General features: G+C 43.8%; 1 protein-coding gene across 1 annotated transcript; it reads right to left on the bottom strand.

Moving 5' to 3' along the window:
• Positions 1-40,114: 40,114 nt before the first annotated feature.
• Positions 40,115-61,096, bottom strand: LOC120027786 (5-hydroxytryptamine receptor 5A-like). Its single transcript, XM_038972813.1, has 2 exons — positions 60,371-61,096; positions 40,115-40,444 (listed from the first exon to the last, which is right to left on the bottom strand). The coding sequence occupies exons 1-2, from the start codon at positions 61,094-61,096 to the stop codon at positions 40,115-40,117; spliced, it is 1,056 nt and encodes a 351-aa protein (XP_038828741.1).
• Between the last annotated feature and the right edge of the window lie 10,993 nt (positions 61,097-72,089).

Raw genomic sequence — 72,089 nt, 5'->3', positions numbered from 1 at the left:
AAAAAATGTATAGTGTTAAGAGGGGTTGAATGGAGCTGAAGGGTGGGACTAAAATCAACAAGATAACTAATGTAAAATATACTGTGTCCGTAAAATGTATGTAGGCTCAGAACTTTAGTGAAACAGCAGAGTTACAAATCTATGGCAAATAGAAATCAAACTGAATGGTCTTTAGAGATTGATGGGAGGGATTGAGGGTAGCTGAAGGATGGGATTAAAAACAAACAAAAGATAACTATTGTAAAATACATTTTGTACGTAAAATGTATATAGTATGTGTAAGCTGGATGTAGAAGCCTAAGTGTTGCTGTCCATTAGTTTACTTCAATTAGGGGAGGGGTGGTCAGGTTTGGGGAAAATAATAAAGGAAACTATATTTAAAATATATATATATAAACAGTACCAGTCAAAAATTTGGACACACCTACTCATTCAAGTTTTTTTATTTTTACATTGTAGAATAATAGTGAAGACATCAAAACTATGAAATAACACATATGGAATCATGTAGTAACCAAAAAAGTGTTAAACAAATCAAAATATATTTTATATTCTTCAAAGTAGCCACCTTTTGCCTTGATGACAGCTTTGCACACTCTTGGCATTCTCTCAACCAGCTTCACCTGGAATGCTTTTCCAACAGTCTTGAAGGAGTTCCCACATATACTGAGCACTTGTTGGCTGCTTTTCCTTCACTCCGAGCTCCAACTCATCCCAAACCATCTCAATTGGGTTGAGGTTGGGTGATTGTGGAGGCCAGGTCATCTTATGCAGCACTCCATCACTCTCCTTCTTGGTCAAATAGCCCTTACACAGCCTGGAGGTGTGTTGGGTCATTGTCCTGTTGAAAAACAAATTATAGTCCCAGAGATTATTTCGCCGCACACAACATTTTCCCACAATGTACCATAATTCACAGTCTGCTGCTATAAATATTCAGCTAAACAGGTAATACAGTACTATACTGTAAAATTGTATTGTACAATTATTTTACAGCAGTGTAGTGGAACGCCATTGAGCCCCCATATGTATTGCTCTTTACAGTACTGTATTGTAATATAGAATTACAGTAGCTAACTGTGAATGTTTTGCTGTAAATTTAGAGCAATTTGTTACAGTGATTCAAATGTATTTTTAGCTACATGTCACTGCTGGTCATTCATGTATTTAATTGCTCAATCACTTGTTCATTAACCCCTTCAGTATTGTGTAAGTGTATTATTTCTGTGTGTGTCTATTGTGATATGCTTGTGTCTGAGTTTGTGTGTCTGGATGCATGTGTACTTAGGCTTCCGGAAGTCCCTTATATGGTTTTCCCTGAGATGCCGCTTCACTTGTCCACATATAACCATTGTTTGTATTTGTACGTGTGTGTAAATGTGCATGTGGAATTCTATGTGTGTGTATATGTACTGCGTGGGTGTGTGGGTATTAGCGTGTGTGAGTGTTGTCAGCTGTGACCTTGAGTTTGTGTGCGTATGAATGTGCATGTATAATTCTGTGTGTGTGTATATGTACTGCGTGGGTGTGTGGGTATTAGCGTGTGTGAGTGTTGTCAGCTGTGACCTTGAGTTTGTGTGCGTATGAATGTGCATGTGTAATTCTGTGTGTGTGTCTATGTACTGCGTGGGTGTTAGCTTGTATGCGTGAGTGTCTTTGAGGATCCCTATTCACAGGCAACAGTCCGTTTTGCCTGAAGTTCCTTGACAGGTAAGAGTTCATGACTCCAGGGGAATATTTATTGTTTTCTCTTGGCAGAAGTCCAAATCCTCTAGATACTCCTCTTATCGCTTCCCCACAGAAAGTCTCCAAGATTACAGAATAACAGAGCACATTTATTAGATGACTAACATGATTAATTATTATTAGAATTGCAGAGTCTTCTCAACACTATTCACTCATCATGGATTTAATTGACTTATTTCAGCTATTTAAAGGTTTTCTGTATAGTTTAATGTTGGTGGGGCATATTATTATGTTTTAATGTTACTCCTGAATCATTATGATAAATAGAATCGTTTTTCTTCTGTGTATTTTTAACAAAGCTGAGATTTACTTTACTTAAGTCCAAAGTGTAGGAATACAGGTGAAATCAGTTACTGACACAGACATGGTGGTGTGGCAGGAAGATCGGAATGCCGTGAACCAAGAGGTTGTGAGTTCAAATCCCAGATGAGGACGTGTTGAATAATAGTTACTGTATAAATAAACATACGTAATGTAATCATGTGTGTCAAATATGCTGAAAACACTGCGACTGCGTGATGTTTCCGGTGACTTACTTTTGTTTGTTAAATCTCATGTGAAAAATATCCACGTGAAACTTCATGTAAAATATCATCACTCAGTGAAGTGTTCCAAAACCACAAGGTTTCACATGATTTCACACGAGTTGTTGTGTGTTGTGAGTGTTTTAAGTGTGTGTTATAAGTGTTGTGGACGCTGTAAGTGTTATGAGTGTTTCCAGTGTTGTAAGTGTATGTTATAAGTGTTGAGAGTGTTGTGTGTGTGTTAAAGCACAGTGGCTTAGCATTGTTCAGCATAGCTAGTGACAGTAGCTATGTTTCCAGCCAATTGGCGACAGATTTTCATGAGAATATTCTAAAATCCGCATGAATAAAATATGATGCATTTTCCCACCAGAGATGCGTTTACATCAAATTGACTTTTGCGGTTAAATTCCTATGTACAGAATAAAAAATACTTGCTAAATGGGTTTCCATCGCATTTTCAACTCTACTGATGGCTTTGTCACAAAAAATTTCGTGTTATAGAGCACTCTGCCCACTCTGGCCTCGGCACGTGCCGCTCTAGCCAACAGTTCGCAGATACAGTGCGGGTATAGCCTACATGATGTGATTATTATGGACGAAAGAGCGAGATCATTTTTTTATTTTTCAAACGGAAGCAAAGCATTTATTCATCACGTCGCCATACTCAGACCCTCGATATCAGTAGAGGCTGCTGATGGTAGGACGGCTCATAATAATGGCTGGAATGGAGCCGATCGAAGGGCATCAAACCCGTGTAAACCATGTGTTTGATGTATCCGATACCATTCCACTGATTCCGCTCCAACCATTACTCCACAGTTAAGGTGCCACCAACCTCCTGCGCTCGATATTTATTGGAAAGGATCATCAAGCTCGTCACCTTGCGCTTTCACCACCCTGTGAAGTTCATCATAACCTATATCATCTGTAGCTTAATAAATTGCCCGCTTTGAGGATAACACAGTGCCCCCGACGTTTACCAAAGACTGTGGGCTCTCCTTCTCCGTGGCCGACGTGAGTAAGACATTTAAGCGTGTTAACCCTCCCCTAGCCGCATCCTCAGAGCATCCGCAGACCAGCTGGCTGGAGTGCTTACGGACATATTCAATCTCTCCCTATCCCAGTCTGCTGTCCCCACCTGCTTCAAGTCACATATTGCTTCACTGTCAGAACTAGAACCAAAAGCATTTTGCTACACCCGCAATAACATCTGCTAAACACGTGTATGTGACCAATAACATTTTGATTGGATTTGATTTGGAATGGGCAAGACAAGATTTAAGTGTCTTGGTAGTATGGTAGTAGATGCCAGCCACACCAGTGTGAGTGTGTCAAGAACTGCAACACTGTTGGGTTTGTCACACTCAGCAGTTTCCCGTGTGTACCAAGAATGGTCCACCACCCAAAGGACATCTAGCCAGCTTGACACAACTGTGGGAAGCATTGGAGTCAACATGGGCCAGCATCCCTGTGGAACGCTTTTGACACCTTGTAGAGTCAATTCCCTGATGATTTGAGGCTGTTCTGAGGGAAGAAGGGGGTGCAACTCAATATTAGGAAGATGTTCCTAATGTTTTGTACACTCAGTGTACATTTCTGAGTAAACTTACACTTCTTTAATGATACTGGACATGTTGACCATGTTTGACCATGTTTGTGTCCAGACCTGCTGGAAATACAAGCGTGACTCCTTCTGTTCCACAGATGTTCATCAATCCACAACAGCGGCAAAGAATTGGCTGAATATGAATATTAATACGATATAGCACAATGTTGCTTTCTTTATGGATTAGTTGAGCGATTACATTTTTGAACAGTTTCTTTTTTCTGCTTCATGTCTGCCAAGTTTCAGAGGTACTCTGAGGTATTTTATATGTCAAGCCCCAAAAACTAGAATCATATTATATTTCTATGGTCTAGCCAGTGGATAGAGTTCCCAGGCTGTATAGCAGCTTGCCCAATCACATCTGTGACGTCATTATCTATCTACCTCAGCTTCAGGACCACTTGTGTCTCTCTACCCACATTCATTTTAGTATTTCACCATCCACGGGCAATGCAATCAAAGCATGGTTTTATAATATTCAATGGATCCTATTCATATTCTAGTGCTGAGCGATTAGGGTTTTTTGAAGTTGGTTTGGTTTCGGTTCATTATAAAAAAATTATTACGGTTTTTGATTTCGGTTTCGAAAATATAAAAAGGCATTAAATGAACTATGGGTTAGCCTATGTGGGTTGAATGCTGTAACAACTCAGAATACAACTACAGTTTTTCCCAATTGTTAGCACACGTTTGCTGAAACTACGTCTCAGGTACTCAAAACTCTAAACACAAAACAATTTCCCCGAACCCACAGACATCTTGCAAAATGAAACACAGCAATCAAAATCATGTACTCCCTGCTCAAAATGAAACTCTGCATACAAATGAGACACACACACACACACACATCAAATGAATCTAACTTAGTGGCAACTGAGATCGCGCTAATGTGACATATTCAAAACACTACATCAGAACCAATATCAGTGTAAAGACTAAGCTTTCGTTGTTATACTGTATATTGTTTGTGTGCACTCAAACAAGAAAGGAACACAAATGAACTGGTCAATTTGTAAAAAAAAATAAAAAATGGGTTAATTACTCAGCATTGTCATATTCAAATGTTTTCATATCTTCAGGAGAATTTAGATTAAAATCTTTCACTTCAACAGTCCATAATGTATTCGATGGTGAAACATCAAGAGGTGCACATCATCAGACATCAAAGTGGCCTACTTGATAAATAGGCCTTCGGGCTCACTGATTTATTCAAATGTTGGATGTTTAGCGAAGGGAATAGAAAAAAATAGGAAAAGAAAGAGGGGAAGAGAGAGAAAGAGGAAGAGACAGAGCATGCTAGTCCCTACTGAGATATTACCCTGCTGCAACCACTTCACAATCACCTTTTTTTGAATCACCATGCCCTTCTAAAAAATATATATATATATACACTGCTCAAAAAAATAAAGGGAACACTTAAACAACACAATGTAACTCCAAGTCAATCACACTTCTGTGAAATCAAACTGTCCACTTAGGAAGCAACACTGATTGACAATAAATTGCACATGCTGTTGTGCAAATGGAATAGACAAAAGGTGGAAATTATAGGCAATTAGCAAGACACCCCCAATAAAGGAGTGATTCTGCAGGTGGTGACCACAGACCACTTCTCAGTTCCTATGCTTCCTGGCTGATGTTTTGGTCACTTTTGAATGCTGGCGGTGCTCTCACTCTAGTGGTAACATGAGACGGAGTCTACAACCCACACAAGTGGCTCAGGTAGTGCAGCTCATCCAGGATGGCACATCAATGCGAGCTGTGGCAAGAAGGTTTGCTGTGTCTGTCAGCGTAGTGTCCAGAGCATGGAGGCGCTACCAGGAGACAGGCCAGTACATCAGGAGACGTGGAGGAGGCCGTAGGAGGGCAACAACCCAGCAGCAGGACCGCTACCTCCGCTTTTGTGCAAAGAGTAGCACTGCCAGAGCCCTGCAAAATGACCTCCAGCAGGCCACAAATGTGCATGTGTCTGCTCAAACGGTCAGAAACAGACTCCATGAGGGTGGTATGAGGGCCCGATGTCCACAGGTGGGGGTTGTGCTTACAGCCCAACACCGTGCAGGACGTTTGGCATTTGCCAGAGAACACCAATATTGGCAAATTCGCCACTGGCGCCCTGTGCTCTTCACAGATGAAAGCAGGTTCACACTGAGCACATGAGCACATGTGACAGACCTGACAGAGTCTGGAGACGCCGTGGAGAACGTTCTGCTGCCTGCAACATCCTCCAACATGACCGGTTTGGCGGTGGGTCAGTCATGGTGTGGGGTGGCATTTCTTTGTGGGGCCGTACAGCCCTCCATGTGCTCGCCAGAGGTAGCCTGACTGCCATTAGGTACCGAGATGAGATCCTCAGAGCCCTTGTGAGACCATATGCTGACACATGCACATTTGTGGCCTGCTGGAGGTCATTTTGCAGGGCTCTGGCAGTGCTACTCTTTGCACAAAGGCGGAGGTAGCGGTCCTGCTGCTGGGTTGTTGCCCTCCTACGGCCTCCTCCACGTCTCCTGATGTACTGGCCTGTCTCCTGGTAGCGCCTCCATGCTCTGGACACTACGCTGACAGACACAGCAAACCTTCTTGCCACAGCTCGCATTGATGTGCCATCCTGGATGAGCTGCACTACCTGAGCCACTTGTGTGGGTTGTAGACTCCGTCTCATGTTACCACTAGAGTGAGAGCACCGCCAGCATTCAAAAGTGACCAAAACATCAGCCAGGAAGCATAGGAACTGAGAAGTGGTCTGTGGTCACCACCTGCAGAATCACTCCTTTATTGGGGGTGTCTTGCTAATTGCCTATAATTTCCACCTTTTGTCTATTCCATTTGCACAACAGCATGTGCAATTTATTGTCAATCAGTGTTGCTTCCTAAGTGGACAGTTTGATTTCACAGAAGTGTGATTGACTTGGAGTTACATTGTGTTGTTTAAGTGTTCCCTTTATTTTTTTGAGCAGTGTATATTGTCACATGTACACATTCCCAAGTCAAATTACATACTAGCAGCAGCACTCAATTGATATGAATACATTTGAAGAGTTTATTTCCAAAATGCTATATCCACAAATGTTTCACATGTTTTTTTTCATCAGAAATGATTGCTTATGAGCACCTTAATGTGTACATTTAAAAAAATTATAAATGCCATATGTTTGTTGTTTAGCTTGAATGGAATGTTCGTATCCTGTATATTTTACTCTGATATGTGGTTGTATCATCTAGCTACAGTGCATTCGGGAAAGTATTCAGACCCCTTGACCATTTCCACGTTTTGTTACGTTACAGCCTTATTCTAAAATGGATTAAATCCTTTTTTCCCCCATCATCAATCTACACACAACACCTCATCATGCCAAATGTATTAAATGTATTAAAAATAATAAACTGAAATACCTTATTTACATAAATATTCAGACCCTTTGCTATGAGACTTGAAATTGAGCTCAGGTGCATCCTGTTTCCATTGATCACCCTCATCATGTTTCTACAACTTGATGGGAGCCCACCTGTGGTAAATTCAATTGATTGGACATGATTTGGAAAGGCACACATCTGTATATAAAGGTCCCACAGTTGACAATACATGTCAGAGCAAAAACCAAACCATGAGGTCGAAGGAATTGTCCGTAGAGCTCCGAGACAGGATTGTGTCGAGGCACAGATCTGAGGAAGGACACCAAAAAATGTCTGCAGCATTGAAGGTCCCCAAGAACACAGTGGAATCCATCATTCTTAAATGGAAGAAGAAGATTGGAACCACCAATACTCTTCCTAGAGCTGGCCGCCCGACCAAACTGAGCATTTGGGGGAGAAGGGCCTTGGTGAGGTAGGAAACCATGAGCCCGATGGTCACTCTGAAAGAGCTCCAGAGTTTTTCTGTGGAGATGGGAGAACCTTCTAGAAGGACAACCATCTCTGCAGCATCCACCAATCAGGCCGTTATAGTAGTGGCCAGACAGAAGCCACTCCTCAGTAAAAGGCAGATAACAGCCCGCTTGCAGTTTGCCAAAAGGCACCTAAAGGACTCTCAGACCAAAAACAAGATTCTTTGGTCTGATGAAACCAAGATTGAACTCTTTGGCCTGAATGCCAAGCATCACGTTTAAAGAAAACCTGGCACCATCCTCATGGTGAAGCATGGTGGTGGCAGCATCATATTGTGGGGATGTTTTCAGCGGCAGGGACTGGTAGACTGGTCAAGATGGAGGAAAAGATGAACAGAGAAAAGTACAGAGAGATGCTTGATGAAAACCTGCTCCAGAGTGCTCAAGACCTCAGACTGGGGCAAAGGTTCACCTTTCAACAGGACAATGACCTTAAGCACACAGCCAAGACCATGCAGGAGTGGCTTCGGGACAAGTCTCTGAATGTCCTTGAGTGTTCCTGCCAGAGGCCGGACTTGAACCCGATCTAACATCTCTGGAGAGACCTGAAAATAGCTGTGCAGCGACGCTCCCCATCCAACCTGACAGAGCTTGAGAGAATCTGCAAAGAAGAATGGGAGAAACACCCCAAATACAGGTGTGCCAAGCTTGTTGCGTCATACCCAAGAAGACTCGAGGCTGTAATCGGTGCCAAAGATGCTTCAACAAAGTCCTGAGAAAGGGTCTGAATTTTTATGTAAATGTGATATTTCAGTTTTTCATTTTAATACATTAGCAAAAATGTCTAAAAAACTGGTTTTACTTTGTCATTATTGGGTATTGTGTGTAGATCAATGAGGAAAAAAACAATTTAATACATTTTAGAATAAGGCTGTAACGTAACATAATGTGGAAAAGTCAAGGGGTCTGAATACTTTCTGAATGCATTGTAGGTAGCCTAGTGGTTAGAGCGTTTGGCCAGAATATCCGAGCGGACAAAATAAAAATCAGTCGTTCTGCCTCTGAACAAGGCAGTTAACCCACTGTTCCTAGGCCGTCATTGTAAATAACAATTAGTTCTTAACTGACATGCCTAGTTAAATAAATAAAAAAGGTTACTGTGTAAATCCTAGCAGTACTTCTTATTTTGTCTGAGAGTGAGGCGGATATACAGAATAGCATTTTGAAAAAAAAACATGAATATTTGTCCCTCTGAAATGAAAACATCAGGTGATAGATTTTAAACAAATACATGTATGTCATTAAACAACCCCATGCCAAGATTAGAGAGTGAAACACAAAATTGTTTTCAAGAATAAAAGCTAATTTACCAACATTTCTGAAAATGGATATAGCATTTTGGAATGAAACTATTGGGTTCAATAGTATAATTATGGTTCTAGCTGGCGAGGGCATGTAACATATTGCCTTTGATCTTAAATTGCTTTTGAACTATCATTGCCTTTGAAGAATTCTGCTTCATATCAATGACATTTAGTCCCTTTTTTCATTTCAATTATGCAATATATTAAAATGCAAATGCAGTATACTGTATGTCACTGAACAGTAATTGAGATACAGCCTTTGTCAGTGTACTCTCTTGTATTCCATGTTTTACTCCACGGATGAGAAAGAAAAAGGATGGTCAGTTCTTTCAGGCACAAGTACTCCAGTCATCCTCATATATCTCTCCAATGACACCAAACACTAAATCTCAGGATAACCAGAATTTCTTTACATTATCTTGGTGACCTTGGCTGTATAAATACATTTGGAAGACACTTCAGATATATCATGACTCCTGCCATGCCTGCCCATGCCTCCAATGATTAGTAAAAAGATTTAACACTGACAAGCCCGGTTCCACTAAAGTACACTCAAGTTACTAAAAAGAAGGATGGTTCATGCTTCCAGGGTCATAACAAGGGTAGCATGATAGACAGCACAGAGAGATCGAGAGAGAAAGAAAGAAAGAGAGAGAAAGTGAGTGTCAGAGAGAGCAGGGGATTTATCAAATAAAAAAATCTGAACAAGGTGTGTACATGTTCTGGCATCAGAGTGATTACAGAGATATCCTTGACTACAGACATTCTTGTCTGTCTCCATGACCATGACATGCATGCAGATCTAGTGGTCAGGGGATCTAGTGATATATAGGAATTAGGGAGAAGTTTGAGATGCAGAGAGAGTCCTCTTGGGGTCGGGCAGATGTCAGACCTCTCATCCTACTGCTCCTAATTGCCCAGTTCAAACAACGTGTACACTGATTGGTTCGAGCCGGATGTTCTCTGCTCTTGAAATAACCCAGACAGTGGGAACATCTTTCCGATTGTCTGTCCATTCAGAATCAGCAATTGCGTATCATGTTTATTTTCCAATGTGGTTCTCTACCATTTCCAGGGGAAATACTTGTCACACAGCCAGGTTTACCTGATTCGCAAACACAGTGGTGGCATCGGCTGAAGATCTTTGAGGTACACTACACATTTATTAATATTCATGGTTTGATGGGTAGCATTATGGAGAATGGCAGTCATACAGAATGCCGAACAAAACTGGAGGTAAAATGTTTAAAAAAACACTAGAGAGGTCATGGGGGGATGGTAGCTAGTCATTATCCAGTAGTCACTCTTGAATGACAGCGGTGGGTTGTAAGTTTCAAAATGGTGAGGTGTCTAAGGTCTCCCTGCAGAAAGTGTCTGCATTCCAAATGGCACCATTTTTCCTATTTTGTGCATTACTTTTGACCAGAGCTCTAAAGGCCCTGGTCAAAAGTAGTGCAGTAAATAGGTAACAGGGTGCCATTTGGGATGCACCCTGTGTGTAGGAGGAGTACTGTACTGAGGATCACGTCTCACAATATATTTTCACTTCTTACAGAATATTCTAGTGTCTCCACCGTTTCAGTGATTCCAAAACATGACCTGGAACAGGACAGGATATCTACAAAAGAGCTGATCAGAACCCAAAACTGGAAACTAAAGGTTATTTCAGGTCTCTCACGCCGCAAAAATACCTGCATTCAATATCTTGTAGTTTCCTCTCTGCTGTGAACTGTCACAGGTTGGTATTCATTGGGATTTTATTTATTTATAATTTATTTAACCTGAATTACCTAAAATACAGAAAATACAAATATACAGTTGAAGTCGGAAGTTTACAAACACCTTAACCAAATACACTTCAACTCAGTTTTTCACAATTCCTGACATTTAATCCTAGTAAATATTTGGTAGCATTGCCTTTACATTTTTTAACTTGGATCAAACGTTTCGGGTAGCCTTCCACAAGCTTCCCACATAAAGTTGGGTGAATTTTGGCCCACTCCTCCTGACAGAGCTGGTGTAACTGAGTCTGGTTTGTAGGCCTCCACACTCTTTTTCAGTTCTGCCCACAAGTTTTCAATGGGATTGAGGTCAGGGCTTTGTGATGGCCACTCCAGTACCTTGACTTTGTTGTCCTTAAGCCATTTTGCCACAACTTTGCAAGTATGCTTGGGGTCATTGTCCATTTGGAAGACCCATTTGCGACCAAGCTTTAACTTCCTGACTGATGTCTTGAGATGTTGCTTCAATATATCCACATAATTTCCCCACCTCATGATGCCATCTATTTTGTGCACCCTCCTGCAGCAAAGCACCCCCACAACATGATGCTGCCACCCCTGTGCTTCACGGTTGGGATGGTGTTCTTCGGCTTGCAAGCATCCCCCTTTTTCCTCCAAACATAACGATGGTCATTATGGCTAAACAGTTCTATTTTTGTTTCATCAGTAGTCTGTAGTCTGGCTTTTAGAACGTAGTCTGGCTTTTTTTAGAGCGGTTTTGGAGCAGTGGCTTCATCCTTGCTGAGCGGCCTTTCAGGTTATGTCGATATAGGACTCGTTTTACTGTGGCTATAGATACTTTTGTACCTGTTTCATCCAGCATCTTCACAAGGTCCTTTGCTGTTGTTCTGGGATTGATTTTCACTTTTCGCACCAAAGTACGTTCATCTCTAGGAGACAGAACGTGTCTCCTTCCTGAGCAGTATGATGGCTGCGTGGTCCCATGGTGTTTATACTTGTGTTTGTACAGATGAACATGGTACCTTCAGGCGTTTGGAAGGATGAACCAGAATTGCGGAGGTCTACAATTTATTTTCAGAGGTCTTGGCTGATTTCTTTTGATTTTCCCATGATGTCAAGCAAAGAGGCAGTGAGTTTGAAGGTAGGCCTTGAAATGCATCTACAGGTACACCTCCAATTGACTCAAATTATGTCCATTAGCCTATCAGAAGCTTCTAAGCTATGACATCATTTTCTGGAATTTCCAAGCTGTTTAAAGGCACAGTCAACTTAAAAAATCTGTCTTTAAACAATTGTTGGGAAAATTACTTGTGTCATGCACAAAGTAGATAGCCTAACCGACTTGCCAAAACTATAGTTTGTTAACAAGAAATGTGTGGAGTGGTTGAAAAACGAGGTTTAATGACTCCAACCTAAGTGTATGTAAACTTCCGACTTCAACTGTAAATACAAAATGCATAGAAAAACATGGTTCCACAAATAAAGTGCAAGAAAACTAAAAGCTGATTTACCTAACTCAGTAGATGCCCAAGGAATTTCCAAAGTTAACCATCCCTGAGCCCGGGTGTGGCAACTCGTATGTCCAAAGTTTAGTAATGATGTTCGTGAGACTTTTTGTAAAAGGGCTTTATAAATGAAAACATAGCAATGTATCAACCTACATGACATCAAAGAGGGCCAACCATCTTTCTGGTAGAGAATACAGTAATGAGTACTAAAATTGTTGCCCTTAAGAAAGCGCAGTGAGTGATCAACAGTATCAAAAGCCTTTGACAGGTCAATGAAGAGGGCAGCACAATGTTGCCTTTCATCCATACAGTTAACCACATAATTTATAACTAGGGCTGTAGCAAAGATAGTGCTGTGACCTGGTATAAAATCGGACTGATGTACAGTACCAATCAAAAGTTTGGACACACCTACTCGTTCCAGGGTTTTTCTTTATTTTGACTATTTTCTACATTATAGAATAATAGTGAAGACATCAAATCTATGAAATAACACATATGGGAGCATGTAGTAACCAAAAAAGTGTTAAACAAATCAAAATATATTTTAGAATTTAGATTCTTCAAAGTAGCTACCCTTTGCCTTGGTGACAGCTTTGCACACTCTTGGCATTCTCTCAACAAGCTACTCTTCCTGGGGTACAGCAAAATTTAGGTAGTTATACATTTTTTTAAACATTACATTAACAACAGATGTGTGCCCTCAAGCCCCTACTCTACTACCAGATATCCACATCACAAAACCCATGTGTACTTGTGTGTATAGTGTGTATGTTATTGTGTTTGTATGCATATGTCTTTGCCTATGTTTGTGCTGCTTCACAGTCCCCGCTGTTCCATAAGGTGTATTTTTATCTGTTTTTTAAATAAAAATTTTACTGCTTGCATGAGTTACTTTATGTGGAATAAAGTTCCATGTAGTCATGGCTCTATGTAGTACTATGCGACTTCCCATAGTCTGTTCTGGACTTGGGGATTGTGAAGAGATCTCTGGTGGAATGTCTTGTGGGGTATGTATGGGTGTCCGAGCTGTGTGCCAGTAGTTCAAACAGACAGCTTGGCGCATTCAACATGTCAATACCTCTCACAAATACAATGCATATTATTAATCTTAGCTCTCTGTGTACATCCAAGGGCCAGCCGTGCTGTCCTATTCTGAGCCAGTTGCAATTTTCCTAAGTCCCTCTTTATAGCACCTGACCAAACGACTGAACAGTAGTCCAGGTGCGACAAAAGAAGGGCCTGTAGGACCTGCCTTGTTGATAGTGTTGTTAAGAAAAAGTGCTTTTAGTTTTTGAAATATGTAAGACTAACTTATTCCTTGTCACCCATTCTGAAACTAACTGCAGCTCTTTGTTAAGTGTTGCAGTCATTTCAGTCGCTGTGCTAGCTGACATGTATAGTGTTGAGTCATCCGCATATATAGACACACTGGCTTTACTCAAAGGCAGTGGCATGTCGTTAGTAAAGATTGAAATAAGCAAGGGGCCTAAACAGCTGCCCTGGGAAATTCCTGATTCTACCTGGATTTTGTTTGGAGAGGCTTCCATTAAAGAACACTTTATCCACAATATAGCAAGGGGTGTAAAGCCATAACATATACGTTTTTCCAGCAGCAGACTATGATTGGTAATGTCAAAAGCCACACTGAAGTCTAACAAAACAGCCCCCACAATATTTTTATCATACATTTCTCTCAGCCAATCATCAGTCATTTGTCTAAGTGCTGTGTTTGTTGAATGTGCTTCCCTATAAGCGAACTAAAAGTCTGTTGTCAATTTGTTTAATGTAAAATAGCATTGTATCTGATCAAACACCATTTTTTCAAAAAGTTTACAAAGGGTTGTTAACAAGCTTGTTAGTCAGCTGTTTGAGCCAGTAAAGGGAGCTTTATTATCTTTAGGTTGGGGAATAACTTTTGCTTCCCTCCAGGCCTGAGGGCACACACTTTCTAGTAGGCTTAAATCAAAGATATGGCAAATCGGAGTGGCATATTATCCGCTATTATCCTCAGTAGTATTCCATCCAAGTTGTCAGACCCCAGTGGCTTGTCATTCATTCATTCAATCAATCAATCATATTTATTTATAAAGCCCTTTTTACATGTCACAAAGTGCTATGCAGAAACCCAGCCTAAAACCCCAAACAGCAAGCAACGCAGATGTGCATTGCTTGCCGTTTGGTGGCTAGGAAAAACTCCCTAGAAAGGCTGGAACCTAGGAAGAAACCTAGAGAGGAGTCCTCTTCTGGCTGTGCCGGGTTGAGATTATAACAGTACATGGCCAAGATGTTAAAACATTCATAGATGACCAGCAGGGGCAAATAATAAGAATAATCACAGTGGTTGTAGAGGAGGCAACAGGTCAGCACCTCAGGAGTAAATGTCAGTTGGCTTTTCATAGCTGACCATTCAGAGTTAGAGACAGCAGGTGCAGCGAGAGAGAGTTAGAGACAGCAGGTGCGGCGAGAGAGAGAGCGAGAGCGAGAGCGAGAGCGAGAGTCGAAAACAGCAGGTTCGGGACAAGGTAGCACATCCGGTGAATAGGTCAGGGTTCCATAGCCGCAGGGAGAACAGTTCATATATTTATCCCCATCCCCCAGTCTAACTACCTATCCATTACACAAGACTCTTCCCTCTCCCTCTGGCCACTCCAGTTCCACAGACACCTTCAGACATCTCTAGGGTGGACCATCATTTCACCTTCTACTATGAACCTTGGGTGGAACAAAAGCCCTGGTTGACTTGGTTTTGTTGATAGACAACAATTTTTGCTAGTTGGCTAATCTTGCCAATGAAAATTAAAGAAAAACATTAAAGTAGTTGGCAATATCAGTGGGTTTTGTGATGAATGAGCGATCTGATTCAATGAATGATGGAGCGGAGTTTGCCTTTTTGCCCAAAATTTCATTGAAAGTGCTCCAAAGCTTTTTACTATAATTCTTTATGTCATTTATCTTTGTTTCATAGAGTAGTTTCTTCTTCTTTTTATTCAGTTTAGTCACTCGATTTCTCAATTTGCAGTACATTTGCCAATCGGTTGTACAGCCAGACCTATTTGCAATTTCTGTCTCATCCCTCTCAACCATACCGTTTTTCTGTTCCTCCCCAATCAACTGGGATTTAACAGTTTTTACAGAAATGTTCTTAATGGGTGCATGCTTATTAGTAACTGGGATGAGAAATTTCATAAATGTGTCAAGTGCAGCGTCTGGTTGCTCCTCATTACACACCACGGACCAACAAATATTCTTTACATCAACAACATAGGAATCGTTATAAAACTTATTGTATGAGATCTTATACACTACATTAGGCTCAGTCTTTGGAACTTTGGTTTCCCAGATATAGTTACTATATTGTAATCACTACATTTGATGGATTTGGATACTGCTTTCAAACAAATTTCTGCAGAGTTAGTGAAGATATGATCAATACATGTTGATGATTTCATTCCTGTGCTGTCTGTAACTACCCTGGTAGGTTGATTGATAACCTGAACCAGGTTGCAGGCACTGGTTACAGTTCAAAGCTTTCTCTTGAGTGGGCAGACTGATGAAAGCCAGTCAATATTTAAAATCACATGCATTATCAAGCATAATGACTGTTAGCACTTGGTTTCTATAGCAGCTTCCCACCAGAATGGGCTTTAGGTGAGGCAGATTCCTTTGTAGCCATATTACTTCAACAGTATTTAACATGAGATCCTCTCTAAGCTTTACAGGCATGTGGTTCTGAATATAAACAGCCACACCTCCACCTTTGGCATTTCTGTCTTTTCTGTAGATGTTATAACCATGTCTTGCTACCACTGTATCATCAAAGGTATTATCTAAGTGATTTTAAGAGATAGTCAGAATATGAATATCATCTGTTACTAGCAAATGATTGACTTCATCAACCTTGTTTCTCAAGCTACTTATGTTATCGTGGCTATTTAACACTTTTCTGGGATTCTTGATTGTTTTTCTTTACTTTACTGGGAAGCTTAGCAGAGGTAGACATGCTTATTTATGTTAGAGCAGGGTGAGCTGCACACAGTGCACTTCCTGCTAGGGAACACCACCTCAGTGCTAACAGTAGAACTCTGGTTCATAGGCAAATGTGACCGACCACATTGATTCGGTCTTGTGTAACAAAATTTAAAATTGTGATTTTAACATTGGATAAAAGTCAAGACTCAGAGCTACAAAATGGTATATCATACACTGCATTTGAGGAACAATGGGAACGTACTTCTGCTTTGAAAGTTAATAAACTTGTAATACCACTTTTTGAGAACATTGCCCTTGAATGTTTTGTTACAACTACTGGAGAGCGCTTTTGTCTACACCCATTCAGCATCGTTCACACCCTCTGAAGCCTTAGCCCCATCCATCTCTTTAAGGATTCACATGTGAGGCCATGTGCTAAAGGTCATGTAGTGTGGTGAAGACTAAGACTAAAAGTGGTAAAAGTAGTAGCCTACAATAAAGGAAAAATAAAAATAAGATACAAATATTTTATAAATATTAGATGACGCTTACCCAGACACACTTGTCTAAATTGATTGGTCATGTGAAAAAATGCTATAACCCCCAGCCACAACTTGCTAAGTGGATGGGTCTCTACAGAAGGTTTTAACAGTACAGCGAAATGGTTACTTGCATAGTAGCAATATCAAAAATAGATAGTGCCAATATAAAGAAAAAATAACAATTGTCAATGCCAGTAGAGAAAGAACAAAATAATATTCAGTATGTACAAGAACAATATCAATAACCATATCAGTGATACTGGTGATAGATGAGGTAGTTATATGCATACAATCAGGGGTAAAGTGGCTGAGCAGCAAGATTCATTTTTTATAGTAGTAGCAACGTATGGCGTGTGTGTTAGTAGAGAGTCATGTGAATGTCTGTAGAGACACTGCTGATGACTGGGAACTTACCCCCAGCGATGAACTGGTCAGTCCAAACCACGCATGAACAAGGGAAGACCCCCATGAAATGAACAAAAATGAAAGGCAATTTATTGCCATTGGGCGTACCATATACACAATCGCAAATACCACTCAAATGGACGGCAGTTCATCTAAACCATATGGCAAGTGGAACATGGCAAATGCCAAGTGTCATATCCCAAAGATGGGGAGCGCACTCCACCGTAGATTTTCATATGGCAAATGGTCACAAAGTCAAGACCCAAGGGGGACATTTTGAAAATCAAATTTTTTTATTTTTTTGGACCGTTTTTCTAACATTTTCTTATATATTTTTTGTCAATTATACATAGGTAATACCCGTATGAACATACATTTGTCTTATTCTATTGAGTTTGTCCATAAGGCCTATGTTTTATCCATTTGCAATATATGATCATAGGAAGTCGGCTTCCGAACCCAAACCTCAGTGAACCATGGCCAAACGGCATAAGAATTGTCCAAATGCCATACATAAGTATTGAAAGTACCAAATCAGGATGTTATGTCCATTTGCCATATATGATCATAGGAAGTCGGCTTCCGAACCCAAAACCCAGTGAACCATGTGCAAATGGCAAAAGAAATGTCCACAGGGCATTTATACTGACCAAATGATATATATCACTATGTTAAGCCCTGAATCAACCTAGAAGGTCTATTTGTCATGTTTGATCATAGGAAGTCATAGGAAGTAAGAATTTGGTGCAATGTCGTTTTTTAAAAGAAATTTTGAAAAATGTCCAAAACGACCAGGCCATGGACCCCTTGCACCCCCCTAAAGGCATTGAAAACCATTTTAAAAATGTGCTCCTGGTAACCCATTCAGATTACCAGGTGCACGGCTGTCCATTTGCATTGTCTTACAATGGGCATTTACCATTACAAATTGGACATGCTCTAATATACTGCAGAAATGCCCAATTGACTGGCCCGTTGAACTCGGGATGGCCGGGCAGTGACAGTGGTTCCTCTCCATCGCTCGTTGGTGTTGATTTCAGGCTGTCCATTTGGTGATGGTAAATCCCTCATTAAAAACATTGGAAATGTACTGTCCATTTGCAATGTCTTACAATGGGCATTTACCATCAGAATTTTGACATGCTCTAATAAACTGCAGAAATGCCCAATTGACTGGCCCGTTGAACTTGGGATGGCCGGGCAGTGATTCCTCTCCATCGCTTGTTGGTGTTGATTTCAGTCTGTCCATTTGGTGATGGTTCATCACTGTTTAAATGTATTGCAAACGGACAAAAGTCAGCCATCAAGTCAGCATCCATCAGTCAATAAGATATCATTCTGACACCAAACTGATACATACTGACACCAAACCCACTTTGTCCAACTCGTTTAGTAGCCAACTATCACATATTTCAGAACAGGCCCAAAATTCACAGCGCCTTCTGTTAAAACCATAAAAAAAACGTAAACACGTAGTTAGGTTCTAGCTGCGGGTCCAGTTCTGACATTATGTGGGGCAGCATTTTTCTCCACAGATTCCTGAAAGAAGACAGCACGACTACATATACCTGTGAAAAATACAGAAATAATGTGAGATCAATAAAAGTACTGTCAATCATGTTAGAGGTAAATTAAATCATCAAAACCTGTTGTTAATGCTTTAGATACCAAGTGTTGTCATCGATTCCTTGTAGAGACGCCACACCGCTGCTTTTGTCACGAGATGGCAGCAGCTCTCCACGAAAGTGGTTGTGTCCTGGGTGGCATCCTGGTAATACTATTGGAATTTCCTCTACATAGTTGTTGATGAAGTTCACAACTTGCTGTAAGTCCTCATGCTTCAGGTGTAACCTGTGCTCGCTTGGGCCAACTCTCTTTTTGATGGGAGGCATTAGACCATTCTCCTTGTATGACTGGTGGAGGAGAGTCAGGCGTGTTCTACTGATGCTGAAAGACAAATTCCAGACGAATATTTTAGCATTATTATACAATAGATAGCCAAAATCACAGTCAGACACACCTGGCTAACTTGATGGGTCATGTAATCATCTGGCGAAGTGGAGTCTTTTGTTTAGTAATGTAGCTAGCTAGCTAAACAATGAACCATAATCCCAATCCATAGAGTACTAGCAATACAAACCGTTTGTCATAGCTAGCTGAAGTTTACCAAACAGGTTCAATGTTAGCTAGTTAGCTAGCTAACATTAGGCTATAACTAGCAATGCAAATGGCTTTCTGAGATAATGTTACTACACAGATCATACACTTAATGCTAATGTTAGCTAGCGAGCCAGGCACCTAACGTCAGCTAGCTAGCTAACAGTAAGCTTTAACTTGCAATGAAAACAACTTTCTGACTAAATTAGAAACATATAATATCTGAAACTGTAGCTAGACTCTTACCAGTATACATGGATGAATGCTTCACGGTAGACTGCAACCCCTTTCATTAAATAAGACGCCCTGTGTTGTTTCCGTTTTGTTTGTACAGCTTGTTTGGCCCACTGTGTCAAGTCACTCTGGTGCCATAAGAGTCAGAGAGAGTCAGCATGGTACGGTCGTCCTCCAGAAAGTAGTCCATCACAACTTTTCCCCAATGATCTTTGTCGATAGTGCTTGATAAATTCAGGGCAGCAATGTTATTGAGAGCAGTAGCAACACATTTGCAGTTCTCCATGGCTAACTGTAGTAGAAAGGATTATCAACACATAACGAACAGCTCACTTTATAGACGAAAGATGCTACACGGCAGACCAATCTGAAACTCATCTCTCGGCATGTCAAGCCCATTCATTATCTCAGCCAATCATGGCTAGCGGGAAGGTTCCCTCTTTTTCTTTGGCTAAACCAACTAGGCTCGTAATTTAACAACTTTATTTGTATTTACAGATGGCATACAAGTTTGTTATTAAGGCACATGAAAGTTAAAATGTTCCAGAAGGCATTTCTGCCAAAAACATGCTTTGATAAAAAAATATAAATAAACGTTCAAACGGCTCTCCTGTGAAGTCGTGACTTGTGACATACGCCTAGTTTCCTGTAACGAGTCACATATGATTACTGCATACAATAGCTGTAGGATCAGCAGAAGCATTCAGGGCAGTAAGAAGGACATAAATTAGGTTACTTACATTGTGTCTTCCAACGGCCATGGGATAATGTACATTTGCTGAAGCATTATCACAACTCAGCGACACAATGGTAGGGATTAAATGAGCTGGGCTTAGGTCATTGATAAGTCATTGTCGCAACGCAGCCTTATAATACTGTGAAAGGATCCATGAACCCAAATGATTTGGGTGGATCCCATCCTCCTTATAATACAAGCTTTGTTTCCAGAATGTATCAAAATTGTCAAAAAATGTTACACCCACAGAGCTGCAATAGTCTCGTAGCCAGTTATGGAGGACTAAAAGTTTGATGAACCATTCAATGCCACGATTTAGGGAGGGCAGAGGGCCAGATATTAAGGGGTGTTTGTTGGTGTCAAGTAGTGACCCAATCAGTTCTATAAAATCCATCTTCAGCTGTTCTGAGCTGCCCTTCATAATGTCATTTGACCCCACATGAACCATGACAGTATCAGCCCCCGGTGACTGAAGCACAGCCTCTGGAAGCAACCTGGTGATATCCTGAACTTTTGCCCCAGGAAAAAACAAAGTCTTTGCCCCAGGTACAGCTATATGCCTCCCCATCGAACATGCTATCACAATAGCAGGAATGATCCGGCCTCTGCCGTGTCTAGAAGCTGATTGCGAGGCCAGGGCCACAGAACTCACCTAAAAAGAGGGCTGCTGAGACACTGGCTGCGTGCAGGCCACAACAACCCTCTCTGATCCAGAGAGCACGGCCCAGCGGAGGGGGGGCTGCAGTGGTCCAGGCTGTGCACAGGCATTTGATTGACTAGGACAGGGAGAGGTAACTGGAGGGACATCCACAGCCATGGAGGGAACACCCAAGTCCCCGGCAGAAGACAGCTGGTACAGGGGCCAAAAGTGATTTTAAAGTCCGCAGGCGGGGGCGCCGAGAACAATTCTTCTCCTTCTTTCTGGTTCCGGCATACATCCGTTTACGCTCACCTGGAGTCCAACATGTATTTAACCCCTTATTTTTGGCACTAAACAGTCTCCATATACTGTATACTTCCATAAATGTTTTCAACTGGTACCGGGGGACCTGTAGAGGGGAGGAGTGGCGGAAATTGATCATAGTCCTGGAAGGTCCCATTATGATCCCCTTGGATGATTTGATAGGAAGCATTTAAAGATGCCGATAGTCTCATGGAATCCTTATTCAGTTCAAGGCGCTTGGTATTTTTTATTTTTTCTTCTACATGAAGAGTAATTATCCTTCCTTTAGCTGTATCAAGTTCAATACATTTTTCACAAATTAAGGTATCCATCTGAGCTTTCCCCCGTGACAACTACGAACATGTCACAGATTATACACTTATTAACATGCGAGTCCCCAGCAGTGTTTTCACTGCTGAATGCCAACAGTCCAAGGGAATAAACGTTTCCCGGCTCTGCTGGGGAATTTAGAAGCTCCCTCCATGGCCACGGGAAGCAGTGAAGACTAAGAGAGGAATATGGGTACAGAGTGAAGGATCCTGAGAGGATCCCTGTGAGGAGTCATAAGCCAATAGAGAGTGATAGGAATAACATGTGCTTCAGTAAGGTTGGTTCATGGCAATGTTTATCAACTGTACTGCAGAAATGGAATGTAAATCACAGAAAATAAATGTTGTGGTGGCAGCTGCAGAGAAGTACTTGGGTGTACAAGATAGTGGAACGTTTTTTTAATGGGTGTAGGGTTAGTTGGTACGGCAACACAGGGATAGATAAGAGAAAAGGATGAATGGGAAGGCCATGACCGTCCTCACACTCCAGTACAATAGGTGGCGGTATATGCACCTTTCAGTTGGTTGCGATCTGCCAAAACAAATTTGAAGAAGAAGATGAAGGTTGCGCTCCTCATTTGTCCACTCCCAGTGCTACAGTCTTTGTAACGACTCTGGTTTTGCTTCATTACGCACAAACCTGTGTGGTGGAGATTTTCTGGATTTGTGTCCCTCTCTCTACCCTCTTCAGTCTGTTTATTGTCTTTCGACGGCTAGGGGACAGTGCTAATAACACTGTCTTGACCGCGGCTGGTGCTGTTCGCCTAGTCCATGGACCACTCCGACTCCTGAAGGATTGTGGAAGAAGGAAAGGTAACAGTGGCTTGACCGCGGACAACCCCAGACCCACGCCCCTAGCATCCAGAACCAGCACCGGACCAGCTGCCCGAGGAGGAGATGCCAGACTGCAGGCCTTGTGGCGAGTAGAAGCACTGCTGTAGCTAGCCTTTACTCCCTCTACACCCTGGCCTGCTGTCCTCCTCCCCTGCTTCTTTTTTCTCTCCATTTGCCCTCCTCAGGCCACCAGCACCCAGACCAGGACCATCCGACCTCCAACCATCTGGAGCAGTTCAACAGAAGGAAAGACCAGACCAGACACAGAGAACACCACCACAACCAGGGCGCAGAGGAAGGAACTCTTTTAAAGATACCAATCTACGCCTGGAGCGAGCAGACCACAGAGGAGTGCCTCCATTGACCTCCGGTTCATGTAACCTGGTCTCACAGAATTTTTGTATTATTCTGTATGTAAATCTGAACACTCCATTTAGTATGATATGATACGTTTCATATGGTACGTATTAATTTGTGGATTTACATCACCCATTTCGTATGACATGTTACGAATTAAGAGCAAAGGGGAAAGGGGGCTACCTAGTCAGTTGTCCAACTGAATGTATGCAACTGAAATGTGTCTTTTAACTCAACCCCTTTGAATCAGAGAGGTGCGGGGGGCTGCCTTAATCAACATCCACGTCTTCGGGGAACAGTGGGTTCAAATTTTTTAACTGCCTTGCTCAGGGGCAGAACGACAGATTTTGACCTACAATTCGTATGTGTTGCGAATTTGCCGAACGTACAATATGTTACGAATTTGCTAAATGTATGATATGTATTGAATTCTAGCTAGGTGGCTAACATTAGCTGGGCTAGGGGTTAGGGTTAAGGTTAGAGATAGGGTTAGGGGAAAGGTTAGATAACATAAGTAGTTGCAAAGTAGCTCAAGATTAGTAAGTAGTTGAAAAGTTGCTAATGAGATAAAATGCAAAAGTTGTCCATGATGAGATTCAAACTTGCAACATTCGGGTTGCCCACCCATCCACTTTTCGTTTTTGCCTTAAGTAGCCATCTGTCTTATGTAACATACCAAACATAACATCATACTAAATGGAGTGTCTCGGATTTACGTACAGAACAATGCGAAGTACTCTGAGACCAGGTGCTCGCTCTGAGGTTGTCCTTCCTCCCCCTGCAGGATCAGAGCAGACCAATGAACAGACTAGACATCACCAAGAACCAAAACCATGACCTGCTATGATACGGCGATGACCTGCTACGATACGGTGAGGCTGACGCTAATGCCCAATGAGGAGGCTGCCAAGGACGGAGCCCCCAATTGCCGGGGATCAGCAGGAGCAGCAGCAACAGCAACAACAACATCCGCCAGACCAGAAACCATGACCCACCTGGAATTCAGCACGGCAGTTCTCCAGAGAAGTATGGGCTTTGTGCCGTCTGACCTGAACAGGAATAATTTGAAGCTAGTTTCAAAACCTCTAAGTTACTAGAACAGTTTTGGTTAAAATTCAGAAATTGCAAAGATTCAGCCCTTTAACAGATTCAGGGCATACCCCCTTTCTGAAACAGAATCCAAGGTAGTTCCAGTACAGCTTCACAATGAATGCATCCAGGACTATGACATACAAGTTTGGTTAAGCAGGTTTGCCACGCTCAAGTCAGCTGCTAGGAGGGTCCTGGACAAAGTAAATATCTGGACTGGGGTACGAAAATGGCTGGTCCAGTTAATTAAGACTGGACTCGACCTGAGTGGGCGGAGTCCAACAACTCCCCAGCACCATCACGCTGGGGAACAACAGGTGCTCCGTCCACTACTACTGCATTCCCAAACTGTGCAGGAACTGCGGCCAACTGGGCCTTTTGGCCGCAGCCTGCACAGCCATCATCTGTAAGATCTGTAAAGACAGGCATCCCACCTTGGACTGTACCTCCACATGACCCTGTAACCTGTGCGGGAAAGGGGGACACTCTTCAAAACATGCCCCAGTTCCTACACTGGCAGGGCAAGGGCCAACGCCAACGCCACCGAACCCCCAACACCAACACCCCACCCCTCCACTAAACAACAACGAAAACCCAGAACCAGACCTTTCACAGTCACCGCCCAACCGAACACCCAAGACTTTCCAGAAACGTCCCCCACTCCTGGCCCCACCCAAGACGCCCCAGAAATGGCAACCACCCATGCCGGCGCCTCCACCAGCACCCAGCCACGTCCACGCTCACCTCCATACTCAGATCTCGACCTCTGACCCCCCACGGCCCCTGATCCCACACAGCCAGTCTCAGTCCAGACCCGCTGGACCCTCAAAATTGCATTCACCCCACCCAGAAAGTTCAGGGGGCCACCATGCAGTCAGCCAAGACCTGTGAACAGCCAGGAACCGCCCAACAACACAAACGACCCGCTAGAGGCCCTCATCCACCTCTGCAATGAAATGAGCAAACCCATACCCCCCAATAACCCATCACCATAACCCTAACAATACACTCAGAACAGAAAGACACTGCAGATGGCTGTTCATGGTTGCCTCCCCACTATGGAATCTAGCCATCGACGGCACAAGGTACTTACAGAGAACTGCCCCCAGCGATGTGGTAGCAAGGCTGGACGCTGGAGGACAGAGGGAACAAACAGGGCCCAGACCCACCTGACCACGTAGCACTCACAAACAGTTGGTAGGTCTGTTCCGTGTGAGTGCTACGTGGCCAGGTGGATCTGGGCCCTGTTTGTTCTCTCCAGCGTCTGGCCTTGTCACCGCATCACTCCTCCACCAGTACCAGCCCAGGCTGATGGACATACCCTCCACCACCCCCTTCTCCATCACTCTACCCTTTCCTCGCTCTACACATATCCCTCTCACAGAACCAGAACCAGACCAGAACCAGGAACCATTCATCACCACACCAGAAGAGGTGTGGAGGAAGGGTCAAAGATCTGCACCCGGAGTGAGCAGGCCACAGGGGAGTACCATCACTGACCTCAGGGTCATGAGCTTTCCAAGTGTGTCTGCTGGCTCCTTATGTTGTCCTTTCTCTCCTCTGCAGATCAAACACAAGTCCCAGTTCCAGCACCAGCCCCAGAACACCAGACGAGGTGTGGAGGAAGGACACACCACAGGGGTGGTCCACCATTGATCTCTGGGTCAAGGGCTTCCTTGTGTGTCTGCTTGATCCTCGGGTTTTCCTTCCTCCCCTCTACAGACCCAGATCCCGACCCAGTACCTGCAGCAGCCCCAGTTTCCCGGTTCCTGGTTCCCAGTCCCCAGTCCCAATACCAGATGCAGCACCAACCCATGGTTTCCAATCCCAGCCTGAGCACCAACACATTTCCCAGTTTCCAGTGCCAGCACCAACCCCTCTGTCAACCCTGGGAAAAGCAGCAACCACCACAACTGCCACCCCATCAAACTGCTGCCAGCCCAGACAGAACCCCTCCAACAAAAGGACACAGACAGATCATCAACCACTCAAACAAAAACTCCAAAACTCAAACAGACAAGGGGGTTGCTCACTTGGGAGACTGCTGCTTGTGTTGTCCCTATCTCAATTGAAGCTGAAATGTAATATAGTTCAGGTAAGGTTTAGCTAGTTTTGAGAGAGTGTGCTTGTTTGAAATGGAAAAGTGTCGTGGTAGCTTTTGATAAAAAAGAAGATCAAGACGAAGCAGATGCTTTATAAGTGGGAGGCATTGTTGAGCGCTACATCCCAAGGGGTTTGTGCTGATTGTATGGAGATTGTGACAGCTGGTTAAATGGATCCCTTGAGAAGGCAAGAACAAGATGTATGCCAGAAGTGCAGTATTATCATAAGGAGACGTATACTTAGGAGGAGGAATGGAGGGAAAGAGAGCGGTAAAGGAGGTCTAAGAGAGCGATGGAGGAAGAGGGTGAGCTTGAGTCGGTTAAAAATGGTGGGAAAAAGGGAGATGGTTTGTTAAAGAAGAATGGTAGAAAGTGTAAGCAGAGTGAGCTAAAGACAGGAGCAGAAATGGAAATGAACGAGGTCGAAGTATTGCAGGTGGTAGGTGTGGTGAAGTTCTCGGAGTTGGGTGCTGTGGAATCGGTGAGGGTAACCAGATGTGGTCTTGGGATAATTGTTTGTGTTTCTGCTGGTCAGACGGAGCAGGCGCTCCACGTTAAATGAATGGGGACAAGAGATTGTTTTGCTCTCAAGAAAAGAGTGCCATTGAAAGGGGTGACTACCGGGGTAGCGGTAAATGTGAAAGTTGACCATCTAAAGGGATCCTGATGTTTGTGATGCTTGTCATTTGGTCGATGCAGATGGTGGTGTGAGTAGTGAAACAGAATAGTTGTTGTCGGTTCTTTGAAGTTTTGATGACGTTAGGATATATAAGTTATTCCATACAAGCTTTTGTGACGGATGCATTACGTTGTTACAGGTGTCAAGCTTATGGGCATTGGTTACCTATTATTGAATTGATTGAATACCCTGCTTTAAACTTTTTAACTTGAATGCAATTTGAATGATGATTTATGCATAACCAAATAAAATTACATGTGTAAGAGCTTGTGACAATCAAGAGCTGCACTGTTAAAGGTCATGAACAGTCAAAGTCAGGAAATTGGATGATATTTGGATAAAACCAGATCAAAGTATGATGAACAAAGTATGAAAAATGACTGTTGCTTCTACATTGATGAAGTTTAATCATAAAGCTACTAGTCCCCTACCCCATATCAAACACTTGGATTCAGGAGGTGGGATTATTAGGGGGATAGGGTGACATCACCCTAGCTCTAATTTGAAAACACCAATGGTAACATGATATTCTCTTAACTAATTTAAATAAGTACCACCTTGTAACCAAAATCAGTGAAGGCTTGTTTGCTGAGGGGTGTGGTTTATATACCTAGATAGTTACTCTACTCTAAAATGTAACTGTAGGATGTCAGCAAATACAATTAAGAGTTTACACTATTCATCTATGGCAAAGATACTATACAGTTGAAGTCGGAACTTTACATACACCTTAGCCAAATAAATTTAAACTCTGTTTTTCACCATTCTTGACATTTAATCCTAGTAAAAATTCCCTGTTTTAGGTACTGACCTAGGATCACCACTTTATTTTAAGAATGTGAAATGTCAGAATAATAGAGAAAATTATTTATTTCAGCTTTTATTTCACCTCCAATTGACTCAAATGATTAATTAGCCTATCAGAAGCTTCTAAAGCCATGACATCATTTTCTGGAATTTTCCAAGCTGTTTAAAGGCACAGTCAACTTAGTGTATATAAACTTCTGACCCACTGGAATTGTTATACAGTGAATTATAAGTGGAATAATCTGTCTGTAAACAATTGTTGGGAAAATGACTTGTGTCATGCACAAAGTAGATGTCCTAACCGACTTACCAAAACTATAGTTTGTTAACAAGAAATTTGTGGAGTGATTGAAAAACAAGTTTTAATGACTCCAACCTAAGTCTATGTAAACTTCCGACTTCACCTGTATGTCTCCCCTTTCATCTGTGTCTGATATAACTAGCTAGCCAGTAACTTCAGCCACCAAAAGGGGGGAGGGTCGTTCAAAACTCTGACGCAGTTGACATAGTGCTGCTATGAACAGCATCACAACAGACGTTCCAAACAGGAGCTGCATTAAAAAAATTACATCATTGATGCAACTGCGATGTTGTTTGAGTTGCTGTGTGTATCATCAAATTAGATTGAGAGGATTTTACTGCTGCACAGTGCATTTCAGTAATTTACAGTCAGTTTGCTGCAAGTAGTTATTGTAAAATTCACAGTAACTTACTGTGGCTGATCTCTGTCATACTCACTGACCTGATGGTGTGGCAGGAAGGTCAGTTTGCTGAAAACCTAGAGGATTGAGGCCAAGTGAGGCTGAGTCCCAAGTGTGCTCACCACAAAGTATGCTTAATAGTTGAAGGTAGTGAGCTACTGGCAGCTAGTTGCAAGTATGTTACTGTGCATTTTGCAATAACTTATTGGCAGTAAGTTGCCAGTGAGTTACTAGCAGTTACTGGCTAAGCAGCTAACTTCAAAGCAATTTGCCAAAGAGTGTATCACTGTATCAGAAGTACGTCATCAATGATGTGACAAAATGCAAGATCCCATTGATTTCTCTGTGGTTCCGGTACTTTCCAAGCTGATTTCAAACACTGACCTCTACTGGACACCGTACTTACATATATATAGTTAGGATTTTGTAAGAAACGTTTATCCTAACCAGTAGTTTAGCAGGTAGAGTAGGGAACTGTGGAATATTCAGGGATGTGAGGGTATGAGAATCCTGTTGAAGGCACAGTATTTTGAAAATTGTTTAATGTGAAACTTCACTTTATGCACTGTTGTTTAAATAATTGGTTTTATTTAGTTTAGTATAGCATCCTAAATAATGCCATAGATTCCATTTTAAAAAATAGTCAACTTGAAGCCTAAAAAGGGAAGCATGATGTAAGATGCAAACCTTGTATTCCTATTGATTATAGGCCACTACAGCCAACGACTTACCACTGCGCCACAGAGTTTTGAAAAAAAACAGTGGAGAAAAGAACGTCTATCTGATAATCAAATGCTGCTATTTATTGCTGACCAGCAGATGTCACTAATGTGCATTGTGAACAGATAATGAAACTGAGTTTTGAACCATTTTCCAGTGCAATTTGGTTAAAGCCTCAAGTTCCCATCACTACTGGCTATTAAGTTACTGTGGCTTTTACTTACTGACAGCTGGTTCTCCATTCAGTAATGCAACATTCAGGTAACTAACTTCCATTAAGTTAGTGAGACATGTACAGTAATATCTTAACTGTGCTGCTCTTTATTGACACACCAGTTGAACAACAACAATGTTAAAAGAGATACTCAACCATTAATAACATAACCATCAAGCACTTAAATTGGTACTACACTTCAACTGACGGTTGGCACAAATTCACATATTGGACAATGCCCCCAAATATGCAAATGAGCACCACCGGTACGTTGCCCCCACCTACATTTCAAAGCACAGTGATGATTGTACCTTATATAAAAAATATTGGGTAGAAAATGTACCGTTATACTAGATTGTTTGCACATGTACCCTAAAAGAAACCGACCAGTACCATCTCAGTTCCTATGTGTACATCTGAAGGTACCTTATGTGGACCTTTGACCCTTTTGTATCCCAGGGAACAACAGTGACCCTACCTTACTTTTGAGACTGTTCTTGGTAAAAAAAATATGTACCTGGTGACACTGCAGAAACATTAACTCACTTCTACCTGCCCAAAAGCTGGCAAGTTCTAATCCCCAAGGAATTTATGCACATTTTACATCAAGTGTTCCTGAGCACTGTTATTTTTACTTTGGTGTTGTCAGATAATCAGACAATTATTGACTTGATTATGGCAACTTTTATAAAAGTTCAGAACTGCATTCTTGCCATTAAATCTGTGGCCAATCTCTGTCATGCCCACAGACCTGATGGTGTAGCAGGAAATTCAGGTCGTTCGGAACCAAGCGGTTGTGAGTTCAATCCCAAGTGAGGTATAGTTTCAAGTAAACGGCATACTATCCTTTAAATCAAATCAAATTTTATTTGTCACATACACATGGTTAGCAGATGTTAATGCGAGTGTAGCGAAATGCTTGTGCTTCTAGTTCCGACAATGCAGTAATAACCAACAAGTAATCTAACCTAACAATTCCACAACTACTACCTTATACACACAAGTGTAAAGGGATAAAGAATATGTACATAAAGATATATGAATGAGTGATGGTACAGAACGGCATAGGCAAGATGCAGTAGATGGTATAGAGTACAGTATATACATATGAGATGAGTAATGTAGGGTATGTAAACATAAAGTGGCATAGTTTAAAGTGGCTAGTGATACATGTATTACATAAAGATGGCAAGATGCAGTAGATGATATAGAGTACAGTATATACATATACATATGAGATGTGCTGTGGTGGAGATCTTTGTGGGCTATACTCGGCCTTGTCTCAGGATTGTAAGTTGGTGGTTGAAGATATCCCTCTAGTGGTGCGGGGGCTGTGCTTTGGCAAAGTGGGTGGGGTTATATCCTTCCTGTTTGGCCCTGTCCGGGGGTATCTTTCGGATGGGGCCACAGTGTCTCCTGACCGCTCCTGTCTCAGCCTCCAGTATTTATGCTGCAGTAGTTTATGTGTCGGGGGGCTAGGGTCAGTTGGTTATACCTGGAGTACTTCTCCTGTCTTATCCAGTGTCCTGTGTGAATTTAAGTATGCTCTCTCTAATTCTCTCGTTCTCTCTTTCTTTCTCTCTCTCTGAGAACCTGAGCCCTAGGACCATACGTCACGGCAAACCGGGCATGATGACTCCTTGCTGTCCCCAGTCCACCTGGCCTTGCTGCTGTTCCAGTTTCAACTGCTCTGCCTGCGGTTATGGAACCCCTACCTGTCCCAGACCTGCTGCTTTCAACTCTTAATGATCGGCTATGAAAAGCCAACTGACTTTTATTCCTGATTATTATTTGACCATGCTTGTCATTTATGAACATTTTGAAAATCTTGGCTCTCTCTAATTCTCTCCTTCTCTCTTTCTTTCTCTCTCTCGGAGGACCTGAGCCCTAGGACCATACGTCAGGACTACCGGGCATGATGACTCCTTGCTGTCCCCAGTCCGCCTGGCCTTGCTGCTATTCCAGTTTCAACTGTTCTGCCTGCGGTTACGGAACCCCTACCTGTCCCAGACCTGCTGTTTTCAACTCTTAATGATCGGCTATGAAAAGCCAACTGACATTTATTCCTGATTATTATTTGACCATGCTTGTCATTCATGAACATTTTGAAAATCTTGGCTCTCTCTAATTTTCTCCTTCTCTCTTTCTTTCTCTCTCTCGGAGGACCTGAGCCCTAGGACCATACGTCAGGACTACCGGGCATGATGACTCCTTGCTGTCCCCAGTCCACCTGGCCTTGCTGCTATTCCAGTTTCAACTGTTCTGCCTGCGGTTATGGAACCGCCACCTGTCCCAGACCTGCTGTTTTCAACTCTTAATGATCGGCTATGAAAAGCCAACTGAAAATTATTCATGATTATTATTTGACCATGCTTGTCACTTATGAACATTTTGAACATTTTGAACATCTTGGCATAGTTCTGTTATAATCTCCACCCGGCACAGCCAGAAGAGGACTGGCCACCCCTCATAGCCTGGTTCCTCTCTAGGTTTCTTCCTAGGTTTTAGCCTTTCTAGGGAGTTTTTCCTAGCCACCGTGCTTCTACACCTGCATTGCTTGCTGTTTGGGGTTTTAGGCTGGGTTTCTGTACAGCACTTCGAGATATTAGCTGATGTACGAAGGGCTATATAAAATAAACTTGATTGATTGATTGATTGAGTAATGTAGGGTATGTAAACATTATATTAAGTGGCATTGTTTAAAGTGGCTAGTGGTACATTTTTACATAATTTCCATCAATTCCCATTATTAAAGTGGCTGGAGTTGAGTCAGTATGTTGGCAGCGGCCACTAAATGTTAGTGGTGGCTGTTTAACAGTCTGATGGCCTTGAGATAGAAGCTGTTTTTCAGTCTCTCGGTCCCTGCTTTGATGCACCTGTACTGACCTCGCCTTCTGGATGATAGCGGGGTGAACAGGCAGTGGCTTGGGTGGTTGTTGTCCTTGATGATCTTTATGGCCTTCCTGTGACATCGGGTGGTGTAGGTGTCCTGGAGGGCAGGTAGTTTGCCCCCGGTGATGCGTTGTGCAGACCTCACTACCCTCTGGAGAGCCTTACGGTTGTGGGCGGAGCAGTTGCCGTACCAGGCGGTGATACAGCCCGACAGGATGCTCTCGATTGTGCATCTGTAGAAGTTTGTGAGTGCTTTTGGTGACAAGCCGAATTTCTTCAGCCTCCTGAGGTTGTTGCTGCTGCGCCTTCTTCACAACGCTGTCTGTGTGGGTGGACCAATTCAGTTTGTCCGTGATGTGTACACCGAGGAACTTAAAACTTTCCACCTTCTCCACTACTGTCCCGTCGATGTGGATAGGGGGGTGCTCCCTCTGCTGTTTCCTGAAGTCCACAATCATCTCACAATCACGTTTTGTTGACATTGAGTGTGAGGTTATTTTCCTGACACCACACTCCGAGGGCCCTCACCTCTTCCCTGTAGGCCGTCTCGTCGTTGTTGGTAATCAAGCCTACCACTGTAGTGTCGGCCGCAAACTTGATGATTGAGTTGGAGGCGTGCATGGCCACGCAGTCGTGGGTGAACAGGGAGTACAGGAGAGGGCTCAGAACGCACCCTTGTGGGGCCCCAGTGTTGAGGATCAGCGGGGTGGAGAGGTTGTTACCTACCCTCACCACCTGGGGGCGGCCCGTCAGGAAGTCCAGGACCCAGTTGCACAGGGCGGGGTCGAGACCCAGGGTCTCGAGCTTGATGACGAGTTTGGAGGGTACTATGGTGTTAAATGCTGAGCTGTAGTCGATGAACAGCATTCTCACATAGGTATTCCTCTTGTCCAGATGGGTTAGGGCAGTGTGCAGTGTGGTTGCGATTGCGTCGTCTGTGGACCTATTGGGTCGGTAAGCAAATTGGAGTGGGTCTAGGGTGTCAGGTAGGGTGGAGGTGATATGGTCCTTGACTAGTCTCTCAAAGCACTTCATGATGACGGAGGTGAGTGCTACGGGGCGGTAGTCGTTTAGCTCAGTTACCTTAGCTTTCTTGGGAACAGGAACAATGGTGGCCCTCTTGAAGCATGTGGGAACAGCAGACTGGGATAAGGATTGATTGAATATGTCCTTAAACACACCAGCCAGCTGGTCTGCGCATGCTCTGAGGACGCGGCTGGGAATGCCGTCTGGGCCTGCAGCCTTGCGAGGGTTAACACGTTTAAATGTTTTACTCACCTCGGCTGCAGTGAAGGAGAGCCCGCAGGTTTTGGTAGCGGGCCGTGTCAGTGGCACTGTATTGTCCTCAAAGCGAGCAAAAAAATTATTTAGCCTGTCTGGGAGCAAGACATCCTGGTCCGCGACGGGGCTGGTTTTCTTTTTGTAATCCGTGATTGACTGTAGACCCTGCCACATACCTCTTGTGTCTGAGCTGTTGAATTGCGACTCTACTTTGTCTCTATACTGGGACTTAGCTTGTTTGATTGCCTTGCGGAGAGAATAGCTACACTGTTTGTATTCGGTCATGTTTTCAGTCACCTTGCCCTGGTTAAAAGCAGTGGTTCGCGCTTTCAGTTTCACGCGAATGCTGCCATCAATCCACGGTTTCTGGTTTGGGAATGTTTTAATCGTTGCTGTGGGTACGACATCGTCAATGCACTTTCTAATGAACTCGCTCACCGAATCAGCGTATTCGTCAATATTGTTGTTGGACGCAATGCGGAACATATCCCAATCCACGTGAGCGAAGCAGTCTTGAAGCGTGGAATCAGATTGGTCGGACCAGCGTTGAACAGACCTGAGCGAGGGAGCTTGTTGTTTTAGTTTCTGTTTGTAGGCTGGAAGCAACAAAATGGAGTCGTGGTCAGCTTTTCCGAAAGGAGGGCGGGGGAGGGCCTTATATGCGTCGCGGAAATTAGTATAACAATGATCCAAGGTTTTACCAGCCCTGGTAGCACAATCGATATGCTGATAGAATTTAGGGAGTTTTGTTTTCAGATTAGCCTTGTTAAAATCCCCAGCTACGATGAATGCAGCCTCAGGGTGTGTGGTTTCCAGTTTACAAAGAGTCAGATAAAGTTCGTTCAGGGCCATCGATGTGTCTGCTTGGGGGGGAATATATATGGCTGTGATTATAATCGAAGAGAATTCCCTTGGTAGATAATGCGGTCGACATTTGATTGTGAGGAATTCTAGATCAGGTGAACAGAATGACTTGAGTTCCTGTATGTTGTTATGATCACACCACGTCTCGTTAATCATAAGGCATACACCCCCGCCCCTCTTCTTACCAGAAAGATGTTTGTTTCTGTCGGCGCGATGCGTGAAGAAACCAGCTGGCTGCACCGACTCCGTTAGCGTCTCTTGAGTGAGCCATGTTTCCGTGAAGCAGAGAACGTTACAATCTCTGATGTCTCTCTGGAATGTTACCCGTGCTCGGATTTCATCAACCTTATTGTCAAGAGACTGGACATTGGCGAGTAGTATGCTAGGGAGTGGAGCGCGATGTGCCCGTCTCCGAAGCCTGACCAGGAGACCGCTTCGTTTGCCCCTTTTACGGCGTCGCTTAGGGTCGCCGGCTGGGATCAGATCCATTGTATTGGGTGGAAGGCAAAACACTGGATCCGCTTCGGGAAAGTCATATTCCTGGTTGTAACGATGGTGAGTTGACGTTGCTCTTATATTCAGTAGTTCCTCCCGACTGTATGTAATGAAACCTAAGATTACCTGGGGTACCAATGTAAGGAATAACACATAAAAAAACAAAATACTGCATATTTTCCTAGGAACGCGAAGCGAGGCGGCCATCTCGGTCGGCGCCGGAAGACTTTAACAGCAATAACACCTTCATTCAGCTGTAAAAATTCAGTAACTTATTGTTGAGTTAGGTTCTAAATATCAGAGTAAGAAATTGACTGACGCTATGAAAGCTCCAACCAAGTTTATTCACCCATTGGGTCAATACAGCTGCATAAGACAAAGACGTGGTTCCACCAGTGGTAGTGTATATACCCCTCCTCCTTCTCTCTAAACATGAAATCTTTATTTACTAGACAGGAAGTTAAGTGATGTGGGCCACAAACTGTTCCACAAACTGTTCCTTCTCCCTTAAGGTGACCTGACCTCAACCTCCTTCCTCACTAATCCACATCTCTCCATCTTTATAAGTGTCTGCCAACATGTGATTATCTTTCCTTCACTCAGTACATTTCAAGCTTAATTGCCTCTACCATATACATTCCTACTACAGATAACCATTAACTTCTGATGTAGACAATAGAGACTACGGCACCCCTCATGTCTCTAGTACAACTGATGATTCATAATATTTCACGTTAAGAAATCCACATCCATCAGTTCCTTACCTTACTTTCACTGCAACCGTTACAGTACAATTACAGGAACTTTTTAACTGTGTAGCATTTCATGGCACAAAGAGAAAACATCACAGCATTAACGAACTCTTCCTGATATGCAAAAGAGAAATATGCTTACACATATCAACCTCACCCCTCAAGAACCTTTTTTAAAAATGTTTTTTATTTTTTATTTTTTACTATAGGGCCTTCAAACTCAACTCTGGACCTCGAATCCAGTTCCAATGCAATTTTCCATTGTTCCCCTCTAATCAGGGACAGATTTAGACCTGGGACACCAGGTGTGTGCAATTAATGATCAAGTAGAACAGGAAACCAGCAGGCTCTGGACCGCTTAGTGTAAGAGTTGAATACTCTTGCTGTAGAGTGTATGCTGGCCCAGCATGGTCTAGCTCAGAGGCGTCAAACTCATTCCACGGAGGGCCTAGTGTCTGATGGTTTTTGTTTTCTCCTTTCAATGAAGACCTAGACAACCAAGTGAGTGGGGTTCCTTACTAATCAATGACCTTATTCGTCAATTAAGTCCAAGGGAGGAGCAAAACCCGCAGACACCTTCCCCTCTGTGGAATTAGTTTGACACGTGGTCAAGCTGGTCTGAAAAACCATGCCCATCATTATCATTGACTTGTTTAGAGATTTTGTGTTTTGTATTGACCTAGATCAGAGAGTAACTCTCTGGATCCCCTCTCTTTAATAGTCTACTGTTCTGTTAGGAAATGCCTGAGTAGTAGAGGACACAAATATCCAGGTACAGGATTTAGACATCCCAGACATCTCTCCCGTCCGTCGTTCCACTTTCCCCATGGAGGAAGTGCCGGATCCCCTTTGAAGTGTTGTCGGAGGGAAGGGCCAATGGTGTGTAACCCCTTAATCCTGTCTTTGTCACTCTCACTCTCGCATACATGCGTGCATGCGGATGCACGCACACATACACACCCACACATACACACCCACCATGCAGCTAATATTAACCCGTCCCCATACTATGAGAATCTGTTGTAGCTGGGATGGCTCACTCGGCTGACAGGTGTTTTGCATTTTCAACTGGGGATCAGAGCGGAGCCGGAGATGAGATGTGGTAAGTGAATTATCAGCCATCCCGGGGCAATGTGTGGAGCCCTGAGACGTTTGCTTCCCTCTCTCCAACAACAATGGCTCACTCACACCTATTAAAAGGAAACTAGCTCAACCAATTCATCGGTGAAGTATAGGATCAAAGACGACAGAGTACAATGACTGTCATAATCAATATCCTATGTTTCCAAATAATCCATTAAGATCCAGAATAGATATCTCTATAATATGAAGACACCTTTTTTATTCACTTCTTTTCATAGGTTGCACCTCTGTCACTTGGTGGTGTCATACCATTGTTATGAATGTTCTCAAGCCACCTTCTACCGGCTGTGCAGTAGTGGTGCTGTAAAGTCGTGATAAGTCCAGTCATTCTGGATGGAGGCTAAATACTGTTTAGTCTAAATTACACTATGGTGCCTAGAAATACATTGCTAAAGTAGTCAAATATTTTGTAGGAAACAACTTTGCCAGCATTATCATGTCGTCAAATTTACTTTAGACAGATGACAATGTTGTCGTTAGCTAGCAAAGTTTGTCAAACATAGCTAGCAATGCTAACGTTAGCTAGCTAAAATCTGGCGTCCTCCCTTCAATCTTAGTTAACTAATTAACGTTGCACTGCATCTAAAGTCAATCTGGCGACGTCAAAATGACGACAAAGGGTTTTCCTACTAATTATTTGCCTCCTTCTGAATGTCATTGTATTTCCAAGCCACTGTAATGCACTTTTTATGAAATCTTCATCAGCGCTCATTGATGGTGCATTGAGTAGAATGCTTAGTCGGGCATCAGTCCAAAGCGAGAGTTCAAAACAATATTGTGTTGAAACACAATATATAGTCTCAAACAAGTAAAGATTATGAACAACCCCTTTTTAATGTTTAATGTTCATGCATTTATTTAATTTTGATACAGTATTATCTTATTTGGATACAGCAATCTAAATCTGTACTTTCTCAAAATGGTGTAGTCAATTGCAGGATGATCACAGTTATGTTTCATAACTTCAGTTTGAGGACAACAATCTTTTTTATTCATGTGGTGAATCAATGGTTGTTAAAAAGCTTCAGAGTGAATTGATGGTTGTTAAATCCACGGATTGTCATGTAGTCCCTAGACTGTTACTTTTACAATGTAGTCCACAGTTTTGTTGGTTATATACCTGCGAAAACACAATGAAGGCTGGAGAATGGCGTCGGAGGGGATGGCTGCTGTTAAACGGGCTCCTAACCAATTGTGGTTTTTGTAGATGTCTATTTACCACCACAAACCGATGTAGGCACTAAGACCGCACTCAGTGAGCTATGTAATGCCATTGGCAAACAAGAGAATGCTCACACAGAAGTGGCGCTCCTAGTGGCCGGGGACTTTAATGCAGGAACATTTAAATCTGTTTTACCTCATTTCTACCAGCATGAATGAGGTAAAAAGGCTGGTCATGGTTCACATCAACACCATCATCCCAGAAACCCTAGTCCCACTACAATTCGCATACCGGCCCAACAGATCCACAGTGGACGCAACCTCTATAGCACTCCGCCCTGCCCTTTCCCACCTGAACAAAAGGAACACCTACGTGAGAATGCTGTTCGTTGACTACAGCTCAGCGTTCAACACCATAGTGCCCTCAAAACTCATCACAAAGCTAAGAACCCTGGGACTAAACACCTCCGTCTGCAATTCGTTCCTGGACTTCCTGATGGGCCACCCCCAGGTGGTAAGGATAGGCGACAACACATCTGCCACACTGATCCTCAACAGGGGGGCCCCTCTGGGGTGCATGCATAGTCCCCTGCTGTACTCTCTGTTCACCCACAACTGCGGCAGGGTAGCTTAGTGGTTAGAGCGTAGGGCTAGTAACCGAAAGGTTGCAAGTTTGAATCCCTGAGCTGACAAGGTACAAATCTGTCGTTCTGCCCCTGAACAAGACAATTAACCCACTGTTTCTAGGCCATCATTGAAAATACGATTTTGTTCTGTTAAAAAAAGGTGAAAAATAAAATAAAAAACTGCGTGGCCAAGCACGACTCCAACACCATTATTAAGTTTGCTGACGACACAACAGTGGTAGTCCTGATCACTGACAATGATGAGACGGTCTATAGGGAGGAGGTCAGAGACCTGGCGGTGTGGTTCCAGAACAACACCCTCTCTCTCAATGTGAGCAAGACAAAGGAGCTGATCGTGGACTATAGGAAAAGGAGGGCCGAACAGGCAACATTAACATCAACGGGACTGAAGTGGAGCGGGTTGAGAGCTTCAAGTTCCTTGGTGTCCACATCACCAACAAACTATCATGGTCCAAACACACCAAGACAGTTGTGAAGAGGGCACGACAACTTTTCCCCTCAGGAGAATGAAAAGATTTGGAATGGGTCCCATATCCTCAAAACGTTCTACAGCTGCACCATCGAGAGCATCCTGACCGGTTGACTGGTATGGCAACTGCTCGGCATCCAACCATAAGGCGCTACAGAGGGTAGTGCGTACTGCCCAGCTTCCTGACATCCAGGACCTATATACTAGGCAGTATCAGAGAAAGATTGTCAAAGACAGTTACCCAAGTCATAGACTGTTCTGCGGTGCGAAGTCTAGGACCAAAAGGCTCCTTAACAGCTTCTACAACCAAAGCCATAAGACTGCTGAACAACTAAACAAATGGCCACCCAGACTATTTACATCGACCCCCCCCCCCCCTTTGTTTTTACACTGCTGCTACTCGCTGTTTGTTATCTATGCATAGTCACCTTACAAATTACCTCGACTAACCTGTACCCCCTCACATTGGCTCGGTACCGGTACCCCCTGTATATAGCCTCATTATTGTTATGTAAATTAACTTTTTGATAGCTTAGATTTTTTAAAACTTTTGTATATTTAGTAAATATTTTATTTCGTCTATTTCTTGAACTGCATTGTTGGTTAAGGGATTGCAAGTAAGCATTTAATGGTAAAGTCTACACCTGTTGTATTCGGCTCATGTGACAAATAAAACTTGATTTGATGCAAAAACATCATAAAAGTTTTGAAAGTCTTTCAACAAGCTGATTAGCAAGAACTTGGTTGACGCAGAGTTGGGAAAGGCAGACGCTAAAAGAGCCTGTGCTGGTTTGTCAGATTTGCTCTCTAGCTCTGATAGAGCTAGCCTCCTGGGGGAGTGGCTGTCCGTGTGGTTCAGCTTGAGCCTGAGCCTCAGCCCCATTCTCTGCATCTGCCTTATCCCCAGCCTTAGTCTCAGCCACAGGAGGCTGCTGAGGGGAGGATGGCTCATAATAATGGCTGGAATGGCACGAATGGAAGGGCATCAAACACGTGGAAACCATTTGTTTGATGTATTTGATACCATTCCACTTATTCTGCTCCAGCCATTAACCACAAGCTCGTCCTCCCCAATTAAGGTGCCGCCAACCTCCTGTGGTCTCAGCCTTAGTCTCTGCCCCAGCCTCAGTGTCAAATGAAATGAAAATTTTGGCCAATGTTCTGTGGTCAGAGACGATAGGACCCGCTGATTTTAACCGTTATTTTACACTGTCAGTTTTGTCCTCCAGCCCTCGTCCTCCAGCCCTCGTCCTCCAGCCCTCATCCCCAGCCTCAGTGTTGGCGGGAGAACAGGTTCTTCAGGGCGTTGTTGTAGTTCTTGTTGAAGGCTGTGTATATTAGCGGGTTGAAGAAGGAGTTGGAGTAGCCCAGCCATAGGAAGATGCTCTTCCAGATGGGCGGGATGTCGCAGTGGCACAGCGGGATGATGAGCTCCGTGAGGAAGAAGGGGATCCAGCAGAGGACAAAGACGCCGATCAGTATGCCCACCATCAGCGCCGCCTTCTTCTCCTTCTGCTCGCGCCACGTGTCGCCGTCCATCTGAAAGGTCACCGTAGCGTGGCGCACAGTAAACACCATCTGGGGCTGCCGCGATGCCTCCACCTGTCAATCAAACAGTCAGCCAATCAGTTAGTCAATCCAATCAGTCAACCAATTAAGAAATTAAAGAACCGACCAATCAATCTGTTTTTAATTGCAGGCGTTCAGTTTTACATTTGTTCATTTTACATAAGCCATAACTTGTTTTGTTCTCAGTCAATTAGTCACTTAGTCAATCAAACAGTCAACCAATTGATACTCATCAGTAAAAGAACCAGCCAATGAATTAGTTAATTGAGCAACTAGTCAGCTAGTTGAACCTTGTGCGCAAGTCAATAAACGTATCAATTAAAAATAAGCAAAATAGTGTCTGATGAATCAATCAGCCAGGCTACAGGTCATGAACTACAAGCCCCGCCAGAATTCAAGCAGCAAACCTGGTTTCAAAAAACAAATAAAGCTACACCTCATGGCACAACGCCTCTCCCCCATGTGACCTACTTGTTGTCTGTATGTAAAGTCTTTTGTCTGTAATGTGTTTTCGTTATATGTCGGAGCCCAGTAAGACGAGCTGTCGCCATTGGCGTCCGCTAATGGGGATCCTGATTAAATCAAATCAAATCAAAAGCCATCAGCCTCACACAGAATAAATGGAATGAAAACACCATCCTACAATCTTTCTGCCCATTTCTCCTCTCCAGGCACCCGCCCTGTTATAAGGAGCCTGATGAAATAGTGTTTGTCTCTACACCTGACCGCTGCAGGTCATCATGTACGAGCTGTTTACAAACCTACACTTTCCTCCCGGCAGATCACACCTGGGTTGCACGTCCCAAATGGCCCTCTATGGGCCATGGTCAAAAGTAGTGCACTAAATAGGGACGCAGTCCCTGGTCTATTAAAACTAGAGTGGCAGGTAGGCCGGCAGCCTATTGGCAGCAACAACAACACCAGGCGCTCTAAGACTGAAGTATAGAGATGTATAAAGAGCTTAGTCAGAATTAGTTGACGTTAATTCTTACAGAAATCAATAAGGGCTAGGATGCCAGGGAGACAAATGGAGAGAGTTATTCCATTTGCAGCAGAGGATAGGGGTTAAAAGCATAGTGTCTAGGGGGAAGTTGCTGATGCCAAATTGAAGGGTAGAGCATATTGAACCCTGAGGTACTGTGGAAAAAGGGTTTGCAGTTTGAAGGGGAATCTGGGATTGTTAGATCAATTTGTGTGCTTTGATGAAATATAGCCATTGATTCTTGAAGAATATAATTTATAAATGCCTCACAGACTTAGTTCAACTGTCTTATCACATCACAACACAAGATACATTATGTACTTTTTATCTCATTCATGGCAGTCCTTGCATCCATAGATCTGTCTATGATTTTGATATTGGTTACATTTCTCTAGTCCCATCCCTCAGCTGTTTACCAAAACAAGTGTCCACTTTGTTGTTGTTGAATCCAAGATTGCCTCTTTGACAGTGTATATGGATGTAATACTTTAAGTACAGATATCTGGGACTGTGATATATGAACGCCTGACTCCTGTCAATAGATTACGGTTTTCTTAGTGGTGAAATGTGAAATGTCATTTTCAGACAAAAAGGTAGCTAACTATCAGACCCTAAGTGACTTAACTACATTTTTGTGGAATTTAAAGACATGCTCGGGTACTTTGGCGTCAAAGAAAATACTTTTGAAACCTCCTACATTGGGCTGGAGAATGAGGAGAATTACTGTTTTACCTCAATTACCTACGAAATCCTTCGTTTTGAAAGCGATTGTTTTCTTGAAGATGTGCCACAACATTTCCCCTACATTTCCCCCCACGTGGGCCAGTCTCCTAGCAATTTGAGTTATAGCCAATGAGCTTCAGTCCCTCAAATTTCAGTGACAGCTATCAAGAGGCCTGCCCAGCATTATCCAATGAGGTTGCAGGGCGGGCCCAATAATTCAGTGGACACAGAAGAGAGAGAAAGAAAGAGCAATAACGTGGTGCACATATCTGCACATACAGTGCCTTCGGAAAGTATTCAGACCCCTTTACTTTTTTCACATTTTGTTACGTTACAGTCTTATTCTGAAATGGATTACATTTTTTTTTTTGAAATCCTCAGCAATCTACACACAATACCCCATAATGGTTTTTAGATATTTAGCAAATGTATAAAAAAAACTGAAATACCTTATTTGCATAAGTATTCAGACCCTATACTATGACACTCGAAATTGAGCTCAGAGTGCATCCTGTTTCCATTGATCGTTCTTAAGATGTTTCTACAACTTGTTTGGAGTCCACATGTGGTAATTTCAATTGATTGGACATAATTTGGAAAGACACACACCTGTCTATATAAGGTCCCACAATTGACAGTGCATGTTAGAGGAGAAACGAAGCCATGAGGTTGAAGGAATTGTCTGCAGAGCTCCGAAACAGGATTGTGTCAAGGCACAGATCTGGGGAAGGGTACCAAAAAAAATCTGCAGCATTGAAGGTCCCCAAGAACACAGTTACCTCCATCATTCTTAAATGGAAGAAGTTTGGAACCACCAAGACCTAGAGCTGGCCGCCCGGCCAAACTGAGCAGTTGGGAGAGAAGGGCCTTGGTCAGGGAGGTGACCAAGAACCCCATGGTCAATCTGACAGAGCTCAGAGTTTCTCTGTGGCGATGGGAGAACCTTCTAGAAGGACAACCATCACTGCAGCATCCACCAATCAGGCCTTTATGGTAGTGACCAGACGGAAGCCACTCCTCAATAAAAGGCACACGACAGCCTTCATGGAGTTTGCCAAAAGGCACCTAAAGACTCTCAGACCATGAGAAACAAGATTATCTGAATGCCAGGTGTCACATCTGGAGGAAAACTGGCACCATCCCTGCGGTGAAGCATGGTTGTGGCGGCATCATGCTGTGGGGATGTTTTTCAGTGGCAGGGACTGGGAGACTAGTCAGGATCGAGGGAAAGATGAACGAAGCAAAGTACAGAGCAATCCTTGAGGAAAATCTGCTCCAGTGTGTTCAGGACCTCAGACTGGGGCGAAGGTTCACATTCCAACAGGACAACGACCCTAAGTACACAGCCAAGACAACGCAGAAGTGGCTTCGGGACAAGTCTCTGAATGTCTTTGAGTGTCCCAGTCCCAACACCCAATCTAAAGATCAACTTTACCTATTAATGAACTAAGAGGGAATGTTCCTGGTAAACCTCGAAATGTCTCCTGAATTCTGAAAACTCTCAGGAATTAGCTTAAAATGTTAAATATATAAAAAATGCAATAAGATGCTTTTCATATTAAAACATACAATCATAAAGATGTAAACCATTATCCCAAGAAACTCATCCAATTATTGAATATCATTGATAAGCTAAAGCTTTTTTCTTCTTCTCATATGGTTTGGCACATTGCTCAATGCTCTAAAAACCATTACACAAATCAACAAACCGAATCGAACATCCAACATCTCTGGAGAAACCTGAAAATAGCTGTTCAGCAACGCTCCTCGTCCAACCTGACAGAGTTTGAGAGGATCTGTAGAGAAGAATGGGAGAAACACCCAAATACAGGTGTGCCAAGTTTGTAGCGTCATACCTAAGAAGACACAAGGCTGTAATTGCTGCCAAATGTGCTTCAACAAAGTACTGAGTAAAGGGTCTGAATACTTATGTCAATGTAATATTTCAGTTTTGATTTTTTAATACATTTGCTAGTATTTCTAAAAACCTGTTTTTGCTTTGTCATTATGGGGTATTATGTGTAGATTATGATCTTTTTTAACTTTAAAAAAAAACAATTTTAGATTAAAGCTGTAGCTTAACAAAATGTTGAAAAGGTCAAAGCGTCTGAATACTTTCCGAATGCACTGTATGTGACATATTACGCAATTTTCGTGGACCACTTTTAGCCTGTGAGTGCTACTTTCAGAGCTACTGGCTATAAAGTAACCAAAAGTACAGGAGAATCTCTTTAAGACATGCAAACGAAGGTAATACACAAGGCATAAGCAATAACGACCCTGTTTGATGTTGTTTGATAGTCTCAACTGGATTAAACATAGCCGATTCCTTTTGTATACCAAGTAGCAGTAGTCTACATATCAATATCACTTCCTATTAGAACACAGTGGTTCTACTCCACTGAGCCATTCCAGGGGGCTGGGGATTGCGTTGAAACATGGGTTGAAAGTAAGCCCGCCTGAAGTGCACTCAGAGATACCCTACCGGAAACAGTCATGATAAAAACATGTTGCAAATACAATAATTACACAGTAACAAATTTCATTGTACCACGTAAAAAAGTATTCAACCTGTGTTTGTATTCACAAACCCCTGAAAAGCTAGCGTTTGTTCTTCCTAAATACATTTCAAATGTATTGGAAACAGGTTATCAAGTTATGCCATGGAACATGTTAGAATGTGTTAATGCTGTGTGTAATTTCCAGTAGGGCTCCGATCGCGGCCTGCGTGCTTCCTTGTGTTAAGATGTTATCACAGCTAATATTCACGACTCCTTTTGTGCACGCTGTTAACTGGGCTGACCTTGATCCAAACACCCATGTATACAAAGTACCATACCACAGATAAAACAGCTTAACTTTTCTCCATAGAAAATGAACTGACTGAACTAATTCAGCTGAAATACCACAGTTCTAGAGGGTGATAGTTGACTGTCTAATTAATTTATGTGAAAACTAGAGGAAGTTTTTACTGAGGGTGTATATGGTGATAAATATTCATGCTAGGTGCCAATTAGTTTCTATTGTTTGAGTGCGGTATAATTTAATAAAACATACGGAAGCTGAAGGATTTTTTCTAATGACCTACCAGTCTATAAGAAGTCTACTTTTAACCATCTCCAAATCAGTGAAATAGCCGCAATACATTTGAGCTGTTTTGTAGCAGCCAATTCTCTTAACAAACCCGCGGAACTTAAAAGTGTATGCAGGGGTTTGCTTATTGAATATAGCCAGAGAGAGAGTAGAGGCCAGAGTTTGGGTCATTTCCACAAATTAAATTTAAATTCAATTCCCTCTCCCTATACATTCCATCAATTCTAAGTCAAGAAAAAAAAAATACAATTCCCAATTCAATATTCTGCCACAACAATTCACATAATTAAATTCCTTCCCTTCTTTCAACTCAATCCAAACGGAACCCTATTACGTCAATTCATGGCAGATTTCAAAGACCAACTTTACCTAATAACGAACTAAGAGGGATTCCTGGTAAACCTCAAAATGTCTCCTGAATTCTGAAAACTCTCAGGAATTAAGGGAACTATCTTAAAATGTTAAATATATAAAATAAGACAATAAGATGGTTTTCATATTAAAACATACAGTCATAAAGATGTAAACCATTATCCCCAAAAACTCATCCAATTATTGAATATCATTAATAAGCTAAAGCTGTTAAAAATAATGTCTCTGAATGGTTTGGCACATTGTGGGAAACAATGCTCCATGCTCTAAAAACAAATACACAAATCACCAGACCTTTTTTATGAGATAGGGACACACCTAAAACACATTCGCTACACATTTATTTATATTCAATGTAACATTTACACATCATGTTGTCAAGTGCTTAAATGCAAAGTTTGAAACAAGATTCATGATAGAAATTAGAGGATCTTGCAGAGCTGTGGGCATGTTTGCAACACTCCCTGTGTGCTTTTCCCCAGAACAGGGTTCAGTTCCCGTCTCCACCTTTCATAATATGTGTGTCTAAATAAAGCAAAAATACTAAAGGTAGAGTGAAATTCCTTCTCCATAAATGAGAGCTTTATTAATTCAGGAGTTAAATTAACACTTTTTAACGCTGTAAAAGAACCGTTGGTGTTAATAACCAGAGTTGAATGTAATTCTTACTCTGTATAAAGTTAAAGATTGAGTAAGTAAGAAATGTGTCCACAAATGTTCTCGAAATGTCAATTATATGTGAATAGTTTATGATTAGTGAATGCCATAATGCTGTTATTTTGTTAGGTACTTCTCCCTATTAGCTGACATTTTTCAAAGCCATTTTACCTGTCACGCTAGCTGCTCGGTTCATACAGATTCACAATTCATGGGAATGTAGTGCAACACGGACTGACTCCCTCTGAGGCACATGTTGCTAGGCAACTCATCCAGAGCTAAAACCAGTGAGAGAAACACGCTAACAAACGTTTGTGCTATGAAATGAAATAAATACTGCACTCTGACCCACAAAACGTATTCGCTAGAGTTATGATGGTGTTGTTAGACAAAGCAAGAAAAGTGAACTTCAAAACGTGATGTAGTTGTATTGGAATTTGCAACTGTTGTTGGTAAGTAATGAATCAACTAGCTTCTGACATGACTTACCATTATTATTATATTTCCCAGCGTGCTCTATTGCAGGTAGATTTTTTAATTTGTTTGTTTCAATATCCATGTATTTGCATGTACATTGATTAATTGATCTTATGCTATACAAAGATAAATAACATACATTTTTCTAAACTAATACAATCCGTTAGTAGTTGGATTTATTGAACCCGTTACTAAGATGATTGTTCCAGTTTAAATGTTTAAGTCGGTCTTCTTTGTCCAATTAACTCTACCCTAGCAGTCATTTTTAATGCAGGTTGTGGGTAATTAGTAATTTACATGTGTAGTAGCCTAGCCTATTTACCAACCAAAAGCCCTTGACCTGTCTGATGGCAAATTAATGTGATTTTGCTTCACTGAATGTTAATCTGTATATTTGGTTATTTTAACTCTGGCTTCGTTTGCTAATCTACCACAGATCAGACACATTTAGCATGCTATAACGTAGCATAAATCAAGTGTATTGTTTTGCTATTGGCTCATAGGCAACGTGAAAAGCCTGTTGAAGTTGTTAAATATTGCTATTATTTTCTGTGTGTATCATGATGAAGATAGTCCTAATGTAAAACCCTACGCCTGCTCTCTACTAGGCGTAGAAGAGCTTACGCCCGGGTGGTGCAACAGGTATCATTTTTAGGTCCAACGTAGAGTGCATTTAACATCTGATGTAGAGTTATGACCCACTTATGACCAACTGGTGCAACCGGCCCCAGTTGTTGGATATCCTAACTCGGGCTGGATTCCAATAGGAATTACATATCACTTTGCAAACCAGCATAATGTGACTTGCCCAATGTGGCCTACAAACCAAGACTTTCAGACCAGTGTGTTATGGTAAAACTAGGCGGTTGAGGTACAGCCTTATATGATATGTGATGTATTGCCATAAAGGGTTTGATTTCATGGATAAAATATTCACTTAGGCGCTCACTTAGTGAAGGGGAATTGAGTGAAACAACCATGTCTATCACAAGCAAACACAGTGGTAATTAGGAAGTTCACTATGAAGGCACACTGGGATATATGCAAATATTTGTGTGTATTTGGACAGACGTTAGAATTTTCACCCATGATTGTGTTTATTAGTGACAAAGACTAGGTCGTTGGATTCACTTTTTTTGGCTTTTATCTAGGGTTCCATAAAATTATGTGTTCATAAGTGTGTTGAAATACCAGCAGGTCCGTCTTTGATCATCTGTTATATCCATATCACAGCAATAAGAAATAATTTTATTTGCACACCAGATCAGGCCATTTTATGAAATTATGTTGACCTTCAGGCTGATGTTTAATTCCAATTATACAACGGGTGGTTTAGAATTCCCATTGTTAGAGCCTCTCCTGCCCATGATAAATGAGACAACATACACATGGCCACGTTCATTTAAAGTGGAATCGTTACGTCGTTACCTAGCAACGCACTACCACAACTACTTTTACAACTACTAGTCTTAGCACCTGTAACTCGTCATGGATGATTTTAAAGTTACTCTTGATTTGTTTTATCCACTAATGTTTAATGAATGGTGCCAACAAGAAGAGGAGGAGGATATTAAATAAATTAAACAAGAAGAAGAGCAAGTTGACCAGCAACCTGAGCCTAGCTTTAACGTTAGACATGCAGAAATCAGTAATGTTAGCACTGGTATAGACAACATAGAAAAGAAGCAAAGTGAACAAGCTAGCTACATCAAGACAAACCAACTGGGCAGTGAAGTGGTCCCGTGTGGCTCAGTTGGTAGAGCATGGCGCTTGCAACGCCAGGGTTGTGGGTTCAATTCCCACGGGGGGACCAGGGTTCAATTCCCACGGGGGGACCAGGATGAATATGTATGAACTTTCCAATTTCTAAGTCGCTCTGGATAAGAGTGTCTGCTAAATGACTTAAATGTAAGTGCTTTCTGGAATGGCTGTCAGAAAAGGGTATGAACATCGATATGGTAACTGTTTCAAAACAGGAGAATGATAATATTCTCTGGAGTTTATACGCCACCTACTGAATAAGGTGTGGTTTGATTTGCAGTTGCACTTTTGCCAAAGACACAATGAAGGAAATCACAAACTGAAGCCAGACTCATTCGTGATAAAAGACAAAAATGAAGAAACCAAGAACCATAAAAATCCAATGGAAAGAGACGGAGAGAATCGTTGTGGCTGCATTTATGAGAACCTAGGAGAATGAGCCCTGCCTCGTGGAAATGTGCAATTCAGTATCATAAATAAATAGCTGTCGATGCTGTGACTATATGAAAAAAATTGTCATTGTGGTTTCTATTCTGATCTGTTGTATCAATGTCTTTGCTACAATGTTTCAGTGCTGTTTTCAGATCCATGGACAGCGCCCCTATACAATGTTTTGATCCGTTATTAAATTTTCCTACGCACTGCGCTGTTTTCAGAACCATGTAAAGCCTCCCTAGAAACCAAGGTTCTGGAACTATCAACCAGCGCTTGGGCAGTTTTGCTTTCCATGGCAGTCAATACGAATAGAACTAACGACCAGAGAACGCCTAAAATGTCACTTGACATCCAGTCTCAGTGAATGTAGCATCATTTTTTGTTTAAAAAATGGATGGTTTGTGAAATAATCTTGATTTTAATGCTGGTAACCCGTTGTATAAAAGCTGTAATACACTTGAGTCGGTTTCGCCTCATGGCTATGACCACATCACAGCCATGATAAAAATGTCATAACACATGGCCTCTCATGTATTATTGCTTAATTGATATCCAGCCAAATGGCACATTTACAAGATTTGGAATAATTCATCACCCACCTTTTCCATTCAGACTGATTATAGAAGATAGTGAGCATGAAATTGATAGGACAACCTAAGATATATGAACTGGTGTCACGACTTCGACCGAGGCAGGCTCTCCTTCCCGTGCGGGTGGCGTTCGGCGGTCGTCGTCACCGGCCTATTAGCTGCCACTGATCCTTTTCTCCCCCTCCCTATGTGGTTATTGGGTTCACCTGTTGTGTATTAGGGTTAATTAGTTGGGCTTATTAGTCAGCCGGCCCGCACGTTTCTTTGTGCGGGATTGTTTGTTTGGTGTTGGTTTTGGGCTACGTGTTTTCTGGACTGTGTTCCTTTCCCCCGTGTCTGGGGTTGGTTATATAGTACACCCAGTGTGTTAGTAGGGTGGCCTAGTTTGTCCGTGTTCATTAAATAACATTTTGTATTGGCACCTGCTGTTTCCTGCGTTTTGACTCCACACTCCGACACCCAGGCCTTACAGAATCCCGCACCACAATGGAGTCAGCAGGAGCAGCGGCCAACCCTCTCCCATCGATGGAGGAACGGGTGCTCCAGCATACCACTGTTCTCCACCGTATTGGATCAGCGATGGATTCGATGATGGAGCGAATGGACCGATGGGAGAGGAGTGGTTTCCTCTCTCCACCTTTGGCTCCTCCAGCCCAGGACTCTCCATTCCTCGGCTCCAGCGCTCTCCGTCTGACACTCCCGAGGGATTATGATGGATCGGCGGCGGGGTGCCAGGGGTTCCTACTCCAACTGGAACTGTACCTTGCCGCCGTAAGACCCACTCCCTCGGGAGCGGAGAGGGTGAGTGTCCTCGTCTCCTGCCTCACGGGTCGTGCTCTGGAGTGGGCCAACGCAGTCTGGAATGGCCCAGACTCGGCGAAGGAGCATTACCCAGAGTTCACCCGCCGTTTTCGGGCCGTATTTGACCATCCTCCAGAGGGCCGAGCGGCGGGAGAACGACTGTTCTACCTTAGGCAGGAGAAGAGGAGCGCCCAGGATTACGCGCTGGAGTTCCGGACCCTGGCTGCAGGATCTGGGTGGAACGACAGGGCCCTTATTGATCACTACCGGTGTAGTCTCCGGGAGGACGTCCGCAGGGAGCTAGCATGTCGGGACACCGCTCTTTCTCTGGATGAGCTGATTGACATGTCCATCCGTCTGGACGATCTGCTGGCTGCCCGCGGGCGTTCTGAGAGGGTCCTGTACGTTCCACCACCCAGCCCCTCCGCTCCTATTCCGATGGAGTTGGGAGGGGCTGGGCCGAGGGATACCGGAGGAGGAGGCTCTCCCTGCACCAGCTGTGGTTGGAGAGGACACACGGCCGATCGGTGCTGGGCGGGTCCGTCTGGGAGTCGAGATGGCAGGCGGAACGCTTCCCGATCACCCCAGGTGAGTCAGCACCAAACTCACCCAGAGCCCCCTGTTAGTCACATGTTTGTCTTGATTTTTTTCCTGAAATTTTTTCCCTCTTCCCAGCATAGGGCGCTAGTCGATTCAGGCGCAGCTGGGAACTTTATGGATCGCGGACTCGCTCTTAGGTTAAGGGTTCCGCTTGTGCCGATACATTCTCCCTTTCCCGTGTACTCCCTAGATAGCCGGCCATTAGGGTCAGGGGTGGTCAGGGAGACCACGGTCCCCCTGGACATGGTGACGCAGGGGAATCATAAGGAGCGTATCAGCTTTTATATTATTGATTCGCCTGCGTTTCCAGTGGTGCTAGGGATTCCCTGGCTGGCCCGGCACAATCCTAAAATTTCGTGGAGACGGGGTTCTCCAGGGGTGGTCAAAGGAGTGTTCTGGAAGGTGTTTGGGAGTTTCCATCGGTGCCACGTCGGTGGAAAGTCCAGACCAGGGTTCCCCGGTGTGCATTCCCCCCGAGTATGCCGATTTGGCAATCGCTTTCAGTAAAAAGAAAGCGACTAAATTACCACCTCATCGACCGGGAAGGGATTGTGCGATAGATCTCCAGGTAGACGCTGCGCTTCCCAAGAGTCACGTGTACCCATTGTCCCAAGAGGAGACGGTGGCTATGGAGACATATGTCACTGAGTCTCTGGGACAGGGGTACATTCGGTCCTCCATCTCACCCGCATCCTCGAGTTTCTTTTTTGTGAAGAAAAAGGAGGGAGGTTTGCGTCCGTGTATTGATTATAGAGGTCTAAATGCCATCACCGTAGGGTTTAGTTACCCACTACCTCTCATTGCTACGGCAATGGAATCATTTCACGGAGCACAGTTCTTCACAAAATTGGATCTCAGGAGCGCGTATAGTCTGGTGCGTATTCGGAAAGGAGACGAGTGGAAAACCGCATTTAGTACCACATCGGGTCATTATGAGTACTGCGTCATGCCATATGGGTTAAAGAATGCTCCAGACGTTTTCCAATCCTTTGTAGACGATATTCTCAGGGACCTGCACGGGCAGGGAGTGGTTGTTTATATCGATGACATTCTGATCTACTCAGCCACTCACGCCGCGCATGTGTCTCTGGTGCGCAAGGTGCTTGGTAGACTGCTGGAGCATGACCTATATGTCAAGGCTGAGAAGTGTGTGTTCTCCAAACGAGCCGTCTCTTTTCTGGGTTATCGCATTTCCACCTCGGGCGTGGTGGTAGGGAGTGACCGCATTAAGGCCGTGCGTAATTGGCCGACTCCGACCACGGTAAAAGAGGTGCAGCGGTTTTTGGGTTTTGCCAACTACTACCGGAGGTTTATCCGGGGTTTTGGCCAGGTAGCAGCTCCCATTACCTCACTGCTGAAGGGGGGTCCGGTGCGGCTGCAGTGGTCAGCAAAAGCGGACGGAGCTTTCAACAGGTTGAAGGCGCTGTTCACGGATGCGCCCGTGTTGGCGCATCCGGATCCCTCTCTAGCATTCATAGTGGAGGTGGACGCGTCCGAGGCTGGGGTAGGTGCCGTGCTATCACAGCGCTCTGGTACGTCACCAAAACTCCACCCCTGTGCTTTCTTCTCGAAGAAGCTCAGTTCAGCGGAGCGTAACTATGATGTGGGGGACCGGGAGTTGTTAGCAGTGGTCTGCCCTGAAGGTGTGGAGACACTGGCTTGAGGGGGCTAAGCACCCTTTTCTCATCTGGACCGAACACCAGAATCTGGAGTATATTCGGGCAGCTAGGAGACTGAACCCACGTCAAGCAAGGTGGGCCATGTTCTTTACCCGATTTCAGTTTACGTTAACATATAGACCGGGCTCTCAGAACGTAAAGGCGGATGCACTGTCCCGTTTTTACGATTCGGACGATCGGCCCACCGAACCCACTCCCATCCTTCCCGCCTCAAGGCTGATAGCACCAGTGGTGTGGGAAGTGGACTCGGACATCGAGCGGGCGTTACGGGCGGAACCCGCTCCTCCTCAGTGTCCGGTGGGGCGGAAGTACGTGCCGCTTGGTGTTCGGGACAAATTCATTCGGTGGGCTCACGTTCTACCCTCCTCGGGTCACCCTGGGGTGAAGAGGACGGTGGGGAGTCTTCGGGGGAGGTATTGGTGGCCTACCTTGGCGAGAGACGTTAGGGTTTGTGTTTCCTCCTGTTCGGTATGCGCCCAGAGTAAGGCTCCTAGGCACCTTCCTAGAGGGAAGTTACAACCCCTCCCCGTTCCACAACGGCCTTGGTCGCACCTGTCCGTAGATTTTCTGACCGATCTTCCCCCGTCTCAGGGGAACACTACGGTACTGGTGATTGTGGATCGGTTCTCGAAGTCCTGTCGTCTCCTCCCGTTGCCCGGTATTCCTACAGCCCGCGGAGGCATTATTCACCCACGTCTTCCGGCACTACGGGGTGCCGGAGGACATCGTTTCTGATCGGGGCCCCCAATTCACGTCCCGAGTATGGAGGGCGTTTATGGAGCGTTTGGGGGTCTCAGTCAGCCTGACCTCCGGGTATCACCCTGAGAGTAATGGGCAGGTGGAGAGAGTGAACCAGGAGGTGGGTAGGTTTCTGCGGTCGTATTGCCAGGACCGGCCAGGGGAGTGGGTGAGATACATTCCCTGGGCCGAAATGGCCCAGAACTCACTACGCCACTCCTCTACTAACGTGTCCCCCTTTCAGTGTGTATTGGGGTACCAGCCGGTCCTGGCACCATGGCATCCGAGCCAGACCGAGGCTCCTGCGGTGGAGGAATGGGTGCAGCGTTCCAAGGAGACATGGAGGGCCGTCCAGGAATCTCTCCAACAAGCCAGTGGACGGCAGAAGAGGAGCGCTGACCGCCACCGCAGTGAGGCCCCCGTGTTTGTACCGGGGGACAGGGTCTGGCTCTCGACCCGAAACCTGCCCCTCCGCTTGCCCTGCCGGAAGCTGGGTCCGCAGTGTGTAGGGCCCTTCAAAGTCCTGAGGAGAATAAACGAGGTGTGTTATCGATTACAACTCCCTTCCTATTATCGTATTAACCCCTCGTTTCATGTGTCTCTCCTCAGGCCGGTGGTAGCTGGTCCCCTGCAGCACGGTGAGGTGCCGGAGGTCCCTCCTCCCCCCTCTGGACATCGGGGGGTCCCCGGCGTACACGATACGGGCCATTCTGGACTCGAGACGCCGGGTGAGGGGCCTTCAGTACCTCGTGGATTGGGAGGGGTACGGTCCGGAGGAGAGGTGCTGGGTACCGGTGGGGGACATTTTGGATCCGTCGATGCTGAGGGATTTCCATCGCCTCCATCCGGATCGCCCTGCACCTCGTCCTCCGGGTCGACCTCGAGGCCGGTGTCGGCGCGCTGCGGGAGCCGCGCGTCAGAGGGGGGGGGGGGGGGTACTGTCACGACTTCGACCGAGGCAGGCTCTCCTTCCCGTGCGGGTGGCGTTCGGCGGTCGTCGTCACCGGCCTATTAGCTGCCACTGATCCTTTTCTCCCCCTCCCTATGTGGTTATTGGGTTCACCTGTTGTGTATTAGGGTTAATTAGTTGGGCTTATTAGTCAGCCGGCACGCACGTTTCTTTGTGCGGGATTGTTTGTTTGTAAGTAGTGGTGTTGGTTTTGGGCTACGTGTTTTCTGGACTGTGTTCCTTTCCCCCGTGTCTGGGGTTGGTTATATAGTACACCCAGTGTGTTAGTAGGGTGGCCTAGTTTGTCCGTGTTCATTAAAGAACATTTTGTATTGGCACCTGCTGTTTCCTGCGTTTTGACTCCACACTCCGACACCCAGGCCTTACAACTGGCTCCATCCTCTCAATCACGGGTGCAATAAATCCAACTACTAACAGATCAGAGTACATAAAAAAATTAGCAAACGAATAATTAAAAAAATGTACTTGCTAAACAGCATGCTGGGAAGTGTTAATCAGCCCCCTGAAACCATTTCAAATGTATTTTTCCAAAGCTAAAATGTAAGCAATAAAGAATAATTTAGTAAACAATACTGGAATTAAGCCCCTATACACTGAGTGTACCAAACATTAGGAACACCTGCTCTTTCCATGACATCGACTGACCAGGTGAATCCAGGTGAAAGCTATGATCCCTTATTGAGACAATTGAGACATGGATTGTGTATGTGTGCCATTCAGAGGGTGAATGAGCAAAACAAAAAATGTGTGCCTTTGAACGGGGGATGGTAGTACTGTAGGTGCCAGGTACACCAGTTGGAGTGTTTCAAGAACTGCAACTCTGCTGGGTTTTTCACACTCAACAGTTTCCTGTGTGTATCAAGAATGGTCAACCACCCAAAGGATATCCAGCCAACTTGACACAACTGTGGGAAACATTGGAGTCTAGATGGGCCAGCATCCCTGTGGAACAATTTCGACACCTTGTAGAGTCCATGCCCCGACAAGTTGAGGCTGTTCTGAGGACAAAAGGGGGTGGAACTCAATATTAGGAAGGTGTTCCTGATGTTTTGTACACTCAGTCCACCCAAATTACAAAATTACAATGTTGTAGTTCATAGACTGCTTAAGGGTAAGGAAACCAATATGTAATGTGGGTGAACTATCCCTTTAATTGGGATACATATTGCACATCCTCATTAGAAAACATTTTAATGTAATGCATATACAGTACTGTATATATTTATAATTATTTGATCAAACATTATGTGTTCACAGTAGTGTGTTGAAATGATTTAAAACAACATGTGTGACTTGGGGTGGGTATTCTATCTTCTATTATTTGTATTTCTATGTTTTGGCCGGGTAGGGTTCTCAATCAGTGTCACGTTCGTAGTAAGGAGGAGACCAAGGCGCAGCGTGATAGGAATACATTCTTCTTTAATTAACGAAGAACACATAAACCAACTAATAAAACAACAAAACGAACGTGAAGCTATGATAAACCGAGTGATGACACAGGCAACTACACATAGACAACTACCCACAAATACAGGTGGGAAAAGGCACCTAAGTATGGTTCTCAATCAGAGACAACGATAGACAGCTGCCTCTGATTGAGAACCACACCCGGCCAAACACACAGAAATACAAATCATAGAAAAAGGAACAAAGAATGCCCACCCAAATCACACCCTGACCAAACCAAAATAGAGACATATAAAGCTCTCTACGGTCAGGGTGTGACAGTACCCCCCCCCAAAGGTGCGGACTCCGGCCACAAAACCTGAACCTATAGGGGAGGGTCTGGGTGGGCATTTCTCCGCGGGACGTGGACCCTCGCCACCAACCCCGGACTGGGCACCCTTGTAGCGGGCCCCGGACTGGGCACCCTTGTAGCGGGCCCCGGACTGGGAACCCTTGTTGGGAGCTCCGGACTGGAGGGCGTCTCTGGAAGCTCCGGACTGAAGGGCGCCTCTGGAAGCTCCGGACTGGAGGGCGCCTCTGGAGGGTCCGGACTGGAGGGCGCCTCTGGAGGGTCCGGACTGGAGGGCGCCTCTGGAGGGTCCGGACTGGAGGGCGCCTCTGGAGGGTCCGGACTGGAGGGCGTCGCTGTAGGGTCCGGACTGGAGGGCGTCGCTGGAAGCTCCTGACTGGAGGGCGTCGCTGGAAGCTCCTGACTGGAGGGCGACGCTGGAGGCTCTGGATTGGTGGGCATCGCTGGAGGGTCCGGACTGGAGGGCGTCGCTGGAGGGTCCGGACTGGAGGCAGGCACAGGACTCACCGGGCTGGAGGCCGTTTCTGTAGGCTCCGGGCTGGATGCAGGCACAGGACTCACCAGGCTGGGGAGACACACATGAGACCTGGCTCTAGGAGCAGGCACAGGACTCACTAGGCTGGGGAGACATACAGGAGGCCTCTTCCTTGGCCGAGGCACCGGATACACTGGGCCGTGGAGGCGCACTGGCGGTCTCGAGCGCAGAGCTGGCACCACCCAGACATGGGAGGACATCCTAAATGGCAAAGGATCCTGGACATGGGAGGAGATCCTGGCGGGAAAAGATCGCCTGCCGTGGGAGCAGCTGGAAGCAGAGAGGAAGGTGGAGGCAGCGAGAAAGAGGGCCCAGGATTACACAGGGTCACGGCTGACACTAAAGACCGGGAGGCCACTCCCATTTATTTGGGGGGGGGGGGCACACGGGGGGTTTGGCTGAGTCAGGTTGGAGACCTGAGCCAACTCCCCGTGCTTACCGTGGCGAGCGTCGTACTGGTCAGGCACCGTGTTATGCGGTGGAGCGCACGGTGTCTCCAGTACGCGTTCTTAGCCCGGTGCGCTACATTCCAGCTCCCCGCATCTGCCAGGCTAGGGTGAGCATCCAGTCAGGACGGGTTGTGCCAGCCCTGCTCTCCAGACCTCCAGTGCGCCTCCTCGGCCCAGTATATCCTGCGCCGGCTCTGCGCACTGTCTCCGGTACGTCTGCACAGCCCAGTGCGTCCTGTGCCAGCGCCCCGCATTTGCAGGGTGAAGATAACCACCCAGCCAGGATGGGTTGTGCAGGCTCCAAGCTTGAGACCTCCAGTGCGCCTCCACGGCCCAGTGTATCAGGTGCCTCTGCCAAGGACAAGGCCTCCTGTATGTCTCTCCAGCCTGGTGAGTTCTGTGCCTGCGCCCAGAACTAATCTTCCTGTATGTCTCCCCAGCCTGGTGAGCCCTGTGGCAGCTCCACATACCAGACTGCCCATACGTCTCCTCACTCCAGTGATGATCCATGGCACTAAGCCTCCAGTGATGATCCATGGCACAAAGCCTCCAGTGATGATCCATAGCTAGAAGCCTCCAGTGATGATCCATGGCAAGAAGCCTCCAGTGATGATCCATGGCACGAAGCCTCCAGTGATGATCCATGGCACGAAGCCTCCAGTGATGATCCATGGCACAAAGCCTCCAGTGATGATCCATGGCAAGAAGCATCCAGTGATGATCCATGGCACGAAGCCTCCAGTGATGATCCATGGCACGAAGCCTCCAGTGATGATCCATGGCACGAAGCCTCCAGTGATGATCCATGGCACGAAGCCTCCAGTGATGATCCATGGCACGAAGCCTCCAGTGATGATCCATGGCAAGAAGCCTCCAGTGATGATCCATGGCACGAAGCCTCCAGTGATGATCCATGGCAAGAAGCCTCCAGTGATGATCCATGGCACAAAGCCTCCAGTGATGATCCATGGCAAGAAGCATCCAGTGATGATCCATGGCACGAAGCCTCCAGTGATGATCCATGGCACGAAGCCTCCAGTGATGATCCATGGCACGAAGCCTCCAGTGATGATCCATGGCACGAAGCTTCCAGTGATGATCCATGGCACGAAGCCTCCAGCGACGGTCTTCAGTCCGGCGCCTCCAGCGACGGTCCCCAGTCCGGCGCCTCCAGCGACGGTCCCCAGTCCGGCGCCTCCAGCGACTTTCCCCAGTCCGGCGCCTCCAGCGACGTTCCCCAGTCCGGCGCCTCCAGCGACGGTCTCCAGTCCGGGGCCCGCAACGAGGGTGCCCAGTCCGGGGCCCGCAACGAGGGTCCTCAGTCCGGGGCCCGCAACGAGGGTCCTCAGTCCGGAGCCCGCTTATGAGGGTCCTCAGTCCGGGGTCCGTGACGAAGGTCCCCAGCCCGGGGTTGGCGATGAGGGTACCCCGCACCAGAGGTGCCACCAAAGTGGGATGAGCCAGTGGTGGAGCGGGGTCTGCGTCCCACACCTGAGCCGCCACCGCGGATAGATGCCCACCCAGACCCTCCCCTATAGGTTCAGGTTTTGCGGCCGGAGTCTGCACCTTTGGGGAGGGTACTGTCACGCCCTGACCTTAGAGATCCTTTTTATGTCTCTATTTTGTTTGGTCAGGGTGTGATTAGGGGTGGGTATTCTATGTTCTATTATTTGTATTTCTATGTTTTGGCCGGGTAGGGTTCTCAATCAGGGACATCTGTCTATCGTTGTCTCTGATTGAGAACCATACTTAGGTAGCCCTTTTTCCCACCTGTCTTTGTGGGAAGTTGACTTTGTTTATGGCACATAGCCTTTAGCTTCACGGTTTGTTTTGTAGTGTTTATTGTTTTTTTCGGCGTCATATTAAATAAAGAAAATGTACGCTCACCACGCTTGCGCCTTGGTCCAGTTCATTCAACAGCTGTGACAACATGTGCATTCAATTTCAATGCTAAATACATAAACTCCAGTAACTGGAACTTGCACAATTATAATACAATTTAAGTTTTACTTTTATAAATTCCAATTCCAATCCAAGGATGTTTTTATTTTACAATTAAATTCCATTACAGACCGCCTAAATTCCAAATAAATTCCAATTCCATTCAAAACATTTCTTACAGTTTAAATGTAATTCCAATTCAGACAGTCTAAATTTCAATTCAATTCCAATTATATGTACTTTTACAGATTGCTGCAATTCCAATTAAATTCCAAGTAAATTCTCCACTTCATGCTTGAATTCCAGAATTTAGAATAAATTTAAAAAAAATGTTGAATTGACCCCAACCCTTGTGGAGGCAACATGGAGGCAGCTCCATTTGAACAAGCTTGGGTGTGTTGAGTGGGTCTGCATCCCAAATGGCACCCCGTTCCCTATTTAGGTCACTACTTTTGACCAGAGGCTATAGGGCCCTGGTCAAAAGTAATGCACTTCATAAGGATATGGTGCCATTTGTGACGCAACCTGGGTGTCTGGTCTATGCCAGGGGCCTTGCTGATTAAAGAGAGCCGCTGTGGTGAGGACAGTACAGTGACCCCTAGCCTTGTTGAACATGATGGGTATTTATAGGCCACTGTGTCTACAGTATAGCCATTAATACCAGCCGCTTCTTCACTTGCCACTGCTTCTTGATTCTTCCCTGGATTAAATGTCCGTCTGTATGGGGAACACATTATCTCCCACCCTCTGTGTGTGTGTGTGTGTGTGTGTGTGTGTATTTGTGTGTGTGGATGCGCATGTGTGTGGGCCTATGTAACAAACATACATGTGTACACGCCTCCATGTGAATTGTTCCGTTGAGTGTGAGATACAGTACACACAAGCGTTAGAGAACGATACACATCCTGCAGCACCATCACAACACCATCAGAACACAGCTCAGAATGCGCTGTGGTGATGACATGATTGGCTACTAATTGCCCAGCAACCGATATGAGAGCGACAGCATATCCTCATCAGTCGATAACAATGTGATATGCACCTCAGGAGCAGATATGAGAAAGCTATAATGACACTGATATAATTGAGGTATGTTCAGATAATTATTCAGATCGTGTTTGAACCATTATCTGAACATTGATTAGGGTTGATTATGTCCGTCAAAAATGCCAGAGGAGCTGTACGAGTGTGTCTAAGTAATAAAAAGGTAATGAAATCATCTGATTATTAATGCCATGCTATCCTACTGGTAGTTCATCATGTGGATCCCACATGAAACAACCAACCATGCAGCGGGCAAAACTAGTTGAAAAATAAATAATTTGAAAAAAGTGTTTTTGATGTAATTCTAACCAGTTTTACCCGCCTGGCACGGTGTAAGACTATTGTAACAAAAGTACCTCAATCACCTCAGCCATAGGCGTGATGGTGTTGGTCTTGCGCGAGCCGATGCGGAACTTGGCCGCCTTGTAGATCTTCCAGTAGACGAAGAGCACCACGCACAGCGGCAGGTAGAACGCTCCGAAGGTGGAGAAGATGGTGTAGGAGGGTGCCTGGCTCACCTGGCACTCCATTCCCTCCTCTGAGTAGGTCTCCCCCCAGCCGAACAGTGGCGACAGGGAGATGACTGAGGACAGCAGCCAGGTGAGTACGATCATCACATTGGAGATCCTCTTGCGAGTCTTGAGCGTGTACTCCAAGTGTCTGGTGATGGACCAGTAGCGGTCCAGGGCGATGGCGGTCACGTTCCAGATGCTGGCCGTGCAGCAGAGCACGTCGAAGGAGATCCACACTTGGCAGAGCACGCGGCCCAGCTTCCACAGCCGCCCGTTGAGCTCGTGTACCAGGCTCAGCGGCATGACTAGGGCAGCCACCATCACGTCCGAAATGGCCATGGAAGCCACCAGGTTGTGTGGCACACGGTGGAAGGTCCGCACCCTCAGGATGGTGAGGAGAACCAGGAGGTTCCAAACAAAGGTGGCCACCACCAGCATGGCTAGCAGAGTGAGGGTTAGCACGCTGAACACCGAAAACGGACGGTAGAAGTTCCCTGCTCCATACCCCAGGTTGTCGCTGCCGGCCCCGCTGATGTTGGTGGTCACTAGGCTCATGTTGGGCTCAGTCATGTTCAACAGTGTTCAGCAGCGGTCACACAGCCCAGCTGGCTGAATTTGGCCAGACAGGTCTGTCACAGGGAAGGCTTCTGATATCCTGCAGTGTAGAGAGAGATAGAAGAAGAAGCTTATTAGGGGCTCTATTCAATCAGTATCGCTGAAGAGTTACAAATTGCGTGATAGAAATGTGAAGGTAATTTCCGATTGAACCGACATATGCAGCGTTCACCGTGAATGCAGTCTACGCCAACTAGGGTTACAAAGGGTTGGAAACTTTCCGGTAAATTTTCGGAATATTTCTGGAATCTTTCCATGGGAATTTTGGCAATTTTGTTTAAATTCATCAAAAAAGTTAACTTATAACAGTGAACCTTTTTTGTGGGATACACATAAGGCAATTCTAGGTCTTGTGGCATATTTTGGTTAAACTATCCCCAATTCAATGGAATTGCAATCCTCTGCACGCACAGTGCATTCTTCCATCATATGTGAAGTGCACTCTTCCATCACATGTACAGCTGATTCTCAAGATCTTGCACACTAATGAGATGCTATTGAGCCCACACTACATGCTTTCTGGTAAGTTTTGATTACAATACTGGATGGGTTGAATATATTTTATGTGATATAGATTATTTTTTGTTAACTAGTAAATAGTAGCCTACAGCAAAGTGTGTTAAATCATTTCTAACTTGTTAACAATTTCTGCTAGTTCGTTTTTGCTACCATGTGGGTTTTAGCTTGCTTGAGCCTGCTAACTGAGGAGTGTTAATTCACCTGTTTCCATACATGTTTAATTTTAAAACATTTATCTTACAAAGGAGTTGTTTAACTGCTTAACTATTTATCTGTACATGGAATTGTATTTGGTTTTTTTAACAACAAAAAAATCTAATCTTTACAGGAAAATACCATGTGTGGAGACATTTCACTGCAGCTAATGTAGAAGGAAAAGCTGTGTACATTTGCAAATACTGTGCCAAATCATATGTGAAGAATGCAACAAAGATGCAGAATCATCTGGCCAAGTGCATATAGTTCCCTCAGTGCTCACAACAAGCAACCTCTGACAAAAGTCCCTCTACTTCTATTTGAGGTGAAAATTATGAATCAGACACCTTATCGATAGCAGCAGCTATGAATCAATGGAGGAACGTAGTAAGAGAAATGCTGATGAATGTCTTGCTCGAGCTGTGTATGCAACTGATTCACCTCTGATGCTCACAGGCAATGTGTATTGGATTTGCTGGATGCAGAGTTCAACAGAGTTCAACAGAGTTCAAGTGAAGGTCAAGCAAATCATAGAGAAAGCAGACTGTATTGAGATCATCTCTGATGGGTGGTCGAATGTTCATGGGTAAGGAATAATTAACTACATAATCTCCACCCTTCAACCAGTATTCTACAAGAGCACAGACACCTAGGACAACAGACACACCGGTCTCTACATTGCAGATGACCTTGGACCACAGAAGGTATTTGCAGTGGTGACAGACAATGCTGCAAACATGAAGGCTGCTTGGTCTAAAGTGGAAGAGACCTACTCTCACATCACACCCATTGGCTTTGCTGCTCATGCTTTGAATCTGCTCCTCAAGGACATCATGGCACTGAAAACAATGGATACACTCTACAAGAGAGCCAAGGAAATGGTTAGGTATGTGAAGGGTCATCAAGTTATAGCAGCCATCTACCTCACCAAGCAAAGTGAGAAGAATAAAAGCACCACATTGAAGCTGCCTAGCAACACCCATTGGGGTGGTGTTGTCATCATTTTTGACAGTCTCCTGGAAGGGAGGGAGTCTCTCCAAGAAATGGCCATATCACAGTCTGCCGATATGGACAGCTCCATCAAGAGGATCCTCCTGGATGATGTATTTTGGGAGAGAGTGGTAAGCAGTCTGAAACTCCTGAAACCTATAGCAGTAGCCATTGCACGGATTGAGGGAGACAATGCCATCCTGTCTGATGTTCAGACTCTGCTTGCAGATGTAAGAGAAGATATCCGTAATGTCCTGCCCACTTCACTGTTGCTCCAAGCAGAGGAAACTGCAGTTCTGAAATACATAAAAAAGCGTGAAGACTTCCGCCTGAAGCCCATACACGCCGCAGCGTACATGTTGGACCACAAGTATGCTGGCAAGAGCATCCTGTATGGTGCAGAGATAAACAAGGCCTATGGTGTCATCACTACCGTGTCTCGTCACCTTGGCCTGGATGAGGGCAAGGTTCTTGGCAGTCTGGTGAAGTACACTTCCGAGCAAGGGCTTTGGGATGGAGTTGCAATATGGCAGTCGTGCCAACATATCTCATCAGCCACCTGGTGGAAGGGACTTTGTGGATCTGAGGCTCTTTCCCCTGTTGCCTCCATCATCCTCCAACTCCCACCAACATCAGCCGCCTCAGAGTGCAACTGGTTCTTGTTTGGGAACACGCACACCAAAGCACACAACAGGCTGACCAATACAAGGGTTGAAAAATTGGAGGCCATCCTGGCAAATTTGAGGCTTTTTGAGCCTGACAACAAGCCATCCTCAACAAGGTTGGAAAGTGACAGTGAAGATGAGGCCTCAGAGTCTGATGTTCAAAAGGTGGAGATTGAGGAGGTCCAGGGAGAAGACATGGAAACCTGAGAGGAAGACAACCAAAGCTTTAGTTTCTCGACTATCATTTTACAGTTGTATGTTGAAAACGTTTTTGGGTGATGCGATGGATCATTGGAGATCATTCAATATTCCCTTTCTGTTCAATTCGGAACAAATGTTTATTTTTTTCTCTGTTGGAAGGATTTAATCATTTGCAATTATCTTTACTTATGATTGTTAAGAGTCAATGTGCAGCAGATGGGACGGAGTCAGGCGCAGGACACAGAGAATGAGTAATAAAAGACTTTACTCAACCAAACAACTAAATATTCCACGCAGGGAAAATAATCCAGCTCACAAAATTATGCGACAGTTTAACACAGAACAAACACGCACAAAACCATGAGGGAACCAGAGGGTTAAATAAGGAACATAATTATGGGAATGGAAACCAGGTGTGTACAATGAAGACAAAACAAATGGAAAATGAAAAGTGGATCGGTGGCGGCTAGAAAACCGGTGACGTCGACTGCCGAACGCCGCCCGACTTCGGGGGAAGTCGTGACAATGATAAGGTAAAAGGTTAATGTTTCTGTCTCCATATGATATGGTAAATATATCCAATGCAAAAAAATCTACATTTAACTGGTATTAATATTAATTTGCATATATTTCCGTTAATTCCCATATATTCCCATTAATTCCCACGGAAAGTTCCCACCTCTGAATATTCCCCAAAATGGGCAACCCTACCGCCAACGCAGGAACATTGCCTTTAGATTTCAATTGGGCTTTAGTGCTGAACTTCCTGCGACATGCATTGAATAGAGCCCTAAGTCATGCCAACAGAAAACATGGGTCTTGATAGACTTGACACGTGTCAATGGTCACAACCATATCAATTGAAGCGTTGAAGCTACAAGCAAAGGAAACTGTGAAGGGCATTGAAGGAGAATACTTTTATTCAGATCATTGTTCCGATTTTGTTCACTGGATTTGCACATTCCCTGTGACAGCACTACTTTATTCTGGTGTGTCATAAAAGACGCTGTTTGGTAATTTGCTCACAACAGTAGAAAGCTTCCTACAACTTTCATACTTGATTGTGATATCCAGTTAATAAGCAGCTGAGGTACTCTACTACATCCTTGATTCTGACTAAGAACATAAGTATTCAGTTACAGGGCACAAACGCCCACATTCTACCTCACAAAAAATGCATGACATACGAAAAGATCTACATGGAATACACAATTTAGTGTTTGTAACTTTTGAAGCTTTAACAAGGCTTACGCAAGAGTATGAGTACCTCAACTGCTTATGCATATCCCACTGTTAGGACAGTTAACACTTTGTTATAATAGTTCAATAATAATGTTATTATATTTACATTATCATATATATATATATATATATATTTTTTTTTTAACATTTTCATTTCACATTCAAATACAATTACAAATTCAGTGCATTACGTTGTACATAACATGGATTTATAAAAACACTACCAAAAAGTACCGTAACCATATAAAAATAGCAAAACTCCTAAAAAAAAGTGCTGTTCTGCAGAACCTGACCAGTATTATATATATATAATGATTTTACTAACGTTTTTACTAATGGTTAACATGAATGGCATTTACTCTCATGGGTGGCCAAAAAATAACTACATGAAAACCATGCCCCCAATAGGCCACACCTCCTGACAATAACCTATGGATTACTTTAAAGGTTAGAACAGTCAAAATCATGTTTTTCTTTCAATTGGATGATATTTGGATGACACCATAGCATGATGACCAAAGCATGACGAATTACTGTTGCTACATTGACAAAGTTTGATCAAAAAGTTACTGGTGCCCTCCCAGTTCTCAAATGGTTGGATTCAGTAGGTGGGATTATTAAGGGGATAGGGTGACATCACCCATCTCTCATTATAATACCCTAATGGTAACATGATATTCTCTTACCTAATTTAAAATAAGTACCACCTTTGAACCAACATGGGAGAAGGCGTGTTTGCAGAGGGGCTTGGTTTATATAGCTGAATAGCTACTTTACTGGTGCCAGAATTTTACTGTAGCTAGATGTCAGAAAATATAATTAAAAGAATACACTATTCATCTATGGGAAAGATACTTATATATTTCCCCTTTCATCTGTGTCTGGAGTTACAAGGGCTGGCTAGCTAGGGCTTCAGCCATGTCAACACATCATGTCAACACATCTGTCAATGCTGCTGTGAATTGTGTCCTTACAAACTTTCCAAATGGGAAATGTATTAAAAAAAAAGTTTTACATCATTGATTCAATTTCAATGTTGCTTGAGTTGCTTTATGTGTCACCAAACTGCTCAACGCATCCCCGTTTCTTGACACAGGCGTTTCAAGGAGCTCTCAGTCAAGATGAGCTCATAAAAAGAAGCTCTCCTCCCACTCAGCCTGTTTTTTCAAACTTCCTGGTAGTAATCCATTAGAGAAAGAGTACTTTAAATCAAATTTTGAGCATTTCTATCCCCCCAAAAATAGTATCGGTGATATTTTCCTTACTCAAAAGGCCATTTTTATGTGAATCAGAATGACTGTTTGAAGAAGGAAAAAAAACAGCATGGAAGTGAATAAAAACTCAATCTATGTTGAAATTAACCCATGTTTGGGTAATCAGGTTATTTTCAGGTGTGGCTTTCAGTTATTTTTGGCCACCCTACGGGAGTAAATGCAATTCCAGTTCATCATGTTAAGGTCATTTCACTTTACCCTTTAATATTTCTGGATATCACTTATCCTAATATCAAATGAATAATACTATATAAGTACTATAACAAAGTGGTAGCTACCCCAATATTGGGATATGCATAGGTTCTTCACAAACTCATATGTAATTTTTTGATAATCTTTCCAAATCGCGCCAAAACAAAATAAGCTAGACAAGGTGGGACCTTTTGGTGTCTGTAAAATTAATTATGCGAGGAATGTTGGTGGAAACGATTTATTCGGAAATATTGATCTAATAACTATCATATAGAAGTAAACTTTGAGTCACGCGATGACATGTTTTGTGGTCCTCCCACCTTGACTCATTGGGAAAGCGTGCAGTTTATTAGGCTACAGATGAAATACTTTCCTTTGTGTTAAAGTATTTAAGCAAACATACTTTAAAGTACTACTGAGTCGTTTTCAGTAACTGAAAGGTTGCTAGATCAAATCCCCAAGCTGACAAGATAAAAATCTGTCCTTCTGCCCCTGAACAAGGCAGTAAACCCACTGTTCCTAGGCATTCATTGTAAATAAGAAGTTCTTAACTGACTTGCCTAGTTAAATAAAAAAAATGTAATTTCTTTTAGAGGTTTTCCTAAAATTAATACTTCAACACGACGCCTGAATGTATAAACTTGCCTTTGTGACAGCTGAAAACATGTATTTATCATACCACCCAACCTTTTTGTGAAAATATGATAACCATATGATTTCCCTATCTAAAACAAATCAATCAATGTTGTTATACACAATATACTAATTTACCTAAAAAAATATGGGTGTGGTGGAAATGACAAGGTGTGGTGTAATTGACATCGATGTTAAAAAAAACCCGTATGAAAACAATATTTTATTGCAAACATTTTGAACAACAAACATTTAATTAATTTAAGACAAAGTAAGATTCCAAAAGTAGCCGATGGGCAGAGCTCAAGGAAGTAGGCCAGTGTTTTTGAAAGATGAGCCCAGATAGCAGAGGGGTCATCCGCGTAGAAGAGCTCAGTGAGCAAAGTGAAACTGTATCATTCGTGGTATATCCAAAACAGGTGTGGAGGGTCACCTGCTTGTGAGAATCACCAACGTGAACTGCCTGGATTTCACTGGTGTATTTACACAGGTAGATCTCTCAGGGGCTCAACTTTGGTTTTAGAAGTGAGGGGGAAATAATTATTATAATTTGTTTTATCCAGTTGGATAAACACTCCTAACAGCCTCCCGACCGCTTGGAGGCATCTGCATGGTCCTAAAGTACACCGTTGCCTCATTTTGTACCACATTCCAATGATAAAACTGGGGGGGACAAAAACACAATTTCAGAATGGGGGTGCATGTCCCCCGTCCCCAGTGGAAGTTGCACCCCTGAGTTCTCTGCAAAGTAAATATGCACGATGATCTCTTTCCGCAGATTCTCTTTTAATTCTCTCAATGTGCCACACACCTTTTCTTTAACTGTCAAATGTACAGTGAACTTATCCATGTTTCCCCCTTTGTTTTTCCTTTTCTCTCTCTTCAGCTTTGTTTTCCCACTCAAACCACCATGTCTGCTCACCAGCATCAAAGTCAGATGTTTTAAGATCTGTTACTTGGCAAAGGGAGCACTCTGTGTACATGCACTCTTTCTTCAGGTTCTCACAGCACAAAGACTCAATAAGGTTCTCATTGTTGTTGCAGCTGATCACTTTGTGAGGCTGTAGTTTGTCCGCCAGGAACTGAAGGTTGGCGTGGGTTTTGCAGAGGCATGTGTCCCTATCCTGGACTGTTGGCTTGACAACCCAAAAAGGACATATTTTTCAGAATTCATAGTAGGACATTTTAATCTCTGAATATTCCCTCTTAGAATTCTGATAAAGGTTCTGAATTGTGCCATTCAAGAAGCACTTCTGCTTTTTTTTCTTGTTTGTCCTTTTTCCCTGTTGTTGCTCTACTGTTGACATCACGCTCATAGAATCTAGTGATTTTCTCTTCTGTGGCTGTGCTAATTATGTTACACTGCTTTTTCCTGGAGTATTGAATACTTGTTGGCCTGTTTTCATTTGCCCTCATTGCTTTTGCTGAAGATCCTTGACACTGCGCACTTTTCGATACTTTTGCTTTAACTCTGCAATGATGGCATTTTGAAATGATAAAATCCTTTTCTATTTTGTCTTTGTCTTTGGGGAATATTGTCTCTCCATTTTCTTCATCAGTTGATCATACCTTTTTTTTGTATTTCTCAGTTTTCCGTTAAGCTTTATCAGGTTTGACATTTGTCATGCAAAGATCTCTATGTATTTGAACACACCTCTTCCAACCTTTTTCCTTCCAGCAAGTATTCAACTTCTCATTCCTGTTGCAGATTATGGGAAAGGGGTATCAGGGCATGCATCAGGGGCAGGTATGATGGCCTCATGTTCTGGCTAAGTCATCTGGTGTCTGCCTGATAGGTCGGTCGCAATTGCAACTGTTCTCTTTAAAGTCTGTCTTCTATTCCATTGGTTGCATTTCCATTGCCTTCTCTTGCTTCTTTGTTCTCGCTTTGCAAGCTCAGAGATAGATTTCACTTCTCCCTTCTATTTTTTTCTTCCAGTTTCTCTTGCTGTCTTTTTGCAGATGTTCCTGGTATCGTATAGGATCATTTAAAAAAAATGTTTGTTTCTATGTCTGTGACCTCTGTGCTGTTTTATGTGGCATCTTCTAAAAACAAAGAAAAGTACTATTTATGGTGGGAAAATGCGCTTATTGTTTTTATGTGGATTACTGAATATTCACATTAAAATATGTCTCCAATTGGGTTGAAACCTAGCTACTGTTCCATAATTTAAGAGTTGCTTTGGGAGTAATACTATATGGGTGATTCTACAGAAGTGGTGCAAATTGTGTGATGAATACTCAGGGAGAAAAAGGTGTAGTTTCATGTGCAGAGCGCGGCAGGTGTTTATTTCGCCCTCACAGAAGCAGGAATTGTGGTCACAGGCAAGCAATGGTCATACACAGGTAGTCAAACAGTCAGGTTTTGGTATTTATGTATTGGATAACTGCACAATCATTTCTTATTTTTATGGTCTTGGGCTCATTAAATGTCATTAATGTAGGGCTCATAAAATGTATTGAATATATGGCTCATCAGGTTCAGGTAGCATCAGGTTTGGAATGTTCATGCTTATCAAAGCTCTAATCAAATCCAGACATATTTATATCCTTTATAATGCTTTAGAATGACACTTCAGGTTTTGGTGGGAAATACCAGGTTACCCAGAAGAAAAGTGATTTATTCTCGGGATGGATTTTTTTTTTTTTAAATACCAGGAAATTATTCAACCCTAGTCACTACCGAAACAGTTGAAAAAATGTGAGAACCATGCACAGTATTGATCATTTTCAATAACGTTCTATTACAAATAAATTATAGAACTTTCATTTGCATACAACATTACACATATTATTTGCATAAAACATTCACAAAATAGTAAAAAACGGATTTTTAACCAGAATTTTAAAAGCTTTACATTTAATTTAGTGAAATATGATCTCTATTGTTCTCTGTAAAATGTAAAATGTTGATTGTATGAATCTGAAACTTATTGATTGATTTAATTACTTATGCATCTCATTAAATATGTTAGATGTTTAAATTGTAACTTTTCCCATTTTTATTTTGACAAAATAACAGACGTTCCACTAAAGACATCATTGTTTTTTTTGTGACCTGGCCTCTACAGTGCCTTGTAAAAGTATTCATCCCCCTTGGGGTTTTTCCTATTTTGTTGCATTACAACCTGCAATTTAAATAGGTTTTTATTTGGATTTCATGTAATGGACATACACAAGATAGTCCAAATCGGTGAAGTGAAATGAAAAAAATTACTTGTTTAAAAAAATTCAAAAAAATGCACCTCCCTTTGCTATGAAGCTCCTAAATAAGATCTGGTGCAACCAATTACCTTCAGAAGTCACATAATTAGTTAAATAAAGTACACTTGTGTGCAATCTAAGTGTCACATGATCTGTCACATGATCTCAGTATACATACACCTGTTCTGAAAGGACCCAGAGTCTGCAACACCACTAAGCAAGGGGCACCACCATGCAAGGGGCACCACCATGCAAGCGGCACCATGAAGACCAAGGAGCTCTCCAAACAGGTCAGGGACAAGGTTGTGGAGAAGTACAGATCAGGGTTGGGTTATAAAAAAATATCAGAAACATTGAACATCCCACAGAGCACCATTAAATCCATTATTAAAAAAGGAAAGAATATGGCACCACAACAAACCTGCCAAGAGAGGTCCGCTCACCAAAACTCACGGACCAGGCAAGGAGGGCATTAATCAGAAAGACAACAAAGAGACCAAAGCACCCTGAAGAAGCTGCAAAGCTCCACAGCGGAGATTGGAGTATCTGTCCACTTTAAGCTGTACACTCCACAGAGCTGGGATTTACAAAAGAGTGGCCAGAAAATAAACATTGCTTAATTAAAGAAAAAAAACAATCAAACACGTTTGGTGTTCACCAAAAGGCATGTGGGAGACTCCCCAAACATATGGATGATGGTACTCTGGTCAGATGAGACTAAAATGTAGCTTTTTGGCCATCAAGGAAAACGCCATGTCTGGCACAAACCCAACACCTTTCATCACCCTGAGAACACAATCCCCACAGTGAAGCATGGTGGTGGCAGCATCATGCTGTGGGGATGTTTTTCATCGGCAGGGACTGGGAAACTGGTCAGAATTGAAGGAATGATGGATGGAGCTAAATACAGGGAAATTCTTGAGGGAAACCTGTTTCAGTCTTCCAGAGATTTGAGACTGGGACAGAGGTTCACCTTCCAGCAGGACATTGACCCCAAGCATACTGATAAAGCAACACTCGAGTGGTTTAAGGGGAAACATCTAAATATTTTGGAATGGGGTTGTTCCAGGTTGTTAGGCAACAAAACAGGAAAAATGTCAAGAGGTGAATAGTTTCTCAAGCCACTGTACATTCTGAACCTAATTGCTTACTTACATATTCAAATAATGATTGACATATTTTTATTCAAAATATTATTTTGATGAATTTATTCATTCTATTTCATCCTTCCACAAGGTAAAGTCCCGACATAAATCTAGGGTTGCTAACCAAGCCTGCTGGTCTATTGTTGCTGGAAACGCGACCCAGTCGTTCAGTCTTTTTGGTCTGTATCTATGAACCAGTCGTTCGTTCTAAATGTTCCATTGCCATAATGGCTGGCAATGTTCTTATCTCTTCCTTGCCTGGCGCTTGAGGGCGCCAGACTGCCCTGCATCACGCACTCCTGCCATCTATTTCGCACTCCTGCCTTCCCTTGTCACTAGCGATATTGGACTCACCTGGACTCACTCATCACCTGTTAATTACCTCCCCTATATTTCTCAGTTCCCTTGCTCTGTTCCCTGGTGCTGCATTGATTGTTTTTGTCTGTGTTACTTGTTTGCTGACGCTGTTACTGTCTTGTTCCATGTCCGTTCTATATTAAATGTTTTACTCCCCGTACCTGCTTCGTCTCTCCAGCGTCATCCATGTGACAGAATGTAGCAGCCTACATATGAAGCATCGGGGAGTACTGGCGTTCCGGTTGGTGGTGACATCGGCTCTGGGCCGCCGCCGATGGAACCGGGGGTGCCTAGCCAGCTCGTCGGGCTTCCACGCCCTAGCTGGCTCGAG

The sequence above is a fragment of the Salvelinus namaycush genome, chromosome 33, assembly GCF_016432855.1.
Source record: "Salvelinus namaycush isolate Seneca chromosome 33, SaNama_1.0, whole genome shotgun sequence".
NCBI lineage: Eukaryota > Metazoa > Chordata > Actinopteri > Salmoniformes > Salmonidae > Salvelinus > Salvelinus namaycush.
Note: the sequence above shows the minus strand (reverse complement) of the source record. Positions and strands in the feature narration are given on the sequence as shown.

Excerpts from the sequence above, each read along its gene's own strand:
- LOC120027786 (XM_038972813.1), bottom strand. The coding sequence starts at position 61,096 with ATGACTGAGCCCAACATGAGCCTAGTGACCACCAACATCAGCGGGGCC. Across the intron at positions 40,445-60,370 it reads CTATGGCTGAGGTGATTGAG|GTGGAGGCATCGCGGCAGCC; the intron begins GTACTTTTGTTA and ends TTTGATTGACAG.